This window comes from Enoplosus armatus, chromosome 19, assembly GCF_043641665.1.
Source record: "Enoplosus armatus isolate fEnoArm2 chromosome 19, fEnoArm2.hap1, whole genome shotgun sequence".
NCBI lineage: Eukaryota > Metazoa > Chordata > Actinopteri > Centrarchiformes > Enoplosidae > Enoplosus > Enoplosus armatus.
This window is the reverse complement of record NC_092198.1, coordinates 4,712,341-4,781,736: the sequence shown is the minus strand read 5'-3', so window position 1 is coordinate 4,781,736 and position 69,396 is coordinate 4,712,341. Positions and strand designations below refer to the sequence as shown.

Genomic DNA, 69,396 nt, shown 5'->3' with positions numbered 1-69,396 from the left:
GACTCCTGTCTCTGCAGAGGCCAGGTCTCAGTGAGAGTTGGCCTAACGGGACCAAAGTATGGAACTCCCTCTCATTTGGATAAAATGACATCTTCCATTTAAAGTTTACTACTTGCATTTCAGCTTCATGATTTTACCTAATCTACAAATACTTTTTGATACTGTGAATATGCAGACAAGGGCGTAATTTGGAGGTAAATATATAAATTACAAATAAACTGTAGGCTGAATAAATAGTTTGACGAACTATTTTGTGTATCTAAAATAAGAAATGTCTAAAGTAATAACATTTGGGATATGATGAATTTACTCCAGTGAGTTTTATTGTTGTGTTTACAAATATTACTTGACCTCTTTTATCACGCAGTTTAGTTCATAATCACGTTTGCTTTGCCTTTTCTCATTTTTCTGGGTAAATATAAACCCTTGTGCGAGACACAGGGTTTTGGGAGTCCGATAGCTAACATCATAGGGGAGTTTTATTTAGTGATGCTTCAACCCAACACTGGTCTTCTGCAGGTCTGAGGATGTACCCCATCACACTACCCTGAACTGTGATACAGCCTGGCTTCTACCTGAGGCCCTGAACAGGGCTAACCAGGCCTTAGTCATCAGCTTCCATTACGCTCGACTGTCATTCGATTTCCCCCCATAACAGCATTGGGGAATTATTTGTGTATTTTGCTATTTTTAGGAAGCATTTATGCGTATGAATAATTTAACAGCTTTTTTGATCCTGCACTCTAAATTTCAGGTTTACAGACAGTCCAAAATGTCTAATATTTCACTGTCTTTTAGCTCTGTTTGGGGCTTCAATGACTTCTGAGGGAAATATCTACCTCTTTAGCTGCTAAATGCTAGTCACTAACTTTGTCTGTCTACTGGTGCTGGGCTGCTAGTGTACAGTGTTTTTCGGTGAAAGCAGGTGCCTGGTGCAGAAAAAGGGGTTGATGGGAGTAGTGAGACTGAATCAAAACAACCTCACGATGATAACTCCAAGAAAATAAGATATAACTAGTGAACTTTAGAGTCAGGCTAGCTGTTTCCTCCTGCTTTCAGTATTTATGCTAAGCTAAGCTTACTGTCTCCTTTATATTCCAACTTCAGATTTAACAGACAGATTTAACATGAGATATGAGTTGTATTGATCTTCTCTGCTAACTCTCAGCAAAAAGACAATTTCCCAAAATGTCAAACTCTCCCTTCGCCCACGTAGTTTTAGTTGCTTAAACCTAACCAAACCCCGAACACAGTTTGCAGAACAGATGGTCATGTATGTAGTTTTTGGCACAGTTATGTGGACCTCTGCTGCCATGAGGACTTGTTGGAGGTGTTCGTCGTCTTAAACTACACGACACACAATCACAGCCACCTGTGATTGGTCCAGGTTCCTACTGGACTCGTCTTTCATCACGATATCAGGCACCAACTGTGGGACATCCACTGTCCCATATGTGTCAGTGGAGCAAACATGGCTTGAGCCAGCCACTCAGTCATCTGTTCCGAGCAGTCAACCTGTCATCCAGTTACTGTCCTGCTGTCGACAAACAGACACATCGCGTGCAGTGTGTTAGAGCCATCAGTAAACAGTCTGCATACACACAAGCTGGCGGGCTCATAGCCTCAGACATTGCTGCAAATAGCAGCAGCCGATGAAAGACTGGAGCACCATCTGCCCTGCACGTGGAGCGCAAGAGAGTGGACATGAAGCAGCGAGGGGGGGCGAGGGGGGAAGAGATAAAGGGATGAAACGTGCCGCTTCGCTTTTGCTGGTGGGGGGAAGAACTGAGTATAAGTGGGTCAGTGACTCAGTCGGATGATGGGAGAGGAAGGGAAAATCCACGCAAAGTTAAGAATGAAGGCAGTCCTCTCGGATATTAGGCCTTGGTATAGAAAGGTATGATTGTGAAATGCCAAGAGGAAGAGACAGACTGAGGGGCACTTATGTCCTGAGCAGCACTGCTGCTCACTCATGCTGCAGAGCAGAGCTGGCGTTCAGTGGGCCAAACAGCCGGAGTGGCTGCAGGGCCACACATATGCTGCAGTTACTAGGTGAAGTTGCCTTATATAGAACTCAAGTAAAAACAGGTTATTATGGGGGAAAGAGGTCTGGTCTGTGTGTGTATATATGAAGAAGAAGAGCGACACACTTGAGTGAGAAAGAGAGATTACACACACAAAAACACACAACTTGACAAGCATTTCAATCACTGCTGTTGTTAAAGGAAAACTCCAGTTTATTACAACTTGAGTCTTATATTTTCATCGTTTTGGCAACATTGGTAAAAAGAAGTCAGACGACTTCTCGGGTTACTCAACATATTTTGAAGAGAAAAATATGTTTAGCATATTGTCACTTTACTTCAATGTTTGAGCTTCACTGTGTATAACGATGTATGACACTAGAAGGCTGTTTTCTGATTCATCTGCTGAAGGAGGAAAGTTTCTCTGTGCTCACCTTAAATGTTGAGTTTAAGACGTGCAGGATTTGGAGTTTGGAGCCAATCATGGTCCAGTATGCAACTTACACAAGTGTGATGTGGAAACTTTAAACCTCCAGTGCACATACACTGAGAATGGACTTCTTGTGTGTGAAGTAGGGGGCATCTTGTCTCCAGTAGTTAAACTTTTGAAATGAAGAATATTTGCATATTCATAGATATTCTTTATTTTTCAATGAGGGTGACGCAGTAGATGTAGACGCAGTAGATGTCAGATAATTGAACTTTTTTGTGGAAAAAACACATGAGACACAAATTATTATTAAGAGTATTTTTAAATGTCTTGAAATGGAGGGGATCTCTGGTGTTAGGCATGGTTCAACTCTACCTTCATTCTGGTGTATTTGGGATGAAAGGATCAGTTTTCAGACACAGACAGAGAGAGAATCTGTCTGTGATATTGATACTGTTGATATGGTTTCCTGGCAGCATGTGCTTTAAAAAACTAATTAATGGCATGTACTACTGCAGGAGAGATCATTGTGAGCCTGTTAGCACTGTGTGTGAGAATGTCAGACCTATAACTGTCAAAATGAGCCAGCTACGACTCCATCCTACTCCCATTTTCCTCTCTTCAACTCTTCAACAATGGCTGTTTGAAGGTATACGTCAGCAAACTTAACATCAAACAGCTGAGCAGTGCCTTCTGTTGTGATATATTAATCTTCACAGCACGTCTTTGTGGGGGGGTCTGCTGCAATCACGTAGCGCACTTCTGTTCTGTTGTGAAAATGTGACTTAATTGTTTATACCCATTACAGGCGGCAGACACACGTCTCTGTGCCAGAACCCTGCTGGTGTATTTGCATTGAGAAAGACGGATGCTCCCACTAGATGTTAAGAAGACTTATACATTTGTTAATGCCTCTTTAAATCTACCAGTCTGTATTAACAGTCACTATTTCGTAGTCAGAAGTTTACTGATGCTGTAACAGACTGTCTTACTGCTTCTCTCATTATATCTCCCTAAAAGTCTCTACATACTCCATAAAAGCCCAATTGTTTAACAATCCAAATATGTCGCTGCCGGTCACCCATTTGCATTTATGTATCATGATGGGACCCATTTGTGAGAAGCATTGCATTTCCATTTTATTCCACTCTTTATATTACAGCCAAATGTTCATTTTTGCTACCCCTGTATTCAAAGCTGCCAACCGTGATGCATGTAAAGCGGGATCCTTCAGAGGTTTGGGTGTGAACTAATGCTTTTGGTGACTTGACTCCTGACTCCCTCTCAGACAACCAAAGCAAAGCTCCTCAGAGTTTTAAGGCTTCAGCAGAAGCTGTCCAGCGGGGTCTCCCAGTAACAGGCCGAACTCACAGACACTTCCGCTTACACTAACACTCACAAGTGTTAGATTCCAAAGTTTAACCAACTGCACCATCATGTTCGGGAAAAAAAGGATTTTCATTTGAAAGTTTACAATATAACTTCACATACGCTGAGTGGTAATTACATTGACAAACATGCTTGTCACAGTGGGTCAGTGGGTTTACTAGGCACAGGCTATCACCTGGAACACTGGAAGCCTTCATGATTTGGTTAGTGATTGCTAGACTGCTAGCAGTAATATCAGAACCTGAAATGAGTAACAAACCTACGGAGTGAAATTATAAATGTCAATTTTTGCAATTTTTCAACGGAGGAATACATGCAATGTAAGGCCAAGCTAAATCACCATGGCCCCATTCCAATAATGTAATGTGACATGTGATCAACACGAGGTTGAGTATTAAGTCAGAGTTTAATTTGACAAAAAAAATACAGTATTTACAATAAAACTGTTTGGTAGTACATTTGTATGAATACAATACAGAATTTCAGGGATTTAGCATGGACCTTTAAGTGTGTGACAACAACTGAGGGAGAAAACTTGTTGCTAAATGCATCAAAACAATACAAAGGTTAGTCTGACCTCTATTGGACAAACCTGGTGATTACAACTTAAATACAGACGCAGACTCTACTCACATGTCAGATTGTTTTCAACAGCAGTTGTCCGTAGTTCCTGCTTGATTTAAAAAAAATCCATGGTGATGTTAATAACAGTCTACATACCTTTTGATGAATTCCCTCCTTTAATGATAAAATGACATGTGCCTCTGTGAATATCAACTTATGGGGCGGCTGTAATTAAACAGGCAAATGAAAGAGGGGGTTAGTCTCCACACCACCTCAAGGACCATTAACACTAAGGACTTTATTACCTGCCCATGTGCCAAAATATATATATAGGCCTAGGTGAGTATTACTGAACTCCATTAAGAGGAATGATGTAACCAGCCCTTGTTACTTATCCTATGAATATATATTTTATATTATCAGAACTGTTATATTGTCATTCATTATCTGTTTATACAGCAGCCTCCACCTGCAGGTACCCACAGGAGGAGTTCTAGCTGTTGACACTAATATCTGCTTATGCATTGTAGTGTGTTATAAACCATTTATTAAATGTTTTAAGAATGCTATGAATACTAAATGGGAGGCAGAATATTCAAATCTACACATTATCTACTGAATGTTGAATTGCTTGGTTGTAATACCTCCTTGCTTTTAATCATCATCATTTAAAATAGTCAGTATTACAGGTGAGCTTCGGTGTTCACTCTGGGTTTTTGTTTGCTGACCTCACTTAACGGTTCTGTAGATAACATATAGACATATAGATATATAGCTGACATATACTGTAAGCTGTTCAATACACTATATAATGCAGGCTGAAATACTAGCTGACATATGATTGTTTGCATTTCCACACTTTACCCACAAGGTGGCTCTAGATTACATAGTGAAGCCAAGTTGCATTGAGCAACAGGTGTTGTTTGTTTTTTTTGAGCCTCACAGTTATTGTAGATGATGCAATAAGACAGGACAACAGGGATTTATCGTCAATATGTTATGTTTCAGCATAAATGTGCAAATATAAAGCTTTGTTTTCATCCAGTTACTGTCCATTGTAGATATTTGTCTGCAAACAAGTACCTGCTCCCTGCATTTTCATCTGATTTGTCTTCTTCACACAGTCACAGGACAGTTATGTGCAAATTCTAAGTGTACATTGTCAATGTAGGAGCTACCAACATTTTAATACCTGGGAACTGCTCCTTATCACTGTTGGGCACTGAACAGCTTCATTGCAGGTGTTGGTGTAAGGTGCCCTTAACAGTTGCTGCTGAGCCAAGTATGGAAGCCTGTAGCCAACATTTCCTAGGAAGTCTCCTGAAAAGAACTATGTAATTTGGTACTAATCATATGGAAAATAGGAAATACTTTAAGAGAATTGCTCTATTTAAACCCAAATAAATAATCAGTAATTATTAATTGATTATTAGTAACTGTATGCCATAAGTGTACCAGTTGCACATTGTCCCTATTTTCCTTACAATTGCTTTGCTTGAAGGAAACTTGAAGGAAACGATTAGACAATTGCAGACCCATAAAATAAAGCATTAGCAAAGAATAGAGTTTCCACTATAATAAATGAATACTGAATGAACATTTAACTGGGTTTAATAGAGCGTTTCTATTTTCTTTACAGTTAGCACTAAACAACATAGTTTTTAATGGAAATTGTATGAAATTGTAAAATATAGCGTTGCCTTGTCCTCTTATGTGTTGAATTCTGTGCTTGCCTGTAGACAATTTTCACATTTTGTCATGTTCAGCCGACATGACTAAAGGACTCTCTGGATTAGTTTAGCAATTTAATGGAATGTATTGGATTTTTTCCTTCATTAGAAGATTACCAATTGAACACTGTCTCTGTTTTCCCCAAATGTAGCGCCAAATTGAGTTATCTTTCCAGCAGACTCTTGTTTTATGGTGGACTCAGCAGTGATTCATCTACACTTTTAATGGCATCTTTAAGTAGCCAAAAGATAGTGGTTCAATAAAGGCTGTGATTGCTTCGAGTGATTTAAAGACTTTGGGAAGAAATGCATGAATGTGGACAACAAGTGGGCTGCCAAAACACAAATCCCAGCTGTAAATGAGGACTGTTGTGGTTTCCCATAATCCAATGGCAACAATGAAATATTCGCTGTGTGTGAGTGTGTGTGTGTGTGTGTTTGTGGTACTTCTGCGGTCAAACACATTTGCATAGGATCTGTGTTTACTGCCTTTTGAAAGGCTGTTGACATGTTTATGCTGCCATTTGAAAGAGTGTTGACATTTTGCTTAAATGGATCCTGTCAGGATGAATTTGGCCTCAACTACTTCCTTTTTTAACAGTTTATTCTCTGCTGCGCAGCGATGACTCGCTTTTCATGTAACACCGCAGTAGAAAGGGCCTCATCACAGTGGCAATCTGAGCTCATTATGTGCATGTGATATACAAATTGAACGTGAAAATCAAAATCAAAAATCTAATATAGAAAACCAAAAATCATAATGTTGAGAAATTTGATTTTCTTGGAGCAAAAGGTAATTATGGCCATTGAAAATGTATAATATGTTGTATATTAGGGCACAGGATAAGTAGCATTCAATGTCTCATGTACTGTATATATCAGAATGCTTTAAGCCATGTTTAAAAGTCTTTCCACACATCTCAGCTGTATGATTGCTTTATGAACATGAAGCCAATTTTACACTTCACTTCCTTCCCTGCCGTCACGTTGTTTTTGGGTGTGGTGTGAATATTTCGAATAGCTTGTTGTCACTCAACAGACGGGAAAGATCCTATTTTGATGCCAAACCATTTATGACACTGCCAAAACTCATTACATCGAAAAATGGATTGGATGGCTGGGAAGATGGAGAAAACAGGAGGGGGAGAGGCGGAGGAAGAGTTTGGAGGAAATATTTGTAATCAAACAATCTTTTCAGGGTCAGCTGGCTGCTGAAATAGCCCCCGAATACAGGGTGATTTAGAGTTAAAAAAAAAAAAAAAGCTCATCTGACAGTTTGGTTTTTCAACACATAAGAAAAGACGAGGTGACTCTGTATGTGTGACTCTGGTGGTAAAGCAGCTTTGATTCTCACCCTGACACCAACAAACCACTACAGACACTCGCAGAGACCTGCATGCACTTTATTTTTTTATTATCATTGTGAAATACATGCTAATATATGCTTCATGTTATTGTATTATTACTGTATAGTGTGTATACTACATAAACTGTATATATATTATATATAACATTATACTTAATTCATTATTATGTGTATTGTACTTATTATTCATACCTATACATTTATGTTTATACTACATATATATAATTCACTTATATAGTCTAAGGTATTGTAATGTATATTGTATATAGCTTTTTAATGTATCAAATCTATGATTATCTTTTGTATTTATTCTTTTCAAAGATACCTATTTTCTCACCTCTCCGCTTGTGCTGCTGTGAGGTGAATTTGGGGTGAATAAATTGAATGTACATAGAACATTTTCCTTCCTTGGCTCTTTGGGGCCTTACCTTTTGAACAGTTTCCCACCCACATTAGAATTACTTGGTATAAATCACCTTCACCCAGGTTGATATAACACCTTCGTCTGTCTTAACATAAAGTCTGCACTTTGCATTTAAGTAACTGTAATCACATGCCAGCTAATTAAGCAATAAATAATCTTCTTGTCAGACCACTAGACTTATTTATTCTCATAATATGACTACAGTTTGTTTTTGGTATTGTTGATTGTATTTACCTTATTGTTTTATGTGTAACTGTCTTTTTATGCAGTTATTTTTATGTGTGATCAGTATTTTGTTATTTTTGTCCTGCTAATTCTCTTATCTTATTACTATAAATGTGTGTTGATTCTAATATATGTTTTTTTTTTTTTTGTTGAGCATTAGGACACCTTGTTTTGGTGGAGTTATTTGTTAACTTTTTATTTCTGCATGTTAATACATTAAAAAGCTCACATATGGTTATTCTTTTTTTTTTTTTTAATCAAATGATTTAAATAATCATGTTTACACACTCTCGCGTGAACAGAAGCAGTCCCTTGTCAATCATGCCACAGATCATCCAAGATACAGACTTACAGATAAGGCCATTATTAGTTCATATGAGCGGTAATAGTATTTTTAATGACGGGTAGACTTGTTTCCCATTCCCACAAAAGTCCTGAACCCCTAATGATTAGCGGTTCGGTAGAAAACAACCACACACGTCTCAGCGGTCGGGAGGAGCTCGAGCGAGTGAATTAAGTCCCTCCGTCTCTGTCTTTCTGACACGCGCACAGACGCGCGCGCACACGTACAGTAGTTGGTGTACTTGCTGAGTGGGCCAATAATACGAGGGGGATCAACATTCCATTAAACATTCCTCTCGCGGGACTGTTCTGCGCGAAACATCGCGAAGTTTCCTGCTATTTTGTATTTTGGTGGCAGGCAGCAACCCGTGGAGTCAAGTCCGAAAAGGTGGAGACTCCTGGTTAACTTCCTGCACAATAATCTTGAAGCACCACCAAGAGAGAACTGGGGAGGCTGCTGCTGCTGCTGCTGCTGCTGTTGTGGCAAGGGCGAATGGATATACGGCTCTCTTGATTTCTTTTCCGGCAGTGAATCGACAAAAAAAAAACACTTTGTGGTTGATTATACACACATACCTGGCTAGTAGCTAGCTAGCAGTGAGGCTGCTGGATAAGAGATTCCCAACGTTTGATAGCGAGGCGGTGCGAAGGACAGGAATGGGTGAGTTTTCCATGATGTGGCGCTTGTGTTGTGTTTGTATGTTAAGTGCTCCCTCTTTTCGACCCAACACACGTAGCAAGTCGAACACACGTAAGGCATTAAAGCAAGTGTCAGTGACATATATCACGCTATCCGCTTTTGCCAGCAGGGAGTTAAAGTTAGCAAGCCAGTTAGCTAGCTGGTTAGCCTAGCCAGCTAGCTGCCTGGTTAACTGGATAACGCCACCTCCATCCTTGGATTTGGCTGCATTTCTAGCTAATGTTAACATGAGCTAACGTTACCTCAAAGCTGATGTCAGCAGGGCCTCTGCAAAACCACTTACTGTCCTGAAACTACTATAATAGCTTGACATTGCAAGTTTATTCTCGTCTGGCTGTGCTCTGTAATCCAAAGTTAGGACACTATGCATGTTTGCATGTGTCGAAATAACTCCATTGACATGAAACTCCAGACATTAAGTTAGCTTCCTCTGATAGTAACCTCCCCTTTTTGACATTTGCTTTAGGGCTGATGGAAGGAATCACTACATTTTATTGTGCACACTGTGTGTCGTGTCTTACATTCTTCCCACGACAGTGACAGTCTTAAGTCGAAGTTCCCACACCCAAATGCATGTAATGCTGTGAAACGGGTATCTCCCAGCAATATACAGCTGAATCAGGAGCTTCTCAGTTCGAGGACAGCAAACTTCAAAGGGAAAATGACTGGACTGGAGCACACTGATGGATTTTCTTGTCTCCACTTAACACTGGACCAAAACAGACCAAGGTTCTGTTTTTAATGTGGACCCACGACCCCGTCCTTTAACCTTGCAACAGGGTATAACGCTAACCTGATTCTCAAGGTGATGTTGCTTCATCACAGAGAGTGGTTGTTGTTATGGTCATGCTGATTGTGTGTGTATGTTACAAACCTTCTGTACTGTATCGTGAAACCTGCCTACTGCATCTCGCTAGATGTGCAGTCTGTGGTTTGTGTGGTTGTGTGCAGTAGGACATGTTTAAGAACTTTGCTATGTTGTAAAACAGGTTTTAAGCTCAGCCGTCAGATGTGTTAGGTTGCAGACTTTGTGGTTTTGACATTCTGAGTCAGAGAAGTGCTTGAAACAAAACTGCTTTGCATGCGCTCCGATGCTTACAGTTAGTATTAACAGTATTCTTAGTATTACAGTGATGCGCCACAGTTAAGGGTGTAGGAGACATATGAAACGCTCTACTCAAAGAGAAAAATAAAAACAGTTCAGGAGCTAATTTGACAACAAGCTGGGGAGTTTTTAAAAATTTGAACCCAGGTGAAAAATGTGTCTCTCTGACAATCACTCCATATGAGAATCAAGCTAGTGCATTTATAGGGTGCTATGTTCATGTGAGTTTGTAATGCATTGTACTCTTCTTTGGTATGCCTCTTCTCAGGTGGCTCATCGCTGAGGATATCTCAGCTGTGTTTGAACATGTCCAAGCAATGTGTGTGTGTGTGTGTGTGTGTGTGTGTGTGTGAGCCCCTCACATTCTGTGTTTGCTTTCTCTGAACTTAGGCTGCTACTGCTTGATCGTCTAAAATCCTCAAATTTTTGTTTTGTAGCATTAAGTGGTTGGAAATACCGGTGCTTTGTCTGGTCCACTCCCCACCTCTGTGCCAGCAGCCATTCTTCAGTCTTGTTTCTTCCTCAATCTTCAGTCTTATTTTGATAGCAGATAGCACAGATGAGGAAGTCAGAAGAGGGGAGAAAGAGCAGAAATGACATGCAACAAAGGCGCCCAGCTAGACATGAACTGTAGACTTTGTGATTACATGGACAATTTCTTAAACCCTTAGGCCACCAGGACACACCAGTTACTATTCAGTTTTATAAGCCAACTTTGCTGTAGGATTCCATTGAGCCACCTAAACAAAGACTGGACATGTGCCAGAATGTCTGTTTGAATATTAACCTCACTGGCCTCAACCAATATTTACCAGCATGTGTTTTGTGTTAATTTCCCACCCTGGTTTTAACTTAACTGATGAAGGTCAGTTTACCTAGCCTGGTTAATCTGGTGCTTAAAAGGTCATTCATTTGTGATAAAAGCTAACCTAATTTAATCCACTAAAGGAGTATTTATTATTATACTTAATGTAATCATGAACATATTCACGTGAGAGAGAAGACAATTGGATGTCACAAATATCTGAAACTGAACACTCATTAATGAGGCATAATTATTATCGGCCTGTACACCTGTAGTAAGCTGAAAACAACACACCTTTTGATCACTTTCTTCAAATGTGAAGTTGTACTGCAGGAATTCGGCCAGACATTTCACTGGACATGTCAGGCTATTTTTAGACTTTTACACCAGCTTTCAATCTTGTGTTTCGAAATTTTGGTGAAGCTACCCTTTTGTGTACATTTGAATCCCAGATTGTCTCTTAAAACAAGCTATAGATGTCAACATTACTTTGCCACAGATCATACTCTTTTCACACAGCATATCTGTCTGATCTGTTAGTCTTTACTATACGCAGCAATACATACGTCTCTTCTCAGACTTCCATGACATGTTGACAGGCATAATCATTGTTTGCACATGGCTCTAGGCCTTTTGTTTGCTCATAGAACTATTGGTGATGTAATTTGTGAAACAGGACAGGTTGAATAACTTGAGTGATAGACACTGTTCAAAACATGTTTGATTGTCTAGTAGCCCAAACTTAGCTTCCAGGTATGTGTAATGTGTGGCAGGGAGTTTGTAAAAAGTCCACATGCTCAGCTATTATTCGGGCTTTCCTTTAGAATAAAACAGCTCTCTCTTCTCCCTCTCACTTGATTTCTCTTGGTAACACTTTGCCCTTCGTATTAGCTACCTCTCAGATCAGTGGGAAGGAATGCAGTTATGAGTTTCCTCTTTACTGATTGTGTGTGTGTGAGTGACTGAGAGAAGCACAGAGAGCACACTGATTTAGACAGTCTGCCTGGCAGTCAGCTCGCCTGCGTGGCCTTGAGTATTTCCCCCGCTTTCTTTCTCTTCCTTCCTTCCCCCCCTCCCCTGTAACATCCTCCTGTCTGTCACTGGCTTATATAAGACCCATATTGTACAAACGCTTTACCTGGAAGCATTGTGTGAGGAGAGGAAAACAATAACCTTTCCTTTCCCTCTGCTGAACCTCGACAAGGCACACAGACAGGAAGTGAGATCAAAAATGTGCTGTGCCGATTGCTGCACTTGAAAACAGAGATAACACATAGAAATGAATACAGTTGATTAAAAAGAGTACGTCTAGTAAGATTGAAATTCTCAGCTTGAATACTGGTCACAATAGTGAGCAATGGTTGAGTCTCTCTCTCTCTCAATATAACTCTTGAGAACTCTTTGAGGAGAGAGGAAGATGAATTGTATCTGATGAGAACAACACAACTCAAAGCAAGACTGAACACGATGGAGGTATGCCGAAGTGACAATACGCACTTGGAGTGGATTTTTACTCCTGTCCCATCCCACTCCCACAAAAATACTCCCGTCCTGTCCCAATCCCGGAAGAATGACTCGGGATCGGGAACACTAGCTTGCTTATAGTAAAAAAAAAAAAAAAAAAAAAAAAAAGACCTTGGGTATGTCCCGAGGTGATCCAAAGGGTTGGTATTTTTTTTTTTTTAATGGATGACTATTCAATATAAAGCTTGACTTGATCCACTTCTGATCTGTTTGTTTGTTTGCTCTGGGTGTGCCAGCTGTCAAAAATGCCTCATTGCACTCTAGTAAAATCCCTTAACAGCACAGGGTTGTGATCATCTAAACCACAGATCACGCAAAAATAGCAAACAAGAGCCAGCTGTTTGAATGAATATTTGGATTTCCAGATAATATAACAAATGCTATTGGACATCATATAAAATATTAAAGGACGAAGGAAGGCTGTGATGCACGGTACATTTTCAAAATTCAAAATGATTTAAGTTCAATGTAGGCCCACTCTGGGCAAGCATGTACTGAACAGCCGTATTATGTTGGAAAAGTATAATAACAATACATTTTGAGAAATTGGACTCTGCAACACCAGATCAGGGTAGAATCTAGGGCAAGAACTTGTCATCAGGACATCGTAAGTCAGTTTTTTTTGTTCTTCTGCAGAGGAAATGGTGCATACAAGGACACAGGGAGCATGTTTCAGGCCAAAGTGACTTCTGTAGCTTTTGATTTTCTCACTCCCTTTCTCGTCCATGTGTCTTAGCTGCTGCAAATATGTCAGGAATCCTCAGCCGCCTCTCCCTAAGGGCCTAGGTGTCATGCCACTGTTAACGAGAAAAATAGCAGTTTTCCAAATTTCTGTTTGGCCTATTATCATGCCACCTGCAAAGTAAAAACAAAAGTAAAGATTTTAGTACTTATGATACAGTTTAACTGCTCAGCAGAATATATCAAACATCTTACCTACAGCTGTGCGTTGGTTATCTGACACTCATTATTGTCCAGAAGCGTAGACTGTGTCATGTGCCATGTGCGTTTGATATATTTTTTGCAAATAATTGTTGAATGAATGAGTCTTCAATAATGTTAGAAAGATTATGCAAAATCATTTTAAGATGTCGATGAAAACTCCTGACACTGAAGAGAGGGTGCTGCGGGACACCCTAATCTCATCCTTGTACAGCCTCTTGACTCTTGCTCTACTCTGATCATCTGCTTGACAGCACACCATTTAGTGGATGCGCTTTTGGCCATAGCTCTTTGACCTATTTCTGCATTTATGGCAGGACAACAGAACAACTCTTGCAGCGTGGTTGTGGCTGCTGCTGGCCCTTGTGATGTTGTTTTTGTTCGATAATGTGTCCAGATTGGACTGGAATTAAAGAAAAATGTTATATAATTGATTTCACATCATTGACTTTTGAGTGCTCTGCATGTGTGACACCAGTAACATGAGTATACGCATCATACTGTAGTACAGTCTGACATCATGTAGGCCACGAATGACTGGCGGACCTGTTGACCCACATCCACACTGATACATTAACACAAAGGGAGCCAGGGAGACATGCATGCAAGCCAGTTAGCTTCCTGCTTTAGCAGTGGAAGCTGTTTATATTCATTCAAGAAATTACCAAATTGCTTACATTCAAAAAGACATGGAATGTATTTACTTTGGCTGGAAAAGCTCAGCCAGTATGAATATCACAGGCAAGGCAATGTAGCTGTTCCCGAAGGCCCATTTGTGATTTGACCTTGGATAGTTGTAGTACAGGTTACTTTGGTGTTGTTTTTGTAGCAGAGTTTTCTTCACTCGGATCAAGAAAAGTCTCCGTTTTACCCTCTGCGCCACTTCATGAGTCAATAGAACTATTTAGGTCAGAATCCCCCTGCTGCCACCTGACTGCAGTGAACTAGCAGGAAGTTTGCTCCTGCCACACACCACACACACACACACACACACACACACACACACAAACACACACCACCTGTATGCTGACTGCTTTTTGGCTGCGTTTAATGTATTTAGAAAGGCATTTCCTCTGAGGAACAAACCAAGAAGACTTTGTCCACTGCCCCAATGCTGGTATTTCACAGGCCACCACCCATCATTCACTGCACTCATTCAGTAGCTGCGGCAGCCAGAGTTTGTGAGAAAAATGCCTGACTGCTAGAGAAGTGACTATCAGAGGTCATCGCTCGTCCTCGTACAAATAAAAAGGAGGCAACCGGCAATCATAGCCATTATCACCACACATCCCTACCCCCACTGCTCAGTTACCAAAAATCTCCAAAGAGACATCACTGAGTCAGGTCTGTCCCCTAAACAAAGGTTTTCCAATATAGACCAAGAAACCAAGAAAGCTGCTCAGGAGATCCTGTGCATGTTGAAATTATAGTCATCAAATGCCATTAAAATAAAGGTTAAAATCTACAAAACGTTAGCTTTTCAATGACATTTAGCACAGCTTTGGACAAAAGCAGTACATTGATGTTACTTTTTTCCCCAAAGATTGCAGACTGCGATCAACCCAAACACCTCTGCTTTCACTGTCAGTGAAAGTCTGTTCAGTTCAACTTTGCCACCGCACAAATGTCAGCGTCACCAGAGAGCACAACACATGAATCAGATGACCATTCGTCCATAGTTATCCTTGTGCAACATGCCATGCAATGTCATCCACAGGACACATTACATGGGTCTCTGTTTAAATCACTGCACCAACTAGCTATGGAAGTGTTATTGGGTGCAATCATCATAGGTAACTAATGTTAGCTGCCATAGTGCCGGCTGTCATTTGCAGTCAAACTCCCTGCTCTCAAATGAATGCTGCGCATATTCAGATGCTTCATAAAATTTTGTATGTTGCCGGTCTTTGAAGCAATTACTTCTACGAATGTATTCATAGCTGAGGGAGCATGTTTTCAGTAAGGGCTGCAGATGTGCTCATACAGAGGATTGGAAGGAAAATGGGTGTTTTTTTATGTCCACTCCAACAATGTAATTTTTCTTCCCTACAATGTAAATGATGATAAATGATTTTGACAAAAGAAATGTCTTTTGTAACTTGGGTTGGACTTAAAATGTATGGGAAAGGTAAAAGAAATGCTTAAAATATATACATTTGTGTTACTTTTCCTCCTCTGAAGACCACAGTAACACTACATTATCTGGCATCTTAAAGACAACTCCAAAATAAAAGACAAAAAACTCCATAACAAAATGTTTAAGTAGTGTGATACTGATTTGGCAGACCTGTGTTCCTCAGGCAGGGTATGTTTGTGTGGTTGCTGAGGCGCTGTAATCTGTGTGGTTGCAGAAAGTCCCTCTGCCCCACATCTGGAAGATGAGGACTGCCCTGTGTGTTGCATTATCTCAACAGAGTATGATTCTGCCCGTCAGTGTTGCCTCTTGTTTACTACAGCAGACCATATCTCTTCCTGTGGTTACATGGACACATAGTCCCAAATTACTGTCTGGGGCCGTGGCTGAATTGTTTATTAGTGTATTGCTCAGCTTGTGTTGTGTCTTTTTTTTTCTGTGCTTCATGTGTCTAGACTGTTAGTTATAGTGGACTTAGAGCGGACTAGTTTATAAGTTTAAATATAGTCTTATCTACAGTTGATGGGGAAAGGGAGTTCAAGGTAGCTAGAACCCACTGGACTGGCAGCTGGACTCAGGAGTTTTACTCGCCTCGTCAGGCAGTAAATTAAGCTGATAGTGGTTGCACTGCCTGATCCATAACATCTGCCTGGTCTCCACCAAACTGGAGCTGAACTGATCCTGTCCAGCGCCATACCTATACTAGATGGTGCTTTTGACCATGGTGGGCAGAAGTGGGACTCCTTATGATTAAGAGGCAGTAGTATTTTGGGGTTTCTGGTGCTAAGTGAGTGCTGGGGTCCTGCAGTAGCATGCTACGAGCTAATGGAGCTGACAGAGCCGGTGGAGACGTTCTGTCTAAAATAAAACAAGCTTTTGAGATTTTCTTTTGGTAAGTCAGTATGTCAGAGTCATATTTTGAGCAGCCTGCTGCACAGTTCCATTTCGCAGCTGCAAAATCAACAGACCTGTTTAGTCAACTGCTAAAAGACTAGTTGGCAAGTCATCATCAGACTGTTCAAACTGCTCTGAGATCATCTGGAGAGACAGGCAGGGGAGGGAGATCTTACTGGAATTTACTAGAATGCACAGTGCCAAATGTTATGGAGTACAGCAAGCTGTACGCTTTAGAAATGTGAAGAGGGATGTGTAAATATTTTGGAGTTCTATCTTAAAAAAAAAAACTGGTTTCCACTTGTTACACTTGTGTTGGATTGCAGGTTGTTTTCTTCTGCATTCATGTCATGTGTCTAGAGTGGGAAGAACAGGAAAACCTTTTTACGCATATGTTCAAGATGGTTACCCCTGTTTCTAACCTTATAGTCACATCATTTGAAGTCCAAATGATATTATAATCAGAAGACAGAAATCTATATTTCATTTTGGTTTCATGGTGGCGCCTTTCACGTAGATGGAGACCATATTTTGATACAGCCAATCAAATCTTGCGTAAAGCAGTGGTATTGGTATCTGCTCTATCAACCTATTGTGATATTGTGATTTGATATGGCATTAGCAGCCCTTGCTATGACGATTTATTTGGCATGTTTGACCCGTACCCCTTACTGCAGACAACTCTGTTTGTTTTAATCAGTCAGCACTAAGACGGTGGAGCAGGCAGCTAGTTTAGGCACTCCACTCCACTTTCTCCCTCCCCTTGAACTGCTACTCCTCTTATTGGAGGTTGGCCCAGATTGCTGTAGTGTTGGGGCCAAGGTTGGTGATGTCAGGGGAAGAGTAGAGCCACACACACATAAACATGACTGAATGACTCTGCCCAGGTGTGTGATTCTGTGTGTGTGTGTGTGTGTGTGTGTGTGTTGTGGGGTTTGGAGGGTTTACATGTGTGTGTTGGAGAGAGACAAAGTTTGCAGTGTAGCCTTCATGTTTTGGTTTTGGCTGTGCTTGGTGTGAAGCCAGCCATACCAGCGGAGTCACTCTGCTCTGAGTCATTGGTTAAAGGGCCACACCACGTAGTAAAATACCTCACTACCAGTTAGTCCTCTGCAGCCCGTTTATTTTTAGAGGCTGCTCAACCTGCTGCACTGGAAGCAGTCAGGCAGCGTGTCGATCTCCTTCGCCTCTTTCTTTAACTCACGGTTGTTTGCTTTGTGATCAGAAATGTATCTTACTCTGTCGGAAGATTACACACATTGTATACATCAGTATTTGCATGATCTGTAAGTGTAGACTTTGGTTTTCTATGTAGAAGTATTTGTTTTGGCTGTCGAGTCCTCCTGATTTTTATTTTTTGGAGCTCAAACAGAGTTTCACAATCGAAGAAGGACTTTTCTTTTTGTTATGTTGCATCAGTATTCTTATTCTCATGATTTTGTAAAGGCATCTTTGGTCTCATGATGCATGTTACCCATTCAAAGATTGTGTGTGGCCAGACATGTACTCAAAACAGCACCAAACAGCACTTTAATCATAATCGAAAATATAAATAATTCGACATTGTCAAATGACCATTATAACCATGTAAGTGTAAAATAGCAATATATCTAAGTAGGGCTGCATTATATGACTGTTAGCAGGAACCTCTGGCTCATCTCTAGCAGCTGCAGCTGAAGGGGGGGCTGCCTGTTCAGCCTCCAGGCTCTCCAGTTCTGCAGTAGCTCTTGCCTTTATGTAGTCCACCCCCTCCTCTTTAACGTATGTGGTTTTGGACCGAGGGTCAACAAGAGAAGCCATGTCAAGCAGCTCAACTGTGGTCTGGTCATCACACTTCTCATTTAAGTAGTTTAGAATGTCCTCTGTGATGGTCGTGGTGATCTGAGTGTCATCATCCTGAGGCTGGAGTACCTGGTTGTTGAAAAGATGGAGGACCGGTTTGGACATTTAACCAGAAGCTCAAATATCCAATCACTGCAGAGTCCAGTCCAGATGTTCAGAATCTTTTTCGCTTTTCTTTCTGTGTGATTATTGTGACTAGTGCAGGCCATTGTAACTTTTGAATTACTCTTCAGTTTTCCATACAAACTGCTCTTCCTGCCAGAAATACAAAGGTTATTGTTGTCAATAGCATTAACCACCGTTGTGTTTTCTAGCTGTGGAATAGATTCTAGAAAAATATGTATTTGCTGCTGTTATTTTAAAATGTCACTTTGATATTTTGTTGATTTCTGTCTTGTTTCTCCCCCTTCAAACCCTTTCTTTCCCTAAACCTCCTCATCTTATCGCTCTTACCCTTATGCTCTTCTTGCAACTGTCTTTTCCTTTTCTTTACTCTTCCTTGTTTTTCTCTTTTCTTTGGTGCTCTCTCTCACCCCCTGTTACCTCTTCCCCCCTTGTATTGGCTTCTTCTCTGTCTTACACCATTCTTCCCCCTTCCTTTTCCTTTCTATTTCCTCCCTCATCCTGTCTTGAGTAGAGGTTCTGGTGGAGTATGAGTATGACGCGCTCCATGATGACGAGCTGACCCTGCGACCTGGCGACATCATCAAGAACGTGCGGTATATAGAGGAGGATGGCTGGATGGAGGGAGACCTCAACGGGAAAAGGGGCCTCTTCCCCGACAACTTTGTTAAGGTGAGAGGATGTTAACAAATTAAAATACGACAAGGCATTCTCTTTTAGGCACTACTAGGGGTGTAACGGTACACAAAATTCACGATTCAGTGTGTACCTATGTTTTGGGGTCACGGTTCGGTACGTTTGAAATGATGAATCACTGTCGAGACAACAAAGATTTGTGTATGTAGGTAGGGCTTTGTACCTTTTCTTTTATTATTTATTATTTTATTTCTACAAAAGTGACGAGGCCACTCCCAAAAGTCCTGTTCCTTGTTGAAATAATGAAGTGGTTCATGCTCAAAAAACCTGAATGAATGTCAGATACCAAATAATAAGTGCTATTTGTTTTGAGTTATCACTCCTAAAACCAATGCAACAAGCTATTAAATCAATATAAGGGTGCTATGGCTGATTTACATAGATGTTGTGGATATTTGATCACTTTTTCTGGAAATGATTAAAATGATGTATATAAAAACCTGCATTTTTGGTATTAACAGCATCCTGCAGTAACTTTAACACAGCAAAACTGGAGCAAATCAGCAAACAAGGAGGCTTCATTCTAAAACATAATCAAATATACTATTAAACAGAGGGAATTGGAAATAACCCGTATAACCCCACCTTGAGTCACAACAACTGATTATTTTCATGATTCATTTGATGAGATATTATCTCTGGTAATGAGAGGTGAAACCCTGGGAGTCGACGGACAGTGACAGTGCTCAGATTCTACTTTGTTCAGTCTGTCAATAAATGCTGGGTAGCTAACGTTCGCTAGCCAGCTGTCTCCAGATAACAGCCTGATCTTGTCAGGAAACACAAACAGCAGTAGCAGATGAATTTGTGTCTGCTCTAATTGTGCTGAAACTGAGTATTAAAGTGCATCTGTGCTCTATTTAGTTGAAGCTTCTGGTACTGACAGTCCATGGGCTAACCTGTAATTTTAAATGTGCAAAACAATGACTTGGGGATGGTGCAGATCTTTTATTATTTTTGCTCAACTGTCTGGCAAACAAAGATTTAAAAAAAAAAAATCTGAACCCTCAAAAAAAGCTTCAAATCAGTTGAATTCTGAGTGAAATGTAGCTGACATACTGTAACATGGTGGTGTGACTGGGCTCTAACACTAAATTAACATCGGGTGCTAAAAATGAACTGGTCAACATCCTATTCATTTAAAGTGCTGTGAAAATTCCATTTTAAATGGTTTTGGTAGAGTTGAGTCATAGCCGTCTCTTGTTAGTGCTCTACTGTCTACTGCCTTTTCTGTGTAAGATATTTACGCAGCTAATGTACTATGAAATGAGTCACTACAGTGCGGTCGGCTTCTCTTCTCTCTTGCCTTCTGTCTTCTCTCTCTCCTGTTTTTTCTCCGTTCTATAATCTTACGTAGTGAGATAGGTAATCTGCTAAGCAGCCTGGCCCAGTCACTGAGCTTGGATAGTTAATCCTCTAAGGAGCCTGCTGGCTGTTGAACTTTGCTCCTGATGACTTTACCGTCGTCTGAGATGTTGACTTCTTCCTGCTTCCTTTAATTGGAGTTGTAGCTGAAAGATCTGGACACATGAAACATGTCTGGGGAGGTGGTGGTAAGGAATTTAAGAGTGCTTCATCTTGGTTAGTTAGGATTAACTGACATAAATGTATCTTTAAAGCATATTTAAAATGAATGTAATCAATGGAAGATTGTCTTCAAGAGTGTGTATGGGAGTTTGAGAGAATTTAGGGTCTGTGTTCATAAACTGCTATGAGAGTATATTTTCAGGTCTCCATTTTCCATTGCTTATGTTGGTTCTAGTATTTCTGGGTGTGTAAGATTTGATGTGTCTGTGTACATGACTGATTGGAGGAATACAATTGGTGATTTCTGTTTCCAGTAGTTTTATGTGTTTTAAAATGTTATACGATGATGTTAATGTTATATGATAGACCTATAAAGTTGAGGAACACCTTTCGTCTACAAAATGAAGTGCGTTAAAATGTCAACGTGTAAAGTCGGTGATCAACATCACGCCGTCCCCTGGTGTGAACCACCACCACCACCACCACCACCAAGCCTTTCCGTCCAAACCAACAATAGCGTGACCACATTCCACGCACCCCCCTGGCACTCGGCCAGTGAACACACACATTCAAGCCCTGTCAATTTATCGGTCCAGCTCTACCAAATAAGTTGCCTGATATCAGACAGATATCAGACAACTCATTTCACTCCATTTCCATCTTCAGTCTCCACTCTGACGGATTTCCATGGGGCTAAGGGGATTCGATATTCCCTAACCGACGTATCCGCCTGAAGTAATTTTAAGTCGACACTGATATGTAGCCATGCCAACATACTGGTTTTGCAGGGGTTTTAAAAGTGGAATGGAGCGGCGTAAAAATTTTTTTTATGTCGAGCGATATTGAGAAGACATGCCTTCCGGATTTCAAAGTAATCTGTACTTTTAATCCATTTAGAACAGCCTCGATAGCAGCGTCTAACTTGTCTATAGCAGTCGCCATTGTTATTATTCCTCCTTGGTTCCGGTGCAGAGCTTGACAAAGGCGTTAGTCCCCCCTGCTGCGCTTATTGGATCGATCGCTTTTCAGACCACTGTTCCATGTCATGATGCCAGACCAGAATCAGTCAACTCGGTGGAGTGGGCTGATTCAAAGATCTGGACCCAGGCAACCAAATAAGTATTGAGGTTCAATATCCAAGTCTAATTAAGGCGGCCTTTCCAATAACGCAGTGCCCTCTCCTCCTTGTTATTGACTTCCCCTGTTGGTGATAGGAGTTGATTTTCACAAGATGAAATCATTATAGGGACCATCTCTACTCTGCCTCTGCTAGATCCACTCATGGTGATTATAAAACCGTAAAACTGCCAAGTTGATACTTGTGTCCCCATGGAGACCTTCCAGTCCAAGTACTTAAGTCCACATGATAACAGAATACATATCTATTGAGTGTTTTAGTACTTCTACTCTCTACTCTATCTCTAAAGACTCACAGCTATAACCTCACCTCTTCAGTAAAGAGCATAGTGTTTCTGAGAAATTAATTGTGTTGTGTTGTTCACTACTTCAACCATGAGACCTGTCAAATGTAATGGACAAATGCACAAAAACATGCTGAGAAAGGTCCTTTGTTAGCTGAGTATGATGGAAAAAGAGATGATGCCCATATTTTATGTATGCGCATTCTGATTAACACCCCAGATGTGTGAAAACAGTGAGTGTAAAACGCTTTTTAAGCTCTTAGCATAGACCCCTTCACACTCGTCAGCAGTGTCAATGCACTATACACAGATACTTGAGTGGCATGAAAGTAAGTCTTGAGTGTTCAGTTATCATTTCTTCTGTCAGCTCTCTGCTGAAGGTCTGAATCTTTAATTAGTCTTTGGCAGATTGTGTCTCACTGTTTTTCTTGCTCTTATTCTGTTGCTTTTCCTCTTATCTGTCTGGTATAGAAACTCACCCAGTCTTGTTTCCATCACTTCAGAGGACATTACATTGACTTACATTAATTTCCTGGATACTTGCCCTAATCTTAAACCAAGTTTTCACCCTGAAATTTAATGATTTACGTTATGGGGTTGTGTCCCCACAATGTGACTGTGTAAACAGATTTATGTCCACACAACATGAGTGATGCAAGGCCACACACACACACTCAATCTGAGTAAACCAGGAAGTGGATGATGAACTGGGTGATTGTTGCACGCACTTAATTGCTCCTGCTCTGAGCTCCCAGTGTGACATTTTTTATGGAAACTGTAAACCGCTGAGCACCAGTCCAATCTCTCTTTGTTGGTGTGATGGCGCAATAATCATCATAATTTCTTCACACAGCACGTTTGTTTTGAAATTTGAGTAGGATATTGACTTGGTGGGCTGGTTTCTGGGTCTAGTAACTCTTGAAAGCAAAGGCTCACCTTTTCTACAGACAGAAGCGAGACGTCTGAGAACTGTAGGATGTGCTTAATATTCAACTTCAAGAACCTAAATATCCTGCAGTTGATAATAGAGGAGGAATCTCCTATTCCTACCAAAACGTCATGTGGTGGTTAAGGCGTCAGTATGCTTAAATTAATGCTTCTGACCGACTTTAGCTCTGCAGGACAAAATGTAGCCCTCTCATTGATTTGAATGAGGCCATCATCGAAGCTGGGGTGCCAATGCAGAGGGCAAAATGCAGGGTCATTGCAAGCTGAACCTGGCTCCGAACAGCGTCTGCAACCCCATTCTCAGAAGAGACACTTCATGTGAGTTTGTTTCAAGGCAAGGCGAGTTTATTTGTGTAGCACCTTTCAAACAAAGTGCTTTAGATAGGGCAAAGAAGAATGCATGTATGTAAAACACATTAAGACTTTTGAGTTACCCATAAATGCAAGCGTGACTGTGGTTGTCTGCCTTTGTGTGTTTAGCCATGTGACTGACTGGTGATTTGTCCAATGCGTTCTCCAGCTCTTACCCAGTGCATGCTATTTATTGAAGGTGCGATGCAGACTTGTGCTGTTGTCAGGGAGTTCCCCGGGCTGGGAGAATGTGGTGGCTGTTTTTACAGCCTGACTTGTGACGTGATTGGAATCATTAGCCATAGCTAGATTTAGCATGAGTGGGCTGTAACTAGTACAATGCTGCATTGAGTACTGATGCAGGTTGCCATAGTTATGGTTTACTTTGTGTCTCTTTAGCTCACCAGAATGCAGCTTGTCACACATTTCACTTCCCCTTATGTTATGTGAAACTGATGCACCTTGTTTCATGCGTCCCCTTCCCATCCAACCAATGTCTTGATAATCCCTTTTAGACGGCATTGTTTCCATCTCAGCTGCTTACCTCGTGTCTGATATGCATTTATGTGCACATTGGTCCTGTATGCAGAATGGAGATGCATATTGTTTTCCTGACCACATCCAGAAGTGGTCTGGATGACCACACTATGTTTTGGCTGCAGTCCTCAGGGGAACAAAGGGATATCTGGACGTCCAGTTGCAATCTACTGGCACAGTATACATATCCTCACCTCCTTTTTAAAGGAGCTATATGTAAGAATTTTAGTATAAAACATTCAACAATGAACTAAAATTATCAACAGAATGTGGAAAAAATAACTGTTTTGACGTCATGTCAAAGATGTCTATGTATTGTGTTGCAGAGAAATAGAAGTTAGCATGCTAACCAGCTAGCCCCGTCCCGTCCTGTCTCTTATACCTCAAGAGGTGATGGCAAAACAAAATCATTTCAGGAGAACACTGAAAGATGTAACGCTGGCTGTAACTTACCGGATCACTTAAAGGAGAAAAACTTGCTGTAGTAAGTTAGCTTTAGGATTATATTCAGTGAGGGATAATTCTAGAGTGGTGGTGCATTTCCTTGTTCCTTATGTTAGGGGTGGACACCCCAACTTTCTGGTGATCTGCTGGAGTATGACTTCAACAGGTGGCCAATTCTTACATATAGCTCCTTTTTTTTTTTTTAAATGGGTTGATTTGGGGTTTAAGGATGGGGTTAGAAAAGTAGGTTTATGGCCAGTGGTAAGGAAATGAGTCACACCACTGCTGCAAACAGAACATTAAGAAAGCCTGTAACTTTCGTCTTCTACCAGACAAATTATGTGGATGAATAAATTCACCAGCTGAAGACAAATGTTTCAAATTATATTCTGAATGAAAATGATTATTGATGATTATTCTTTTAAGGCCTCATCCAACAGACCTGTCACAGTTGTGCTCTCTGAGAAGATGACTTGGTCTTGTGCGTATGTCTGCTCCTCTAGTGATAACTCTCTCTGCAGGGCGGGGCCTCCTCTCCTTTTACCTTTGCCTCACGGACCTATTGTGTCCCACTGTCCCTGCTGTCCCTCATTTGCAGCTGTTTAAATTCCGGTAGATGTGGTGCAAGTCAATGCATCATTGAGGAAACAATAACAAAACAGTCTACAGACATTTTAATTTTATAAATACAAAATCCACTTTATCGATTAAACATTTCTAAATAATTATTTCAGAATAAATTACATTTTTATGTAGAATTCTGTTATGTAAATCATGAAACATGTCATAAAATGGAATTATGAATGGAAACCACAAATGCGACATCTTGTTGTTGGAGTGATAATTAATGTTAGTGACACTAAAAGTATGCGGCCTTAAAGGCAGAGTGGAGCAAATGCTTCCCTCTTATTGCTGTGTGTCTGATGTTTTTTTAGGAATTGAAGAAGGAATCCCCAAAAGAAGTCAAGGAAACGAAGAATGAGCCAAAAGAGGAGACCTCTCAGCCTCCAAGAAGAGAGAAGAGTGCAGGGAACGTGGCCAACCTAGTTCAGAGGATGAGCACTATCGGCTTTCCAACGGGTGGCTTCCAGCCTCAGCCGCCAGCAGCTGCAAAGAGTAAGATACTGTAGCTTTGTGTGTGTTTGGGTGAAATAATACGTGAAAGTAATTGTCAAACCACACTCCTGTATCCTGCTTGGTGTACAAGATACAGGAGTGTGGTTTACTGTATTGTACATATTATTGACAGGAACGTGAGATTCAAAATACTTGCACCGTCTTTATATTCCTGCCACTTATTTGCGTTCTCTTGCCGCAAAACCCATTAATGTGGCATCTGGCAGATTAAAACAAAGTTATTTGCAAATGTTATTTCACCTGCGTCTGCTGTGTCCTTTCTTGCATACGTATGTGTTCTGCATACCTGCACCGTGTCCAGTCTTGCTCAGAGATCCTATCATGAGTGCAAGTTTATCTTTGTCTTCTCCCACCTAGCGACTATTGCTGTGTTTCTGTTCTTACAGATTGGCTTTCTTATTGAAGATTGAAGTATTCACTTGTCAACTTCAGGGGAAAATTCAACAGTAAAGTAAAGTAGTTAAACCCTGCTAATGGTGATGTTGGAAGATCATAAAATTGTATGTCAAGATATTCTGAAACAGAATGAATTCATTTGTGGTGAATGGGGAGCAGGTCAGTCTGGACTTGAAACTCTGGTCTCCATTGTAGGAAACCTGTGTCTTACATACAGTCCATCAGCTCAGACCGATGCAGCATCTTGTACTGTCCTTGTTGAAAACTGTGCTAAAGTTTTTACACATTCACGTCAACACCACTCCCTCTGTGGTTGTTACATTTTCAGTGTGCAGCTCTGCTTGTTCAGCAGGGTGTGTCTGCTGCCTGCCACTGGATAACCTCGCAGAACAGTCCCAGATCAGTTTCTTGCGGGGTGGGGTTCTTGATTGCCCTCCCACTTCCTGGATAGATGGAGATAGACAGTTGACTTTATTAATTCCCGGAGGGGATGTACAGCTTGCTTGCTTTCTCACCCGTCCCAGTTCTCACACCGCCCCCTTGGACATTCTAGGGGAAGACGGAGACATGCATGCACACACAGCACACAAGCTCTTCCCCTTTTGATAAAAACGAAAACACAGACTTGCACAAGTTTACATGCACATGTGAGGCCAGGTGAGCAGGTTGGTTGACTAACTGGTGTTTTCTAACTCGCCTTTCACAGAGCCTAAGAAGAGACAGTGCAAGGTGCTGTTTGAGTATCAGCCACTGAACGAAGATGAGCTGGAGCTGAAAGTCGGAGACATCGTAGACATCATTGAAGAGGTACTTTTACCGTCCTCACTGGCACTTATGCTTTTTGCTTTGACACCAAATCCTCCGCCATCGTCTTGATGGTCAACCGTCCTCACTCTCAAGTAATGTAATTGGAGTGTAATCGGTGTATATCCGAACATTGGTAACATAGACTACCGCGGTAAGCCTAATCCACATTGGCCTTTTTAATTGCTGACCTTGTAGCATTAAAGATAAACAAGACGCCTTCAGTTTTTGGTGTGTAATTTGAGACACGCTGGTGTAGATGTAACATTACAACCACTTAATGTATTTATTCACTGAACTGGTTATTTGTGGCGCTGGCAAGTCAGAACAAGCAAGAGACAGGGCTGTGCAGCCGACAAGTGTGCACTGCAAGATGTGCTAATAATAAGTTTGTTGAACGGGAAAATGTGTGTGGGATGGCCTTTGAACAATACACCAATACATGTGTGTATTATAATGTGAAAATTAGTCTTAAACATGTCAATTAATTGTAAACTGTAAATAACATTTCACGTCACATTGTTGTTTTTGTTCTGAAATTTTTCAAATAAAAAAAACTTGATCATATATGTGTTGATCATGTATTAATAGCAGCTTACTGTATATGTGTAGCATTAGTGGCACCAGTGGAATTTTAGTGGAACTGTTAATCTACTGAAGACTTCAGTCCCTGAGGTACACAGAACCTCAGAGCCACCAGTTTTACATTTTAAAAATACAGAAAAAAAACATTTCCATGTCAGATGGCTTAGTGAACGTCTTCTCTGCGCAGGTCGAAGAGGGCTGGTGGAGCGGCAGCTTGAACGGCAAGTCCGGACTGTTCCCCTCCAACTTCGTCAAAGAGCTGGATGCCGTAGGAGAGGACGGAGAGTCCAACGACGCCGCGGCAGACGAGACTGGTGAGACACGGAAGCGGCAAACAAGCAGGGCCTCATTAATGTGAAGGGTGCAGCTAAGGTGGAAAAATGCCAGAGAAGGTGTATTGGAATTTCATGTTTGGTTAGACACAATACCAAAACAAAGCTCAAGGCAGGTGCATTAGCTGCAGTTCAGTTAAGTGATTGTTTTTCTTGTTGTTCTTAGGCTCAAATGTGGCTGTCAATCTGTGTGGAGTGCCTTTTTAAAATGCACTCTGTGTTCAGGAACAAAGCTGACGAATTCAGCCTGCTTTTACTAAGTCAACTGCGTACATCATTTTACTTACATAAAGATGATTCCTTTCTCTTATATCTCATTCAGACATGTATTCTCTGCTTGGAGAATTGTTTATGCACCAGTTTTTCATGTTGTTCATTTTACTGCCAGTGGATTAATGGCCGTAATGAAGTGTAGTAATAGAGCTGTTCAGGTGTGATTGCAGCCCAGCTGAAACAAGCCTCAACAAGAAGTTTGGCTGAGGGATCAGTCTGCCGCTGGATGTTTCTAAGCCTTTTTATCTGCTAGTTATATGACTGGGAGGTACAGCAGCCCTTTAAACAGCTACGTGTGTGGTGTTTGTGTGCACATTTGAGGATCAAAAGCTTGAGGTTAGATATTGTATGAGTACGTAAGATCCCCATCCTGCGTCTGTTTTTCATCAGAGCTGTGGTATACTGTTGACATTCATAAGAACTGCTGCTGAGTTTTTTTTTATTTTTATGAATGAATCTCTTCATTCATTTGTTTGGGAATGTTATAATGTAAATATTCGTTTCTACACAAAAACAATTTTAGCACCCTCTGGTGGCTGAAAGGGGAATAAAGTGTGTATTTTGCAAGACAGCTCATGTATCCCATCCTATCCAGCACTGCAACAGGATGGGAAGGGAATATGTGAATTTTAGGATTGTGTGGATTAATCCACCCTCTCCTCACCCTGTTGCATCTCCTCCCCCAGATGGAAGTGGAATGGAAAGCACTGTCACCCCCACATCGCCTCAACCCGCCTCAGGGAACGGAGTTATTGCTCAGCCCAAGAAGATCCGAGGCGTCGGCTTCGGAGATATTTTCAGAGAAGGGTCGGTCAAACTAAAGGTCCGACTGCCGAGCCCCGAAACTGAGGAAAGGAAGGGGAGAGTAAGTGTGATGCAATATACAGGGTAACACAAGAAATGTTGTTAAACCTGAACTCAATAGAAAAGCATTATGATATGTCCATATGTATGTCCTTCTTTACGTATGTGACACAGAATATTAGTAACAGTGGTTTAGTTGAAGTGCTGGCGAGATCAATCAATGAGAAATTAAATATATAGATATTTACAGAGAATTTGCAGCCTTTTATTGGTGCAGTTAAATTGCATTTGACTTCCAGCAGCTCACTTGTTTTCATTTAATATACAACTATATCTGTCACTTCATGTGACAACCCAATGCGACATTATGAATGTCTTCCAGGAGAGACTGTCTGACAGCGCGTGCCATTATCTCCATGTTTAAGTGATATTGTCTCCCCGCTCTCTATGACGGCCAGCCTTTCACTCTGCCTTCGAGTGTGGCCGTTGAGAACAACTAGTTCACACAATATATACACTTTTGTGACACAAGGAAAGAATATTAAAGCAAGTTTAAAAAGGACGTTATGAAGCGACTTTACAGTTGCTCTCTGCCCAGCGTTACAACATAAGCAGCAACGCAACAGTCTGTTGATTTCCACATGACTTTACCTTTCTGTTTCATTTATCAGTCATTTATTACATTGATTTCACACAATTCATTCAATCTGTGATCTTGTTGCGCTGACAACATCAGGCTCTTTAATATTTACCCACTCATGGACTTTCTCTTGCGGGATGAATACATGTCAAAGCAGCCCGGTCATCCAATCGTATTTAGCAGCAACTTGTACAAAACGGATGAAACAGCGGCTGGGCTCATTTCCATCTGTAGTCTTAGTAGGTAAAATACATTGTGGCTATGCAAAATGTGGTGCTCCTGACAGTAATTTGCAGCAGGCCGTATAAACACCCCCCTTAGTGTCAGTAACATCTCTTAACTATAACTCCATGATGTGTGTGTGTTGCTTTGGAGGAAGTTTCCCGGTTCAGCCTCACACAGATTTACCCCTTTTGAGAGGTCTGTTCATGTGACGTTTCTGTTTGTTGTGAATACACTTGCTTTGCTGTCATCAGCACATGTGCATGACATTGAATTAACGCAGGAAACGCCACAAACTGACGCACAGTTTGAGATTGGAGCTTTTTAGCCAGTGTGGAAAGAGTAAGTCGGAATTTTGGATTTCTTCTTCTGTATTTTTAATGTATTTACTATTTTCAAAGTGACTAAACACAAGGGAGGATGTATTCAGGTCAATGGCATGTTGATAACAACACACAGGTATAGTCATTAATAACGTAGGCTCACCGCTTGGTCAGATTAGCATGTAACTCTGAAACTCTCCCCCTCTTTTCCTTCTGTCTCCTCTTCACAACAGCCCTCGCACTCTCTTTCACCACTAACACGGCTTCCTTCACTCTCCTCCACTCCTCACATGCCTCCACATGTCTCATGCCCTCGCACTCTCCTCTTAACAGCCAAGGATATCTCCATTTGGCCTTACCCAACCCACCACTCACTGCTGTCCCCTCGGTCTGCAGTAGTGTCAAGGATCCTGCTTATGACATTTTTTGGCAGTTTTTGATTTTCTGTAAATCCGTAAAGTTCTGCTATGTACATAAACCTAATATTATGCATTAATTCCTGTTAGCACTACAGCATAGTAGCACTCCTTTTTATATATATTTTTTTTATTTCCATGTAGTTTTTTTGTCTGTGACTCACAAATCATCACTTACAAGTTGTAACATCAGACCTTGTAAAGCCGAAAAGGTACAAGCCTTCTGTGTTTCACTGTTTACTTTCTTTAAGTAATTTTTCTTTCCTCCCATATCCTCTACAATCCTCGACCGCAAACCCCATAATTAACAGCATCATTCATAAACATTTATACTTAACAACACAGAGTCGTGATCAGATTCTTCTGCTCATTCGGGTTCAGACACGAAACTGTCTCATAGACAGGACTCCTCCACATGAAGCCACATATCCACTCATGTGCGATAAATCATTTCCATCTGTATGGTTTGCTTCATTTTAGCCAATCCCATCATTACCATCTGCTGCAAAGCCCGCCCATCCCAACATGACAGACTCGCAGAGAGCAGACGGAGACAGCAAATCCAAAGGTAAAACACTATAAAAGTACTGAAAAAGGATACTTTTGACATGTGGAAAGCGTATTTAATGTCACCACATTCTCATCGGTGTGAGAGAAAAACAGTTTTTCTGTGTTACCTCTAAGTTGGTATGTTAGCCTTGTTAGAATTATTTGCATCTGTCATTATTTACATAGTTATAATACTGCAAATGTATTTAAATTCACACGTCCCTCAAGTAAATGAATTGTCAACCTTGTGTTGTATATGTGCATCTAGCATGTGGTTTGCTTGTGTGCTTCAGCCCATGAGTCCTTGTTAAGATCTGTTATTTCTGTTTCCTCAGCAAAAGAGTACTGCAAGGTCACGTTTGGTTTTGAGGCGACAAACGAGGATGAGCTGAGCATGAAAGAGGGCGACATCATCCACATCCTGAGCAAGGTCAGTTTTTCACTGCTTTATGCATTAAAGTTGTATTTGGGAAAAAGTACAAAAGTGGATAGAATGAGTTCCCTCTGTGTCATCAGTGAAGGTAGTGTATATGCACTGATGATAAGAAGGATTCTTCTAAAACAATTTCTTCATTCTGAAGTTTAAGATGTGAGTCAGCACATAAGCATGTCTCTTTGCTTTTTCGTTTTTTTCCAAAGTTGTCTCGGAGTAAATACGCAGTTAAACCAGTGTTGCAACAGCAGATGGCACATTTCCAGCGTTCGTCTCACAGACTTACTGTGTGACACTTTTCATGTGTGAGGAGGGTCATGGCCATGCAGACTGTGAGAGAGGAAGAGGAGATTTGTTCTGAGAAGACCATTTGCTATTTTTCATACTTCATACTTGTTGAGGGACGTACATAGTAATGTGTGACGTATTGTCAATAGTTTAGCATCTTCCTGTCACACCTATGTTTTTGGAAAGCCCCCTTTAGTCGCCTCGTTTAGTCCCGAGAACTGGCCATGAAGTCCCTCCTGTAGAGTCATACAGGCGTAAAGGATTACAGGGCAACCAGCCAGCACAAAGAGATCCACAGACTCTGCTGGCTCAGCTGCATCTGACATGTTGTCGAGGAATGATGAATCTGACTCTGGGAGAATGATGACACATAACCATGAGTCCTTCAGTTTCCCTGCCAAGGCTATTTTAGAAAGCTACCACCATCTAGTGGAGGCTGTTGGGAAGTGCATGTGAAATGATCATACTATTTGTTATTTTACTTCTAGTGTTTGGTGGAGTCCATTACAGCCCCTATTATAATTATAGAAGGCATTTGTCTTCCTTCCTCCCTACCACAGCAGAGTGACTTTAACATTAAAAGGTGCTTTGTGAAGTTTTATTTACTTCTGATTCTCAAGGCTGCTAAATAAAGGCATGTTAGATAGAAAGAGACGAAGCAAAAAGCACAGTGTTGTCACCAGTCACTCTTTTATTCGTTACTCTAACAGGACACAGGAGAGCCCGGCTGGTGGCGAGGGGAGATCGGGGGCAGAGAAGGTGTCTTCCCCGACAACTTTGTAGCCCTCCTGTCTGAAGCAGAGAAAGAGGTGAGATCAGAGAATGAGTAAAATTAACTATTGGCAACTATTTTGATAATTGATTAATCGTTTCAGTCATTCTTTAAGCAAAAATATTCCATTCAAAACAAGCTATTTAATGATATCACTTTGGGCTCTTGGACATTGTGCTGGGCATTTTTGGCTATTTTCTGACATTTTATAAATGATATCATTTCAAATGATTGGTCGATAATGAAATCGCAGCCCGTAAATGAAAAGTAATCATCTTTGTATTAAATGTTCTGTTAATCTGTTAATGTTATGAGGTGTTATGATGTGTTAGTGGGTGTTAAGTGTGTTTTATACACAGGCACACCACTGGTATGAATAAAAGCTTTTTGAATTGCACACAAATAGGTGAAATTTGGTTTGGCATATTGTCACTTCACTTCGCTGTCCTCACCGTAAATCTCTGTTGAACATGTGGACGCACCACCAGGATTTGTGACATCACAACTAGTTTGGAAGCCAATCATGGTCCAAAATGCAACTTCCACAAGTGTGGTGTGGAAATGTCCATCTTACAAATCCATTAAGAATGGACTTTTCGGTAAAGAAGGAGACATTTTGTGTGCACTATTTAAACTTTTTGAAATGAGCTTATTTTGTTGAAAAACCATATCAGACAAATGATTCTCCAAAACAGAGCGTTTTTATGTCTTAAAACATGTGCGGAGGGGATATTTAAATACTGCATCTGGAAATGATATGTGTCAGTCGTGGGCGTTTGTGCTTACAATTCTTGGGCCCTCCATTGGTATGAAAAGCCTGCAAACAAAGGGGAAATGAATGTGACCATTCCCACATTGTTCATTACTTTTTAATTTTAGTCAATTGCAGTTTTACGTCTTTAAGTCTTTAAGTCTTAAAATGTTGTTTGGTGTATTGTATTGTTCCTCTGGTCAGAGATGAAACCAGTCACACAGATGAAATATCAGCATTTTTTTTTTTTTTTTACTTTTTAAATGATGAAGGTCTTGTTATTTTCACTGTCGTCATTAACATAGCTCTAAAGTTATCCATTGAAGTGAAAAATATGTTTGGAGCTGGGAAATGTTTCATCTTAATGTCCTTACACCAAGATGTCTTTGCAGATGTGAAAGATACTGAGCAAAATGGGTACAATAAAACAAAACCTGTAATGTCCATGAGACCACAATGAATCCATCCCTCACACTGCTCATTTGATCTCCAGTCTGACATATGGCATGCTGTACCTTACATCATCTAATTAATATTATGGAGCAGTAAGCACAGCTTAAGTTTCCCCCATCACTATTGCAGAAATCCTGTTTGATTTCTTATGACGGTTTTTCCACATGAGTAACAAGGCCTCTTGATAATCAGCCAGTTGCCATTTAGCTTATTGAATTCTCTTCCAGGCATCTTTAATGATCAGTGAACCAGCTTTTGAAACTGGGCTTCAGGTCATGTTAATATAGTTTGAGTCTAACTGATTTCTAATCCCTGCTGCTCTCCACGTGTCATCACAGGAAGTGATTTGATGTTTTTCCACAGTCATTCCATGATTACATTCTGTGTCCTTGTGTTCATATTTTAGGCTCCCACAACGAGAGGGTCAGTAAAATCGTCGCCTAAGCAGGAGTCAGAAGAGGTAAGCTGTCAGTGCCTATGATGAAAAAAGACTCGCTGTTCTTCCACAGCTCTGGAACACATTTTGATCCAACGCTTTCACAGACAGCGGGTGCTATGGCTCCTGGAAATGTAAAAAAAAAATGTGTATCAGATATTTATCACATTTTAGTCATTTGATTCTTGTTAGTTTTAGTCAACAAAAAATATTTTAGTGAATTTAGTCTAATTTCTGTCATGCATTTGTAATTTTTTCGAAGCATTTTGAGGCTACAGCTGTCGCCATCTTTGTGTGTAAACACCTGTAACTATGGTAACTAATGCAGTAATGCAACAACAGACTGACTCTCCTTTAGTAAATCCTGTCATCACGTCCAAACTAACCCTAACCCTAACCCTAGCATTAGCCTGGGTTGTGGTCAAATAGTTTTTTTTAATCTAATAATCAACGAATCATTCAGAAGCTTGTTCACTAAATATTGTTCATTGTTGGGTTTAACTTGGGTGGGTAAAGCAAAAACATTAGATAGATCTAGACTCTAACCATCTAAATCTTCCTCTAGATACTAGATTATTCATTCCTTCCATAGCAGCACAGAAGACAGTGCATGTTGACGTTACGTCCACAGCACTTAATAATGCTATATTTGCTCACCTTTTTATAAATGTCAGGGTGCCGCCTGCATGTTTTTGTAGTTTGGTGCTGCTGTTTTGCTGTGGCTTCCTGTGTGATTCTCGGTGGATGATGAATGGATTTAATCCATCAATCTGTTTCTTCCAAGAACCAGTAACTTCAGATAACATTACTGACAGTGACAGAATGTAAATTTCCTGTAAAATATGACATTACATTCATTTAGCAAAACCCCTTTGTCCAAAGTAACATCCAATTGGATATAATAAACATAGTAAAATATAGTCAGGGTCACATGCTTAGAATATTTGTTTTATGCAGGGCAGCAGATGAGTCTCATCAAATTCCGTCCTTATGTGTTGACATATGATAAAACCTCAGACATAAAGCCATTGTTTGTATATGTAGCCACCGGGAACATGACGAGCCAAAAACCCCCCATGACAGGCAGATTTTTAAACACTGGCCAAATGTTCAGGCACGTAAACGGGGGAGGGGACATATATGCACACACGCAAACACCCCCTCAAATTCCCACATATTCCTTCTGTCTTCCTCCTTTTCATATAACCTGTGGTGATTTTCCGTGTTTAGTGTTATTTAATGCCCATCAGAATTCAGCGTGAATGTATAAAAACAGAAATCTACCCCCCCTGGCAGGATGATATTTATTGTGAAGAAAACACTATAACTGGGGTTATATAATATGATTGGATTATAAATGGCTTGCTTATTGAATAGATGTCAGCAGTCAGCCCATCATTGCTGGTCATTTCGCCCACAGGGTCTCCAACTCTCATTTGCCACAGAAAGAGATTGCAATGATAAGGACGAATATGATGACATCCAAATCATTAAATGGCAGTCTCGCACACTACCCGCACACTTCAGTAGGAAGAAGGGAAAGTGTTTAAAATGTAGTGCAACAGCCCTGCCATAAATACTACCTTCTGTGAAGGTGTTTCCTGGTTTCAGAGACCTTGTATATGCTAGCTGGAGTGCTGCAATGGAAACCATTATGCTGTGGCATGCAAAAACCCATGAACATCATTCTCAGTCATGGGTGGTGTCATCTCAAGTAATGTAGTAGTTAGTCAGTAACACAAACACATGGTGGTAAATGATGATCAATTTGCTGAAATAAAGGGAAAGTCTAACTTCAGTAATGCTCTAGCTTTCCATTACTGGTGAGCCGATGCAGAAGCTAAATCCAGCACAGCAGTAAATGTCAGAGTTCAGACATTCAGAAACTAAACGATGTTCATGCTGTTGCTCAGTTGGTACAGAAATTAGTGGCAGAGATACATCTGGAATCAAAGACGCACCTGCATGCAGACTAGAAACCTGCATACTGGTATGAATACCAGGTTTCCTGACAACTCCCATGATGCAACTCCCGTAATCCTACTTAAGATCAACACGTAATAGTGGATTGTACTTTTCATAACAGATTCTTGCTTCCATTCACAGTGTTATGAAATTTAACCAACACAGCTGTATGAACAGCCAGGTTAGTCACTGTGGCCACATTTCATGCCTGCTGGTGCCGCAAGGTTGAATCAATGTAACTACAGTTGACATGCGCAATCACCCTTTGAAAATACATGTTACTGAAATTGGAAATTTTAGATGAAAAACATACCTGTTGCATTCAAACGGTTATTAATCAGCTGAAAGGGAGGATTTTCATACATGTATGCTGTTGAGAATGACACGTGCTGGTAAGAATCAGATGGTATCTTTTGTTCTGCTCATAACTGGTAATGGTAAATGATCTCACTTATATAGCGCTTGTCAACCTTCAAGTGCTTTACAGCTGAGTCTCATTCACCCATTCACTCACACATTCACACACCGACAGCTGCCATGCAAGGTGCTGGCGTCCATTGGGAGCAACTTAGGGATCAGTGTCTTGCTCAAGGACACTTCGATATGATGGGGGCAGCCGGGGTTCAAACACAGGCATTATCATCGCAATCAAAGTTGTATTGTTCCGAGCAGCAAGACGTGTCTACTGTTTGAAGAATGTATCATCAAAGTGAAGCAGATATGCAAAACTGTGTAATTTGGAAAAATAAGAATGGACGTTGACCAATTAAGTGATGAAAAGAATTTGATGAAAAGTAGCATCCAGCAGCCGCCGGCCTGCCTGAGCAGATAAATGTTGCGCAGTGCAAAATGCACTCACTCTCAAAACTAAATTGAGCCCTGTTGGATTTCCAGTGGCATTTGCCGTATTGTACCTCTCCTCCGACCACTTTCCACAGTAGATGGAACCCCTTAATTTTTTAGGTCCTGGTCAGAGTACTGCAGTAAGACCCTGGCTGTATGTGTTTGCAATTTCAGTCAGTAATCTGTGTTTGATGGTGCATGCAGAATTACAGAATCTGCTTTTAAGGCCCCACAGAGCCCTAAAAGCCGTGCATAAGAGTTTTTATTTCAGTTTAGTTTCACGCATGCATATCTCCCTCACCCTCTGACCGAGCATTTAGAAAGCACTAATATACTTGTTAACTAAAGTCAAGTTTATAGCACCTGTGAGGAGACGGTTCAAAATTCTTCACATGGGACATAAGAGGCATTAAGACAAGACAATATAAAAACACACGCATAAATCCGATTTAACTCTCCCTCCCTCCGAGTTGGGGTTTCCGTATTTGAGATAATAGGTGTCAGCATGTGTTAATGAGTCATCCTCCTTGATATCACTCTGACCTATTTTTCCTCTCCCCCCTTTGTCCTCTTGTCAGAAACCGAAGAAGCCACCTCCACCATCAAAAAGCATAGGTAAGGAACACTTGACACCCTCCACCTCATTAAATGCTATCAAGTCAGTTGTAAGTGTGAGGAGAAGGTGCTACTTGATGTGTCTTGCAGCGGTTCTCCAACAAAAGCTTGCTTAAAATTGAATCCATTTACCTTTACACTGCTTTAAAATATGCAGAGGCATGCTGATAAGATTCATATCTGTAGAATCTAATTACTTGTTAGCTTCAGTCTCAGCACATTTCATGGTAACAAATTCTCTCATTTAAAATAAATGTGTTTCCACTCACCCTCAAACACCAAGGGTGATTCAGGGATTAGTAAGTTATCTAGGCATTATGAAGTGTTTTTTCCATAGATTGGTTCACAATGTTAGATTAAATCCATTATGGGATAGTTTTGGAATATCACAAGAGAGACTGCTGGTAGAACAGAGGAAGTCTATATAAATGAGGATATGAAGACTGAGAGCTGGATAGTAGAAGTTTTCAAAAACACAAAAAAAAACCCTTCAGTATTATCTCATTCACAAGCTGTTCGGCAATTAAAACTTCAGCCGAGGGAAACTCCATCTCAGTAATGTCAATGAAAGCAACAGGTTGGACAAGCTTGTTTTGGAAGGTGGAGTGATGAGCCCTCCAGATACTGACAGCCTTTTATGATGGTTGGGAATATTAAAAAGATTACGTTAAAAGAAGGAAACGTTGTGTGGCTGTCTGATGGTTGTTACATGTGAAGGGTGTGACACACAATTTAGGGTTTCTGCGTGGCTCGCCAAGTGACATTTCAGCCTTTTTGAGGCCTTTTTAATACTACATAGAATGCAATTTAATACCATTTTCATAGTCATACCAAGAATTATTTGTTGTCACATTTTTTCAGTACTTCCCAGCAGTAACAATAATTCCTAATGTTATAATTAATTATATTCATGCAACCTGGACTTGGATGGATGGAGTAAAGTGTATTTCATGTTAGTTCTTTTGCAGAGTTGCATCATATGTTTCATTGTTCTGTTTGTTAGGTTTGATAAAATCCAAGGCCATCATGGTGTCATTTTACCATATTTTAGGACTAATAGTATTTCAGGAAAGTTTGATTATCATGTTAATAGTGTTTACTGTGATATTTCTGGCGAATTTTAGATTTTCTGCAGAGGAGGTAGGGGAGATAAAAGTTTTAAGGGGTGTTATAGTATCCAAATGTCCAGTCCGCAGTACATGAAGCACAAAAAGGTCGGGAACCCCTGCCTTTACCTGACGAAGCTGTGTTTCTTGTTTGCATGATGTTTCAGAAATCAGACTACCGCTGAAAACAGTCGTAGTTATGTGCACGTAAAAAACATACTGAGGTCATGCAAGTGGTTTACAAGGTGGGAGAATGTACATGTGCAGAGGTGATTAGTTTGTATTGTTTTTATAGAAACAAGGGACTAAGCCTTAAATGTAGAGTTTTAATTCAATTCAATACTTGGACAGCTTCCAAGGAAACCCTCATTCCAGATTGATGCAGTGGTTTCTCTTCAAGCGTTTTCTAGTTTCACCAAACATGAAAGTCAAATGCAGCGAAGTTTCATGGGGGTTCAGCAGCGCTTCATATCAGCACTAAGATCTCCAGTTTGCAATATGCAAACTTGCATCATGTTTTCCTGCACAGGAAGTAACAGAGTTTGCATTCATATCCTTCTACCACTGCATTGTGTTGCAGTTTGGTGTGTGTATGTCTGCTTCTGAGACATCAGTGAATATGTGTCTGTACACGACTTCCTGTCTGTGTTGAGATTATTTTTAATAAGTGTATACGTCTTGCCCAAACAAAACCACAAAGATGTGCATGCAGCTATACATGCATAGTACTGTGTTTATGTGCTGGATAGAGATAAAAGTGGATTCATGTGTCTGTTAACTCTCTGTCTCTCAATTCTCAATGCCTGGCAGAGGGTGGTGTGTATGTGTGTGTCAGAGAGCAGTGGTTTTCTTTGTTAGATTTGTACTTGTGAAAGTGTGTGTGTGTGTGTGTGTGTTCCTTCTCATTGTCTCTTGAGTCTTGAATCAGTCAGGTCAGACATACGAGGTGACTTTCTGTGGACCATGTTTCGCTTTTCAGCTCTCAAGCCGGAGGTTCCCAGTGCTGACAAGAAGCCTCATCCCATCCGGCCAGAAGACAGAGGTACGACTCTCCCATCCATCTTTACCCCCCCCCCCCCCATCTCATTGTATCCTCTTATGTCCTCATGTTGTTCGCAGCTCTGCAACACACATCATAAGCGTTCCAAATTGGGGACACTCAAGCACTGTGGTCCGTGTCACCTCTAACTCAGTTATTGACCCGGGGACGCAGTAGACAGGCCATTTTCCAGCAGACTTTGTGTTTCCATTTTATTAATCTTTTATGAATCCTCCCCAGTGGTGGAAGAAGTACTCAGATCCTTTTACTTAAGTAAAAGTACCAATACGTTAATATAGAAATACTCCATTACAAGTAATAGTCGTAAGTAAAAGCTGTTAGCATAGCTACAATCACTAAAATGTACTGAAAATATTAAAAGAACAGTAGTGGTTCTGCAGTAAAATGTCCCGTGACTGATTATCACATATGACATTTTTAGTAGTCGACTAGTTTTAACTGCCAACCTAGGGGCCGGGCCCCTCCAAAGAGTCACAAGATGATTAATGGGGGTAAGAAGGAACAAAGTCCTGCTACACAAATTTGTATTCATTTTTTGGACTGGATTTTACCAGAGGTCACAAGCCAAAAAGCTTGGAAACTCTGGTTTAATCTTTAATAATGCGTTGTATTTTTAAAGATGTTTTTTTTTCATGGAAAACTGTCAAACTTGCGCTGCTTTGAAAAACTGCATTTTTGTTGCAATTTGCGCAGCACCCCTGAGGAAGGTGGTTATAATAAAAACTGCGTCACCACTGGCGGCGGTTTACTTCTGTGGTGGTTGCACTGATTGCAGGAAGCAATGATACCTGTGGTCCGTTTATTTTAGTTTTATAATCGCATCACATGTTGAGGCAAGCTCTGTCAAGTCATTTTTGGTAAGGAGACAGATGTGCTGTCAACGCAGTTTCTATCTTACTGAGCCACACACAGGAAATGAGCTGCAAAAATCTCCCATACTGCTGTGTCGGTGTCACATCTTTTGCACCTCACAAGAATTTCATACCTAATTAATTGTCTATTTTGAATTTAGTTTGGCTATATAGTGCTTTTTTAATCTATATTAAAACAGATTTATAATAGTAGAATATCAATAGTTCATTGATATATATTTATGAAATGGTAAGGGGTAAAATAAATGTAGGTTCTGTCTGGCACAACATATAAACATAAATATTTAGTGTTCCTGGAGAAACAATAATTATATGACGATTATTAAATGAACACAAATCATTTTAAAAGAAGATACAAAGATGAGTGAATTAAAACAAAGGCAGTGTATTGAGAGGTTGGTTCTCTGATCTCACGCGATAGCATGACTCCTAACTGTTCAGTATAGTATTATATAATGCCCTTTTTTGACTGTGTGCTGTAATTCTCTAGTCATTAGTCATAGACATCATTTTTTTTATTTGTGAAGGCACCACAGCAGGCAGATTTCACTCTTAGTGAGCCAATCACATGCTCAAGTCATAAATTATTTGAATTGCAACAGTGATTGCAGGTCTGTTTTTATACATCTTGTGCAAGAAAAGAAGAAATGTTATGACTGTAGAAAAGCAGTAAAACCAATTTCCCGTGCTCTGTTTTGTAAGCCTGCTTTGACACGTTATGGTGTTATGTGGCCAGTTCTCATTCGATTGCACTCATTTGAAATGTCAGTATAGCCTATCACACAACACAGCTGTCTGCATATTAACAAGAATACCGATAAGTAACAAGAAACTGCAGCACAGACTTAACTCAGACAGACTGAGCGGGTGGATGAGTGTCCCTGTACTTGGTGGGCGTGCTGTGATTGGATCAGATGACCTGCTGGGGGCGTGGCTGAGTGTGGTGACTGTATAGTTGTGACATCACAACCTTACAGAAGTCCTGACGGGTCGTTTAAAGGCACAGTTTCTGAATACGGGCTGTTTGCATTTCTCCGTGGACTGAGCGTTTTGATACTTTCACAGTATTTATTTTACAATATGGGACCTTTTTTAAAGCATGAAACATGTTGCTTTAACAAATAGAGCTGGCTGACGAGCAATAATGTGATAATAAAATGAAGAATCCCTCTCAACCACAAGAATGGCTGCAGCTGTTGTTTATTTTCCTGCACTCTTTCAGGGCATAGTGAACTGTTTTTATGACTAATTAAAGCATTGCCAATAGAACAAAATGTCATCAGGAGGTAAAATGAAGTAACAGAACTGTTGACTAAAAGCTGTGGACAAACTTTATCTTCAGACAAAACATTCATTAGTCCTGGTTGTTTCAGCTCTGCACAAAAACAAAAAACCAATTGACTTTGTGACTCAGGCTTAAATTACCTCAGTTACTGTTGTGTAATTATAAAGTTGATTGCAGGAAGGTGAAATGTTTTGTTGACGGTCCCATTTCTCCTCTCTTTTTTCTTTTGTTTCTCTTTTCTCGTTCACAAAATTTGGTCCATTCCTCCTTTCCCAACTCTCTCCTCTCAACTCTCCTTTCTCTGCTTCAGCTGATAGGCCTGTGCCAGATCACAAACCATCCAAGCCTGCAGCGCCGGTGGTCCCGCCCAAGAAACCAGTCCCCCCTCCAGGGAAAGGCAGACCGGGAAGCCTCCCACCAAAGAGGCCTGACAAGCCTCTCGCTCCCTCGCCAAGCCTCAAGTGAGTCTATTACCTCTGTGTTTGTTTATCTCTCGGTCCAGCACCTGTTGATCCACGCAGCCTGTTTGTCCGTCTATCTGTACGCCACTGACGTCTTAAACTATGAACTTGAAGAGTCCACTAATTTCATGCCGTTTCTTGTATCCACACTAAGTGTTTTTTTCCCTTTTACATTTCTCCCTGTTATCTGCAGGCACAATGGAGAGGTGCCTTCCACACGACCAAAGTCCGACTTTGAGCCATTATTGCCCACCAAACCCAAAACACTGTCTGGGGACTGGGGGGAGAAGTCCTCGGATATGGGTATGTACAGTGTGGCCTCCAGACTATGTCAAACTGCAGTCACAATCCTGACATTTAGGGTAATTAGTTTTGCTTGATATCATGTCAAAATTATTTGATCTAAAGATGACATTTAGTATGAAATAAAATGTCCACGTTCTCTCTCATTCCAAGAGTGAGCTGCATTCAGATACAAAATTAGTTTTCTTCTTGCTTTGACTACTGGTTTTTATCTTTTTGGCAGTCAATAAATGAGTTCCCTGAACGATGTTTGCTGTGACAACAAGCACCTCCTCTGTGACAGCTCACAGACTGATGGCTTAAATTACCACCTATTTTCCTCCAGATGTTCTCCCTTTTGCTCTTGTCTCTATACATGAATGAAGCCATGCAACTCAGAATTACCACCAATATTCATTCATTCGTGTGACTTCAGCAGACGTGTCTTCTGTTCCTTTTACAGCTCCAAAATCTACCCCTGCATTTCTCCTTTTTGTTTGCATGCTGCATCTAAGCATCTAAATACTTGAAGTGAATGGTTGTTCACCACTTCACTTGTTGTGGTGCCTGGAGAATATCAGTCAGACCAGGTTCATACATTTGTTTATTATCTTTTCTTGTTAAAAGAGAAGGAAACCTACCCCAAATGTTTCCCACCAAGAGTTCCCTCATATCAGCCTTTAGAACAGTTTGCAGCAGCCAGGTTTTGCATATTTTATAGTTAAAGTCAATTTAGGAAATTTGATCTGTACATCAATATGCAAATGAGTCCCTGCAATAAAATTGTGAAAGACATGAGGAAGACATGAAAAGTATCACCTCCGATGATGAAAGCAGAGCTCGGTTTAAGTCAGAGAAACACAAAATACAGGAGGAGAGGAAACTGAAAAGGAGCAGGAACAGACATCATTGAAAACATGACTAGTTTAGAGGTTGATGTCTTGAGAGTGAAAGAGTTGAGTGATAAATCGAGGCACAGGGGAACAGATCGGGAGGCAAAAAGGGCACAGAGAAAAGACATCTGAGATGGATTTAATAGAGCCGACCTGAAGGTGTATCACTGGAGAGTTCTCTGTTTGTGACAGATGCCTTGTAAAGGTGATAGAGAGCTGCTAAAACTCCACACCCCTTACCAGAAGCCGGTCTGACGCGCATCGCCATGGAACATGAAAATTCAATCTTTCCTGCAATCACAGGCAATGCTGTCTAACTGCAGCACTTAACCACTCTGTAGCTGCAAAGTGCTGTTACACAACAGTCGCTAAAGTTTGTCAGCATTACATAATATAAGTGGGAATCACTCATTCTTTCCTCTGTTTATGTTTGTTGTGCTCATATGTACACACTCATAAACAAACAAGGTACCATGTATTTGCAGGTTAATGCACAATGTAAATTCTCAAACAATAGAGTAAAAGGGCTAAATCTTTTCCTTTACTAGGGTTGAGTCTTTATTTGTTCATGCTATTATTATTGGAACTGAGTTTTGTGGCATTTATTCTTCAAGGCTTCTCCTTGATCTACTGTGGCTTGGATTACACCTCATTTATACATCCCTTTGGACTAAAAACTTCTGCCAAATGAATAAATGTATCTGAGACTCTGCCAATACTTGAATATTCTGGCATTTATTTGAGAACTTACAGTCACTTAGCAGTGACTCACTGTCTGTTTTAGACTGCGTTCAGACCATAGACTGTATATAAAGATGGACAACATGACAGCTCCCCTAATTTTTCTGATAAGCTTGATTTTAATTAGTTATTTGATGCTATAAAAAAGGGGTGAAACGTCATGATTGACAGCTGTGATTGACTGTGGCGTGCTCTCGATTGGGTCGGGCGGGTGTATGGGCAGGACCTCGCACCGTGGCTCCAAAGCCTAGACTCTGGCTCTAAATGACGCCATGAACGCATCGTCCATCTTGATATACAGTCTATGAGTCTGACCGACAATAGCACTGCTCTAAAATGTAGAGAGAACACCCTGTAGCATTTACCAGTTAGTAGTGTGCCAATTATGCTGTTTCCCTTCCAAGAGTTGAGATGAAAAGAGAGAAAGTGATTGAACTTAACCAGCAAAGAATCAGTGCACATACTAACACATACTATAGGCACTAGGTTTGTGTATTGAGCCGGGCAACTATTCTCCAACTGAAAAAAAGAAAGAAAAAAAACCCCATACATGGCTGTACATGGTGATAACCCACTTCAACATGAATTAAAGGAATTAAAGGAATGTCGGCACTATATGTGTGCAGAGTTCATAATTATTGAAGCCAAGCTTCTACTACCTAAAGAGGAGGAGGTCAAGGGAGATAAGAGGCACTGTGTGTAATCATAGCCAGCACTAAATGTGATTTCACCCTGTACAACCAGAGTCATTGCATTTAGACTGCTGTTTAAAATTTTTAAATTGAATGTTAATGCATTCAGAGAGCCCACAGCCTATTGAAATGTACTTACAGCTCTGTTCTGCTGCTCTGTTTGTTAATTTCATTAGCTGACAGGAAATAAACCTGTGCCCGAGCTGTTAGCAATTAGAATGAAATTCAATTAGAGGTGTCAGTTCACCAGTGGATGTTCTCTTAGTCACAACTGACATTTTCCTCTGTTATTTTCCGTCTGTTCCTCCCTCACCTATTCTCAGATCTGATGAGTTTTGATGAGTTGTCGTCTACCTCGGAGAAGCTCTCTCACCCCACTGCTAACAGACCAAAGATGCCTGGCAGGAGGCTGCCCGCCCAGTTTGGTGGAGGACATTCGGTGAGCACACACACACACAAGCACTCAGCATACTCACAAACAGATTGTGATGCTACAGTTAGACCTAAAATTCACAATTTATGATTTTCACATCATTTTGTACACGTTGGGATCTTAAGAATAAGCGAAATATGGGAAATTATTAGTTGCTTTCCAATTTGCATTTTACTGCAGATTTATTTTCATTGTGAGGGACTGGATGTCACATTGCTGTTGCAGGTGGATAGTCGAATGTCAGCCGACTTCTACATACTGTATATCAAATAGGGCTCGCTTCACCTTCGCTGCTCCAACTCCATTCTATGGGGAAATACTGAACCTGCACCACAGCATGCATCAGATTTCCTTCAATCTGTTTTGTTTGTTTAGTCTGCAGTCCCTCTTATTATGTTAGATCTGTTTTTTCTTTTCTTCTTCTCAAATTCATATGCCTTTCCATGGATTTCCTTGGTGTCTTAAGGCCCTCCGCTCTTTCTAACCTGTCACCTCCCTTCACTTAATCACCCTCTTTCACGCCCAATCACACACAACGTTGTGTGAGGACGCAGCAACTGCAGTTTTTTTCCCGTCCCCAGTAGCACATTTTATTGAAACATGGATCCACAATTTGCACCTTGACAGCCACTTCCTGACCATATGAGAAGTGGTGAAATGTTGACTTGACCTCTGCCTTCCTCTCCTCTAATCATCTTTCAGAGCAATGGCTTGTGACAAGGCATCAATCAGCTGCACTTAACCAAATAATTGTATGAGATAAACTTCCTTGGCAGAATATTATATTGTTTTTTGCTTGCTTGCATCAGTCAGGTTAGCCAGTCATTTAATAAAGATCTATAAAAATATTCAGGTAAATCAAACAATAACTAAAACTCTTCCCTTGCAGCCCAACAAGGAGGTGAGTGTCGAGAAATCCTTCAAGATCGATGAAGAGGATGCAGCCAAACCAAAGCTAACAGAAACCAGAAAGGTAAGTTGGGAGCACCATTAATCACCTATTTCAAGATAGTTTCAGATGGCAAACACTGCAAATGGCATGATGTCCTTTTAATGGAAACTCTGACTGATAAATGAGTCAATTCCAGTGATCCTCTCCTTGTGATACTTCAGTCCCACAGTCTGCATAAAAAGTCTTAGGGGTAGATTTAGATGAATATTGATGTGATAATAATAACTTGAAAAACATTAGTAGCTAATGATAAAGCTAGTTAGAGTCTGTTAAGTTTAGCTCAACTTCATTGTTTTTTCTCCCCCTCCCGGAAAATCCTGGCTCAAACACTGAACACTTATTTTCAACATCACAAAGCGTGATGTTGTCCTGCTGTCCTGCTCTGGTTCCAGTTGCGCTGGATTTAATTTGAGCCTCACCATTAACCTTGTGTGACAAATGCTTTACCCTTGGGATGCAAGCATCAAAATGACCGGATAAAAACGTCCTATGAGCAGTTTGCACAGTGTATGAGGTCACATTCTCCTGTTGTTGTACTCAAAAAGTCTCCTAAAATACAATATCCACCTACTGTCCACAAGAATGGGAGTGGATTCCCCTCAAAACGTGAAGTACAAAAGTTAAAAAGCCTTTGCTATGGTGGCTTCATGATTAAAACCGAAAAGAAATAGGCATTCTTCATTTTATCAATGGATTTATTACTTAGGTCATTTATTTCAGCAAGAATGGGAAACATTCACTGGGTCAAACCTTCATAAAACTGTGAAAAATCAATATTATCACTGAGGCTGGGTAAACTGTCAGCTAACGAATCCAAAAAGTTTCCCTTTGTAATAGCCCTTCAATCTATCACCATCCCTAACTACAGGGTCAGGAATGACTTCAGTGATCATGGCTTTAAGAGATGCACAATCACCACTCACATAATGCATCACTGTAGTCTCCGTAGTTTTTTATTGCAATATATTCCTTTTTGAAAGCATAAAACAGACCTCAGCTGTGCAGAGATAAAGCATGTGTCACAAGAGAACAAAGTCCTTCCCTCCACTTGCTGTTATTCCCCTGTGTAATGAAAAAAATAGAAGAAGCTAAAGTTCACACAAACTTGTGCAAATGGCGGAGTCTGAGCAACATACAGCGACAGTAAATCAACAACATGAAAGATATTAAAGGTTTTTCACAATCAACATCACAAAGTCCACCTGAGAAACACAAGAGAGTTAATTGGCACCTTCCTGACAGTGAAACAGCTCTCTGCAGTGTGTTTGTGACAGAAGTAAGCGAGGAGAGAGGGAGATGGAAAGAGACGCAGAGAGAGATGGGAGGACCACCACCTGCTGTTCAGTCTTTCCGTTCAGCCGTTCATTAATTGCCTTAGATGCTATCTAGTCTGGATTGGTCATGGTCAACCAAGACTAATTAGACCTGGCTGTTCAGCTGGGGGTACACAGGATCAGACCACCACTGTTGTTAAAAACAAACACAGACAGAGCAGTCAGAATAAAGCCTCGCTTGGAGCACTCATAACCCAGCGACTCAAACGTCCAGAGGTGAAATTACAGGACATGGACTCTGTGTGCCCTCTTAGTGTTTCAAAATGAAATTCTGACCCTTGTAACTTTCTCACCGGTGAAGGTGAAGGAAGAGAGCAGCACAGAGTATGTGAGCCCTCCGGGGCAGGAGAGGTTACACCCATTGAATGCCTTGTTGAAACTGAATAACTGAGGTAGAAGGTGCATCAGAACAGACCTGCTTTGATCTAACAAAGCAAGACTCACAAACAAAACAAAACATCAAGCAATATACGCGCTAAACCAGCATTACCATGCCAAACATATTTACTACCACCAGTGTTAGTCCCCAGTAAAGACGAGGACAAACTCCCATTATTTTTATTAGTTAAAAGAATGAGTGGGATAGTTCACAGCCCATCCTCACTTACTCACCTGGGCGTTCCTCACCTTTTTCTCCCTACCGCCTGTTGTTTTAAGGAATAAGGCCGTGCATAGTGAGTGTAAGTTACATAGCGAGTTTAAATCATGATGTTACGATGGTAGAGGGGCTCAGTGGCTGTGATGACTGTGAGCCATCGCCCAACCCTGACATGAATGTTGAGAGAGTCACTGGGCATTATAATCATTCATTCATCATTCAAACTCCATCATTAACAGATGGGGGACAAAATCCACAATCCTCTGTCAAGTTAAGTTAAGCTGAAGCTAATATGAAGCGCCAACACCCAAAGTTAGTCAAATACAATGTCCTCGTGTTCTTGTGTAGTTGCATTGCCTGTGTTTTGCCCCAGCAACAAATCTACATGCGACTGTCAAAATGTATCCACTTTGCATTGGCTCAGCAGGGACACACTGTCCAAAGAGTTTGTAGTATGAGACAGTAACTTGGAGTGAAGAGTGGAAGATACCCACTCAGTTTGGCTAACTCAGACTGCTGCCTGCTCATAAAAGCTTTGGCTGAACGTTCGTCTTATGGTGCAGTTTTGCCAGGAAGGGATTGCTTCATGGCCAGTATGCACAGGAGGGTTTATTACAGTAAGCCATAACTTTCAATGTACAATACGCATGATGTATGGCGTGTGAGTATTGCATTAAAAGACTTGGAAAAAATCTGAACCTATAAAAGGGTTTAAAAGGGGATTCATTATTGAGGCTGCCTGATGGCAAACCGCTTAACTGTCAAGTGTTTTAATAGGAACAGTGACTGATGTAACATCAGCAGGACTGGTATCACGTCAACCGCATTTATGTCCATGTGCGTCCTTGTGCACGTGCCCAAGATATTAACAAAACGGGGACGTAAAACACTTTCTTTCTTCACAGCACTACTGGTAGTCAGAAACTCCACAGAGTACCACAGAGTTCACACCATGCTGTATGGACAGCAGGAGATTAGAACTGCTGCCTATAGAGATTACGCCTCACTAAGCTTAGCTCCAGAGTAAAGAAATGGACACTTAAAAAAACGTTGGGGTTGCGCAGTGATAGAAGCATTTCTGTTCCGTGAGACAGACACGTGATGGATGTCATATAAGCTTTAAAAAAAAAAAAAAAAAAAACTCAGACAGATGTTTGAAAGAAAACAATGAAGAAAGGGATATTGTACTACGGTTGCAGTGCATTAAACAAATAACTCAATGCTCATTTGACAGTTCAGTGATGCAGAAAATTAAGGTGTACAGAGATGTGGGAAAAAGTGAAATGATCAATGAGTCACCATTCACCAACATATACTCTTGACATTTGTCCCCTTAGAAGAAAATGTCACTGCAAATCAGTTATCCTGTGATGAGGTTTATATCATGAAAGCAGGACGACAGTGCCCTGCACAAAGGAATCATTTCAACATGCTGTTCATCCCTCCAGCAGAGTTCCACACACTTCGAAGTCTGCTAACTCTGTCTTCTGTTTTTCTCCCTCATTTTATCTTCCCAGCCTTCCACAAACACCTTATCCCAGTCACCGTCACTCCAGAAGCCCGCCGAGACCAAGCCGAGCCCCGCAGGAGCCCCGAGCTCCGACGGCGCGTTGCAGGGCAGCAGGGCCCGGCTGGAGCCCGAAGAGCCGAACTCCCAGCTGGAAGAGCTGAGGAGCCAGATGAAGGAGCTGCTGCTGTCTGTGGAGCTGCTCAAGGCCCAGCAAATGTAATGAAACCCACTGTGGACGAGAGCAGGGCTTGAATATGCCAGCTTGAAAAGCAGAAATGGAAAACCGAATGCGTCACGCTGTCGCTCTTGCACCTATCATGCGCCTTTCTAAGAATACATTCTGTACATTTGGATGGTGACAAGACAAACAGTGACAGAATGAGACCTGACAGAAGTTACAAGCTGGTTTTGAGCTCAAGATTTTCAGTCACTCTGAATTAGTAATACTTTTAAGTCAAGCATTTACATTGCCCACAGCAATTTTCCAATTAACATCTCCCCATATCTGACATCATAGTGAAGTTAGTTACCTAATACTCTTCTGTATTATTATATATCACAATATTATACTGTACATTGGTCAGACCGTTGTTTTTTAAAGAATGAAAGTCAGCTATTTGGCTCGGTAGAAACGTATGTAATGTGGGTCACGAAGCATGAACTGTGAATTCAGTTAAATGATTTAAATGCAGTGCTTCATGCTGATACTGAATTGCACTGACATTTGGTTTTGTTTGTGTAACTTAAGCTCACAGTGTGTTAGCAGTTAAGCTTTAATTTAATTTTTTTTTATCTTCAAAGAACACACAGTAGTAGAACATGAGTTTGAACTTTTTGTGTATGCTGCAGGGATACACATGTGCTAATGAGTGTGTGTGTTTATCTCCAGGAAAGAGATGGCGGAACTACGAGGAGAGCTGGATGAAGAAAAGTTAAAGCGCTTGGCCCTCCAGGTAATATTGATCTCCAGAGCAACACATGCTAGGCTGTCTATGTTCATTACTCTCATTAGTTTAGCCATATATTGATGCTATTTGTCCACACATGAATTCCAGAACAAGCACACCGACTGGCATGCCCACAATTAATGCAATGCATAAAAACCTACCTACCTAATGCATATTTTACTTGATGTTTTAGATAGCTAGCATTAACAGGATAGCTAGCAAGCGAATAATTGTGTTACGTGGATGTAGTTCACTCGGCAGATCGAAGAAATAGCTACCTAGCAAGCAACGTCAGGTACCGACTGTGTTTGAGGATGTGTTTATGTTCAGCCTCTGAACTCACTCACCAGAGACTCCAGTTCTTTGTGTTATTTCCCTCCAGTCTTTGTTCTTTTTCCCCTCTCCTCTTTGTACGTTCATGAAGTAAAGCATATTTCTCCTCTAGTCAGCAGTCAACATGGACAAAGACAGACTAATTACATTATAACACGCGGCAGTGGAGGTCGGTACCTCCACAGCTTTACTATTGATATTTATTCATAGACTGTTTATAGACAGTTTTGGTGAGTTTTATTTTGTTTCTGTCAAGTTTGACTGAAGTGCGTTTTACGATGATCTGCAAGAGAAAATTGGTGTTTTTGTCAATGGAGTCTGGTGGCTTTGAGGAGAGCGATACGGCTGTTTCTGGTTGGGGGTGTGTGTGGCCGACGTGCCCATTTGTTTTAGTGTGAGATGCTGATGCTCGAATGCTACATCTAGTGGTTCTGAATATCGTATATAGTAACTTTAAGGTTTGTTTTTAATAATTATTAAGTGTTCACTTATGTTGGTCAATATTACATTTGGGGTAATGACATTGATCATAGATTAGCAATTATGTTAGCAAGCAAGTTTATTCCACTGCATTCTTATTAATAGTAAGGTGAACACTAATAATCTAATAATTAAGTGTTAATTTATCTGGTGTATCGTTTGCAATCGTCCTTAAAACTCATTTTGTCCTGCTTTCTCCTGAAAGTCACCAGAAATGAGCACTTACATTTTTTTTGTTTTGTTAATTAGCTACTCTGGGGGAGCATACCCCCGGACCCCCCCTAGCAGGTCTGTGTCCCTAAACAATTTGCATCCCTGGTAATAGAAAAATACAGAAACTGTAGCCCGTGTGCCATGTGATCTTCATTAAATTCAGGGTCAAGTTAAAACATAACAACTGGGCCGACGCTATCTGCTGATGAAGATCATGTGGCATCTTTGAAAGCTACTAAATGCAGTTTTATTGTAGTAAAACAATGTCATTGTCAGTAATCATTTTACTCATAAATTAACCATTTTATATTGTTCTATCACATAAAACTCTTTAGAAGTGTTTTATTTTTTGAGGTCCCTCAAGCGTCTCCCTTGCTGCGGTGAACACATTCAGCCTCCCTGTGCTCTGTCGTGACCCGGCATCAGGAGTCTCACCCTTCGATTTTTCTGGTGAAACAGCGGCAGAGGCGGTCCGGTGCTTCCCAGCACGGCACCAATATAAATCACATCACAGGAGAAAAGAACCCCTGCACAGAGCCCCAGGCATACACAGTCCACACACACACACTCAGAGAAATATAACTTCAGATTAGTTTAAACCCCCTACAGTTAACGTCTACTTTCACAGATAAGTAGAAATAAAAGTTGATGGAGAAAAAAAAAGAGATTTCCATCAAACTTATTGTCTGTCAGGACTTAAGCGCTCTCCTTTTGGTTTTCATTCAGATATTTCCATAGTAGTAGCAGTTGTAAAAGTAATTAGAGTTACAGGAACGTACAATGATGGGTTGAAGGGCGAAGCAGGATATAGTCTATATAGACCCTCACAAAATAAAGCCCACTGCTGTGAGAAAGAAGAGACGATACGCACTGTAACTGTATTAAGACCGAGAAAACCTGAGACCTGATGCAGCCCCGGTGCAATTTAACCAACACTTGTTACACTCACCAGGATGCGCAGCAGCTCTCCTCCTCCTCCTCAGTTAAATATCTAACAGGCGCACCTGGCTTTAAAGGGAATGGGAGATGACACACTGATTGGTTTAATTCATGTTGTACCCAAAACACACCTATGACTAATGATGCGTCATGCGCTATAGATGGTTTAAATAGGGCCCTGTTTGTCTGATGGTAGATCTGCAGATCTGTCGAGTTAATGTTGTGTTTTTCATGGAAGAAAAGAATAACATCCTTGAACTAAATTGGCTAATCTGTTCTGGTCTAGTTTCTATCTAAAAGTGATCCCATGTTTCTTTTTAAAAATTTGTTCACAACATTCTTGGAAATTTCCACCAACTTGTCCTTGAACTTTTATTGAAATCTGAGATGTCCTGTGACCCAACAAACATGGGACCAAAGACATAGCCACATTGCTGGGGAGTACAAAGGGTTATTGTGCTGTTTGAACATCCTTTTTCAAAGACATTTGCTGCTCAGCTTAGGTTCTCCTACAGCAGGTGGCTTCATTGTCATTCACCTAATCCCTGCCACTAAAAAAACCCTCCACAGCGGGACCCCTCCACTGCCGGGCTTCACAGAGGGGGTAATGTTGGTTGAATCTTGGGCTCAACCTACTCTGGCAGATACAGCACTTGGTATTAGTCTTTTTCAGTGTTATAATCTCCATGCTAAGTGTGTGTCGTGCAATTGTGTCCTCGCAGATGGAGATAGAAAAACTAAAGCGGATCACCCATTCGACGTGAAGCCCGCGCTCCAATCAACAGCAAGCCTCAAGGTCAGCTGCTGGCCTGTCGACCAACCAGAGCAGGAGGGCGGTGACGGACGGATAGTTGAATGGACGGAGAGAGGGTGGGGAATCAGATGAACCACCTCGAGCACAATCCTTTTTCAGTGATAAAATAAACTCTCCCCATATTTGTAAGATTTACATTTTGCACATAGAATTTTTTTTTGAGCTAGATGTAATTAAGTTACAGATGTATATGTTTCTCTGTTTTCTTTTTTTTTTTAATTTTGCCAACACACACAAAAAAATGAGGCCTTACTTCAAGCTACTGCGCTGGACTTCCAACTCTGCCACTCAAGCTCTCTCCCCTTCACTCCGGCGTTCCTTGAACCCCTCAGGGAGGAGGTTCGCTCTCAGTACTACTGACTTTGTATAAAGCAGGGGGCGCTTGTTTTCCTCTCCTAATCTTCTTTCTCATATTTTTTATGATGCACAAATCGTTAATTTTAAAAGTAAGAGAATGTTCGATTTCAGTTCAATAACTTTTGATCCTCACAGCAAATTATTTTTTCCTTTCCTCAGCAGTGCTTCACTCCATGGCTGCAGCGCTTCAGAGAGCTCTGCTTTCATTTTCCTTTGTCTTTTTATATGGTTTCTAGCATTCCTATCCAGGGTAACACTACTGTGCCTGTTAAAAACAAAATTATATTAAGTGTTTGTAATGGGAGCTTACATATACCGTGACGGTGTCTGGAAATTTTGCAGCATGATATTGTATATCTATATTTTTTAAGTCTACTGACATGCCTAGTCAAATACTATATAGAGGGCCTCTTCTATGCTGGTCTCTTCTATTTTTGTCAAGCTGTTTCTCCTGCTGGGAATGTTCTCAGAGGTTTAGCCAGAGTTATAGTCTGCAGGGAATGCAGACAGTCCACATGCAAAAAAAAATGTAAAGAGAAGAGAGAAGAAGGAGGGACGGAGTTCTTCCATTAACGGTTGCTGACCAACACATTGGCATGTTCATCAAAATCACATTATGATCATCTCTACAACCTGCTTTTCCTTACTTGTTTTCAATCAGGCCATCATCCCTCTAATCCCTGCCCTGGCCCATTCTACCTCTCCCTCTCCTATCTCCCATCCCTCTTTGATTCAAAGTGAATCATGTGATCTGAGAGGAGCCTTGTGTTTCTGCTCTTTAATGTGTTATGCATGAGCATGCACAGCACTCCTTGTATGTGGTCCATCTTCTAGTCTACATATCTTCCCACATTCCAAGTACACAAATTAAGCTAACTAAGCAATAATAATGAAATGGTGGAGCAAAGAGTTAAAGCCCCTATGTGTAGAATTAATGTTTTTGGGATTATATAATCTTTCAAATTATTCTTTCAAAGAGATCGTCAGTCTGTCAGTTGATTGGTCGGTCCACCAGACTGAAATATGGCAATAAATGGATTGCCATGAAATTCTGGTCCCACAGGATGAAGTGATCAGTATCTGACAGCTGCATTGACCAAACATTTAGCGTTACCACATGGTGTATCCTTATAACTTTGGGGATCTGACATCACTCAGGTGAGTAACCTCACCCAACAGTGATGTCACGGTGTACATGCAAAACAAAGCTGGTGAAAATTGTAAACATTATACCTGCTAAACACATATACAAGATGTACTTTGAGGCTGACATTTTACAGTTGAAAAACAAACTGTTGTGCTGTTTCACAACATATCTTTGGAGCATGTTAGCGTATAGGTGAAAGTACAGCCTCACAGAGTTACTAGCATGGCTGACACTACCACTGAGAGTCGCCAAAGGATTAAAATGTTCTAATCCTACACAAAGGGGCTTTAAGATGAAGCTTACAAACCGAAAAGGAAATGGGGTGCTTACAGTACACTGCTGTTTATTTTTTTATTTCTCAAGAGCATTTACAGCAGCACAGAACTACTGCTGCCCGTCTGAATGCTAATCTTTTTTTTAATATTTGGCAAACTGGATTTTTATCACCACTAGCAAGGTTCAGAGCGCAGTGCAGGTCAAACTAATGCATAGAAGGATACGAGTTATCCTCCGTCGGCTCTAACCTGCAGCTGTGAGCTCCGAATGTACGGTGTGTGGTTCTGTGCTGATGAACAGCGTATCTCGGTGCTGAGATACTTCTGAGAAAGTGAGACCAGTACAGTGCCCAGTGTAACCTCCTCTGGCCTCCATACGGGTTAGAGGAACATTTCAGCCCTTAGTATTGGTCACGATATTTACAGCAGGTTTCATTTCCAAGTCAAATGTTCTGTAACTGTTTCACATCTACAACTGTGTACCATAAAATAAGTACTGGTTACTTTCATTCCTTGTTTTTTTTTAAATTTTATTTCAAGTATCTTTATACATATCTCACAAATGTCTTAAAGAAGTGTTACTTGGCTTTTAAATCATCCTCAGGCTTCGTTGCATGTGTTAGATGTGTTTGTGCATGCTTTTGCTGGTGTCTGCTCGCAAACATTCAAATGTCCATGAAGTTGAATTCTGGACTCCAGAGTGCTTTGACCACGTTGATACTGTATATCTGACCGAAATGAGCATGGCAGTCATCGCAATACGTTGATGCCTGACATAAAACAAATTTCCTTTTTAGCACGCAGCTCTTTAACAATGTGGCTGGGCAATGAAATAATCACTATGTGGGAAAGAGGGGCTGGGGGTTTCAGGTGACCGCTCTTCATGTAATATCTGTAATAAGACTTAACTTCCACAAATTGTACATTCCAGAGTTTGACACCAAGGAAAGAAGGCACATTTATATCATATTTTCAAGTGATTTTGTTTACAAGAGCTGTATCCTTGCATGAGCTGAGATTCTTCTCAAAAATGAATAAATATCATCTTTATTTACTGTCACAAACTCCCTTCTTTCTTTGTCTTTGTTGCATCACAGGTTTCACAGCTGCACAACGACCTCAAGGCTTTTTTTCATGCTTGAATTCTTAAAAACTTTCTTGGAAGCATTCTTGGAAATATTGAGTGGAAAAGTTCGACTGCTCGGAGGAGCGGTTGACTGGGAAATTATCCCTGGGTGAGGTGTTGAATCTATCTGACTCAGTTGGGCATGTATCAGTCCGCAGTCCATCTACGCGCCAACCCTCACCTGTGGTCACGAGCTTTGGGTAGTGACCGAAAGAATGAGATCACAGATACAAGTGGCTGAAATGAGTTTCCTAGGTAGGACGTCTGGGCTCACCATTAGAGATAGGATAAGGAGCCGCTGCTGCTTCTCGCCGAAAGGGGAGATTTCACACCTGTAATTTTGGTTTTGTAAATCCGGACCAAACGAAGTAGGTGTGAAAGGGCCGTTAGTCTCCTGACAAAAATATCTGGCTCTTGGTTAGAAGTCAAACACTCCATTATATACATATATAACTTCGTCTCTCTGTTGTGTGGTGGTGCAGGTGGGTACAGTGGGTTTAACAGAGCCTTTTCTGTAAAAAAACTGCTGCTCGAAACGTGGTTGATGAGAGATGTGAAGCTGAGCAAAGACTGGAGTTGAAGTTGCGGCCTGCAAAAACCAAAACAATGATCTTCTCTTCCTCTAATTCTCTGTTGTTATGTCACTGCAAACAACCCCTCTCACATTGCACAGTTGATCAGTTGATCCATTGTGCTGCTTGTTAAAAGGTTTAAAATAATACAGTAAAAAGCTCACAAAGGATTTTGATGAGGTAAAGTCAACCATGCATGTGTGTATGAACACATCGATGAAGGTTTGTTCAGATAGTAAGGCTCCTTTTAGCAGAGATCAAAGGCTGCGCAGTAAATGAAACCACAAACTGACGTCAAATCTGAATCCCCTCTCTTCCACTTTCTTTCCTTCCATTCAGCCTCAGTTCGTTTTGTTTGCGTTGACCCTCTTATCAGTATCATGTGATTTTTGCTCGTTGCGTTACATGTTCCTCAGCCTCTTTTTGGTTTCGTCATTTGTCCACATTTTGTGCCACGGGGGCTACTGAACTCATCTCAGTTCAGCTTCAAAACTGTTTTTCCACGCTGGTGTTTTGGTTTTTGCATTTTGTTCTTGTAACTTTAACAATTAAATTCAACCGTGTCTCATCCACATTAGTGCCGCGAAAATAGGATTCCGACACATAAGGTCATCACGTGGATATTTTCCATGCGGATGAGTCGTGTTGTTACGTAAAAGGCCGGGGCATTTTGTGGCAGCAAAAGGCGGCAACCTCTTATTTCGGATGGCTTTGTCAGGCGGTCTGTCTGGGACATTAGGGTAGGGATTAATGTCTGAATGACCTTTTTTCAATGATGGCTTGATAACATACAGCAGCAGCAGCCTGCACATGTAAATCTAGATCAAACTACACAGTGGATCCTGTCTGTGTCGGAGTCTCACACGTTACATCTCTGTAGGACATTCACTTAGGAGGTTTATCAGACAGTATGTGCACACAGACACATGGGGGGGATAAAGGAATATCGGTCCATACATGACTGTTTCATCTGCTGCAGGATAATGTAAGCTTTTCATAAATCTGCACTCTATCTTAAGCAGCCTTTTCGGCTCTTATTTCTTCAAGGGCGCAACCAGTTGAAAATACAGTCAAGTCACGTTTCCTGTGCATAATACCACACATTTTTATTTGGCTGCACAATGATCCACACCGTAACCGTTATGTGCTGATACAGGACGGTATGTTGCAGACAATAAAAAAGAGAAACGGAAAAAAACAGTAGCTTTTGTTTGTTGGACTTAAAGCGGTTAGAATCTATGTTTTCATAGTAATGATGTATGAAATGACAATGGGAACAAAGACAATGTGAAAGGGGTCGCTCCAAACACGACTCCAAATGAAAGGTTGTGTCTTGATATTTTTTTGGGGGGGCATTTTTTTATCTGTCGCTCTTTGCCAGTTAGTGGAATCACCAAATCATCAGCTGAATGGTGTTGTGAGAAAACCCACAAACTGTCCTCAGGGCAATGTCAAATAACTTCATTTTCAACTACATGGACTCATTGTCACCCATTATCACTGCACCTCTCCTTCACCTTTGCGCCAAGGTCAAGAAGAACCCTAGTCCGACTCATCCTGGGCTGCTGGGATAAGTCTGGGCCATTCTCCTCCCCTTCTGCTATCTGCACGTTTCTGTTTTCAAAAACCATCGCTACGTGAAACAACATCAACAACCTCAGAGCTAGCAGCCTACATGCTGAAAATGGCAAGTTTTGGCAAAGTTTTGAATCGTCTGTGGTTTTAACGGGTCCAGTGAGCTCCTCCAGAGCTAAAGTATAGGTAGGCTTCACCTCTAGGACACCGATGATCAAGTTATGTTTGTCTTGTTCAACAGTAAAAGTTGTATCACATAGTCTACATACGTCGTTTACTATTTTATGTGACGTTTTCTTTAGCAGGGATTACGTGCACGTCCACATGCAGAAGTTCCACCAAAAGAAGTTCCCCCCAGGCACTATTTTGCAAGGGCACCGTTGCTGCACCCTGGGTTTAGCACCGCCCAAGATGATTGTGATTGGTTTAAAGAAAAACAAACAAGCCAGAGTGTTTGTTTCCTTATCCCAGAATGATGATGGGTTGAGCCAGACCTTTCTCCAGAGTGTGGAGACAGGAAAACCCCAACACGTTGTAGCACTGCTTGTGCTAATCTTTGCCCCCCCCCCCATCCTCTGTTAGAATAGTAATAGTATAGTAATAACACATTGCACATGACATAATTCCACTCTCACAGCAAGGGCAGCAGGCTCAATCAGCCTTGTCAATGAGATTCAATAATGGAGTGCTGAGGCTCGAGCCTCATGGAGACAGTCTATTATGATAATGAATGTAAAAGGTTGACCACTTTAGTTTGTCTTGAGGATGATTATGTAAATATGTGTGTAGTATGCAGGACTACCTCACATGCTGCACACATGTTTTGCACAGGAAAAGAATATAAACTTAGTGTCAAGGAAAATGAGACAAAATGACTGCATTTTCTTTGTGCATACTAAAATGGTCTTGGAAACTGATTTTATTTTAATTTTTTCAAATTATTGAGAACAAAATGATTGTCAATAAGCTGTGTGTGTGTGTGTGTGTGTTGCTTTGAGCACATAATTTACATACTCTGAATAAACCTGAATAATATCGGCATATCCCACATTTCTAAATCGGAAAATGGAAATTTGGAATATCCAAATGGAATATGCGGTTTACATGACCAGTATCAAATTCAGAATATTGTCCTATTCAAAACAATAGTGGAACATTTGTGGAAATGATTAAAAACATTTGCATACAGTTGAGTCTTTCTTAACTGTCCCCAGTAGTGCCGCTGGACGCCTTTTAAATCTCTGTAGCTCAGCGGATGGGCTACAGTGTCATTTATAATGAATAGCAGCCAATCGCTGTCCCAGCTTTTGAGTCTGTATGTGTGAACGGTCCGTTATCAAGCTTATTGGTCTTCACCGAAATAAACCAAATGATTCCCCCAATGACAGACTGCATTCATCTTACATTAGACCAGCCACCTTTGATGTTTACTTTAAACCTTCATTCAGTCCTAGACTAACTCCAGTCTGTCCTCATGAAATCAGTTCAGCTATTTCAAGTCTGGGCTAAATCTAGGACTAATCCAAACCAAGTCCTAGAAGGCCAATTTGAGTTTGTCTGATATCAAGAGTCATTAGACGTCATCCCCTGGGGGCCGTGAATATACAGCAAATCGGGACAAAAGGTTTTGAGACAGCTTGTCACGGACCACAGAGTTGTTCACAGGGACATTTTGTCCTCATGGTGGTCATGGATGGAAGGTTAGAGGTCACCAAATGAATTTTTTATCCATATACTGTATGCCTTTGATATTGCTGCCTTCTAAAAGCACAGAAACTTGTTGATGCCGAAACCTGTGCTGTCTGTGTCTTTTAGATACATGTCTAAATATGTAGTGTATTATCTCATGAGTCACACATTTACACAATAATAATAATAATAACGGGCCTTTCTCTTTCATACAGTACAGTGCCGTTCTTCACCCAAAGGCCATTTGTGAGATCAAACTGTATGGACATGTTAGATTATGGTTGTGGGGGTTGTGTGTGTGCAGAACTGTCAACCCCCTTCAGCCATGAACAGATTTCTCTGACTCACTCTCTTGAAATACATATTTGTTTGTGTGTTGCTCTTGGCGCAGATGTAATAGGGCTAATAGGGCTCAATTTTTCTCTCCACAGTTAATAACAGTTGAAATTTATGTCACGTTAACATCCAATTCAATTTATTTTAATTTACAATGCTTCAAGCAGTATGCGTCAACCAAGCTTGTTAATGTTCCTCTGCTGTGTTGTTGCATGCTGCTACCAACTGAAACACAGCACCAATATGATACAGCACTGGCATTATTTTTTTGTGTGGTTATTATCATCCTCCTGTAACTTGTCTAATTTCCCCCCAGGGATCAATAAAGTATTTCTGATTCTGAGATTATAACATTAACGGAATTAAATTTAGCCCTAAAGATATTGTTAATTACAAAAAACTGAGAAGCAAAGGTACTGTTTCCAAACCACCATACATAAGCTTTAGTCTTGTACATTAGTCACATTAAGAAAAAGAGCATGGGCAGAGTTGTTAGCGCTCCATGCGAGAGCTAGTGTGGCTAGCAGGCTAACAGCATCATCCCACAAGTTGAAAATGGCCCGTTTCCTCATTTAAATGTATTAGGTGCAAAACCTAGAAGTTACCGCAGCCTCAAATTTAATTTGAACAAATTACGTGTTAGTCCAACTTCTTTCAAACACCTCACAGTCTCTTTTGAACCAATATGTCCTTGATTTCAGATAGAAGTAGACAAAATCAAGCTTTTATTCCCAGCCAGTGACGGTTGACTTTGCCAGCTGAAATGACAAGCAGATTTTATGGGCTGTAGCTAGCTAGCTAATTAACATTAACTCTGTAAGTTAAAGTGTCTGAAATCTGACTGACTTCTCTTACAACTACAACCCCGTGAAAGTGTCTCAAATAAGTGCTTCATGGCTACATACATGCTAAAAGTGGCTAAAGCTGTATATTTTTTCTAATGTGATCTGTAACCCCACAAAATGTAGTTCATGATGTGCTCCATGGCCTTAAAAGTAATGCTAGTTACTAATGTAAGTTAGCTAATAATATATGCTATAACATTTGCAGCTTACTTGACCAACACATTGTTTAATCCATTCCTTACACTTTTGCCCATGTTTGCCATGTTTTTGGTTCTGGAAAGGCAACAAAATGGACACCACAGTCTCAACTCTTTTTTTTACCAATTATTGTTACTAGAAGCCTTGCACACCACTGCACACCACTTCAACATGTGGAGAAATCCAAAGTTTGACATACCTGGTGTGTCTAGTTCTGGTTGCTAAGCTGTGATTGGAGAATCGCTGTTTGGGGGTCCCAGTCCATTCAGTCACCTCAAGAAACAACACAAATGAAGTATGCAAGATGAGTTTATTTCTTCAAATGAAAGCTCACACTGTTGAAGGCAGCAATAATCAAGGAGGGAATAGCATCTCATTCTCTGCTCCTGCCCAGATTTGCTGCAGCTGGTGTTATGATTCACAGAAATCAGACCATCTGAGGAGACAGATGGAGTCAAGTCGTGTGTATTTTTAGGTGTTTAAGTTAAATTATCACCTTTTTAAGAGCCTCCCACTGCTTCCACAGCACCAATCAATGGTGAATCAGAAAATAATTTTTCAGATTTCTTGAGGAAAGAAAAAGTAAGCTGCAATTTGCTATGCCTGCCACTGCACGTGCGTCCTGTTTTCACATGTTCACGTCACATGGGCCGAACACTGCTGTACCTTAGATGATGAAGCTCAGGTGTCCACAAAGAGCAGGCCCTCACTGATTAGAATCAAAGCACCGACCCTGACACAACCTCAGCAGTGTTTCAGGCTGCAGCATATCAGTGGCAACCAATCATCAGATTCCCACTGACCACTGCTCATCTCAGGATTGAATTATCAGCCTTTTCAGCCCCACTGACATTTCCAGAAACTCAGCAGGCTGACTACAGTTTTTCTGATGTCCATCTTTCAGTAGTTATTACACTTTGATGCATTTATAAGGCAGGGAGTTTGGTGTTGGTTATTGACTTTTCTGAGAATGCAACATGCTGCCTTTATTGGTCAATTGTCAGTTCATTTCTCATCAACCAGAGTTGCAGGTGAACTGAACTATTTATTGCATGTGCAAATGACATGCAATCCTAGAGACGTAAATATTATTTAAATAATATAAAAATGAATAAAAAGAGCCAGAGATTAAAGTTCAAGAAGACTGTGGCTAGTAGCGGAGATGGATATTTATTGAGCACTGATCATTGTACAATTATAATTGCCATATTACAACCCTCCCTGTCAATTTCCCTCCAATTTTCACATCTGCACTGCCCTCTTCACTGACTCCACTCACACGTGGTGTACTTATAACACTCTCACTGTTCTTTTTGTTTGTTCTGCAAATGTTCAGAGGACCTGCGGCTGCGCTCAGTTACAGGACTCATGGATTGATTACTGAACAGGCCCAGGATCCTCTGTTTGAAGTGAAGAGATTGTAATTAAGATTTATATTTCCAGAGTGAAAGTGACCATCTGAAAAAATGAAGGAATATGAAGGAAAATGTTCACTTTGATGTCACAAGAAAGAAGCTTTCATGACGTCTTCAAAGGGACTTTTTTCCCCCTCAGGTTTGAGGATGTTTAGGTCTCGTTCAGTTCATGTAGCATGGGTGTTCCAGGTCTGTTTAAAGAAATCTTAACTTCATAAGACCTACTGTGTGGTCACTTGACCTCATGGCATCTGTGCCTCATCATCTGGTCAGCACTTATATATATTAATGTACTGGGTGGACTCACCTGTGGAGGTTAGTTAGAGAAGGAATGATAAGAAAGACGGACACAAGAAACAAAGCCGTGGGCCCAGAAAGATAGAAGAGGCTTTGAGGAGTCTCCAGGATGCAGAAGGGAAATGCTGGGAAATGGATCCAAAAAGGAGGGTGATGAGGATGATGGTTACAACTATAATGGAGGCCGTGATGAAGATGAAAGCATGGATGAATTATGAGAAAATGGGCCCCTGGGCAGAGACATGTAAAAGGCCCTCCACAAGACATCCAGGCGCAAGACAGCTGCAGATTACTGCGCCACCAGAAATCAGCTGCCCTGTCTGTGGTCATTTTGGGGAAGGTGCTGCTAACCTCTGTGAGCAACTTTATTTTATTTTACATTTTAAGCTATTAACGCTCAGTGATTCCAGTCAGATCGTGCAAACAAATCATGGTTCACCAGTAAAATGAGAGTACAACTTCCAAACGTCAACTGGCAATATTATGTCTTTCTTTCTCTCACACTCTGTTAGGATATTGATGATGAGATCGGCTTCAAAGACGCTCCTGTTCTGCCTTCAGGAAGATGTGCCCCAGAACCTGGCTTCTCCTCACCTAAACCCATCAAAAGCAGGGAACATCTTGAGGGGCAGTGTTGTCATGGATGAAGAGAAGAACCCACCTCAGGCAATGTACCTCCTGCCTGGCCCAATTTATGTACTGCGGTACCCAAAGTGCATCAAAACATATAGACTTTATTCAACAGGTGATGCTGAACCTGGGTAGAGGCGAGCTGACATCCAAAATTCCAAACCTAATATGTCATCTTCCAAGTGTCGGGCTGGCCCTGGCCCAATGAGGGGCACCTGGCCTGGACCTGGAACTACTTAAAAGATCCTAACCAGCATCAGAATGGGACTGCTAGGCTTGCTGCCTCTCAGCCTGGGATTTTTGTGTTTTAACAAATCCCATGGCTTTGGTTGTTTTAAAGGTGACTCACTGTGGTTGACTGGGTCGGTAGTCGAGTTTTTGTTAGTCCCATAGGGCCACCAAAGGGTGGGACGTAACAACTACAGCTGTACTGTTACATAGCCAGGAAACCAGACAAATCTGCAAGCTCATGTTTTATTTGCTCTGGCAGATGCGTCTGGCCCCCCTCCCCTTCAGACTTCCAGCGACCTGGCCCAAGTCGAGCCAATCACAACTATTTATTTAATATGGGGAAGGTTTGATAGGATGACTGACAGAGGAGCACTGTTGAGGCATTTTCATAAACAACCAAGATGTTGCCGCTGATGTGGAACATTCTGTTGAATCCGCTATCATGACAGTATTAAACGAACTGGACGGTATGTTTTCTATATTTCTATCCACACCATCACAGCTCTGTGCACGCCGTTTACATTTTTCCATTGCTCAGCGTTGTATGTGAACTTACTTGGCAATAAACCTGCTTCTCTAACTGATTCTGACACATCAGCAATTTAACAGTGATCATTTCATTGGCTAGAACTAAACATGTCTGTAGAAAATTAAAATAACATGGTTCAAAGGACAAACCTGTATGTACAAATTGCTCTTATTTCTACCTTTACTTTCTCACAAAAATATCAAATCATATGTGAAAAAAATATAATATAAACATGTCAGTATTCCAGGATCCTTCCCATTTCAAATCCACACAAGTATATACAAGTATTTACCTCCAGTTCCCCTTTAGTTTTTATATATTAAGTACTGTCTGTTGTGTCTAGATGGATCCTCATATGACTATATTATCTGTTTATAAAACAACTCTCTCCGTTCTGACCAATTCTTCCTATCTAGGGACACAATACCAAACTTTGCCCAACTCTATCTGACTTGAGGTGATTAAGTATTTAATCAGGCCCTTCAAGTGATTTCTTTTATTGCTCATTTAAGATGCCAGAATCAGAACAAGAAACTATGAAGCAGGCCAACTGGAGGAGAGTCACCTATCAGCCCTGGGGGTTCCCTCTTATGTGATCCTTCCCAAGGTTTCTTCCATTTTCCCTGTTCAAGGTTGTCTATGGGAGTTTTTCCTTGGCTGTTTGAAGGGGTTGTCCTATATATATTAACCGGCTCTTCCAATTCTTTGCCTTTTCTCTAAATAAAATAAAGTTTATTGGCATTGTAGTGTCATTATGTTGGTCATGAAATGCTTGTATATTGCTTTGTATATCTTATTATGCTTTTTTGATAAGTTGTCTAGCCTGTCGCAGTCGGACCAATTCGCAAATGCAAATCAGTCTGGAACCTTTCCGCTTATTTTCGATTTCCAAGGGGTGTTATCAACGGGTGCAGACCAAAATGCCTCTGTGGCAATTAGAGCAACGAAATGTGCGACGTAGAGCTGAGAGATGGAAAAATGTAAGGACAATCATGTATTGTGATTGTATGTGTTCTGTATTTCTCCACTGTACTTGTTTTGTACTTTTCTACTGAGCACAATGTACGTCCTTGAAGATAATATGACTGGTTAGAACGGTTTTTCATACCAGGAGATGGCTGAAACTCCTCTATTTTATCAGTTAGAGTTACGCCGTACCACCAACATCCACACATGATTTATTAAGTCCAACCTCTGTACAGGGCAGGCCCAGCCTGAGAAGATAAATATGAATCATTTTCGGACATCGGGGCTCCTTCTGACTGAGATCCTGCGAGAGCTCTGTCACTCCGAGCCCAGTGCTGCATTTACTTTACCTGTGACCGAAATAAAGTTTACATCTGTGAACTGAACATTGCTCCGGTTTGTTCTTGGGCTTCCAACAAAAGAATCGGGCTAACATAGGCAACCGAGAAAGTTGGGGAGGGTCTCATTTTTTAAGTGACATTACACTCCGTGCACACATTTGAAATAAAAAGTGATTGATACATGTAAATTGTTGCATATTGTGACATAAAGACCCTTTAAAAAAAGCCATTTAAAAGAAATACTAATTTGACAGTGCAAAGTAGGGTGGCATGGTGGTGCAGTGGTTAGCCTGTCGCACGGGAGGTACAGCAAGGTAGAAGTGTTGAAGTGTCCTTGAGCAAGACACTGAACCCTAAGATGCTCCCGATGGGGGCCAGCACCTTGCAAGGCAGCTCAGCCATCGATGTGTGAATGTGTGTGTGAATAGGTGAATGAGACCTAATCTGTAAAGCGTTTTGGGAGCTGTTAAGGTAGAAAAGTGCTATATAAGTGAAGTCAATTTACCATTTACAGTGTAGTAAACCAAGGCAGCTCATTATTTTTAATTAGCTCCAACTTTTCCATCTTGTTACCACCAATTTTACACATAGCACAGCAGTTTTTACCTACAGAGACGGCTGTACCATACCACTGTGGCCTAACGTTCTGGCCATGGACAAGTATGGACAAGCTGGGGACAATAATAATACAGAAAGATTACCTTGACAGGAGGCTATGAAGGAATAGGTTAATAGTTTTATATCAACAGGTGTTATGCGTTTACACGTACATTTGCTCACGCATATTGTATTGGTATTAAAGAAAATTATTTTTAGTTACCTGTATGTTCAGTTGCCATACATGTCACCTGTCCTTGTGTGTCTGCCTGAGACAAAAGTGCATGTGTGTTTAGGGGCCCCAGGCAGCCTATAAATGTAATGCCACAGACTGAGAATTCAAAAACTCAACAACCCTGATCTCATCTGAAGTGAACATGGTGAGACTCACATGGTGTTGTGTTAACATGCCATAGACCTACTCCTTAGTTAACCTATGGCCTGTTATTATTATTATATCTGTCGTATTTTCTGAAATTGCAGTCATTGTCTTTGCTAAATACAAACAAGGAAGTGTTAAACGCATACAAATAAATGTCAGGAAAAATAACAAATAAGGGTCCTTAGCTTAATGACTGAAAACTTGAACTTGTCAACAAGTGAAGATATGGATAAAAGTGATCTAAATCTGGTGACTTTAGAGAGAACAGGGCCTGAAGTGACAGGATCCTCTAAAACATGTAAATGTTTGCCACCTATATTAAACTGTACTGCCACCATACCACGCATACATCTCATCAGAGGATCATTTGTTTCCCCCATGTATAATATTAGTGAAGAGGGAGTAATCTTTATTCTACTCAAGTTCTGTCTGATTCTGTCTACAGACAGTGCAAGAGAGCTGTTAAAACCTTACATAACCACTACATCAGGCAATAGGCATTAGCAAGGGGGCACAAAATGTAAAATAATTCATTAAGAGAGATGAGTACATACAGTTATTCAATCCGTCAGATGTTCAATCTGAGGCCGAATCTCTTTAACACATTATCAAACCCTCTGCTGAGCTCCTGTCAGCTTTCTCCCTTCTTTATCAACCTATACCTCACATCTGGTATTAAATTCTGTATTCTCTACGACGGAGTGAGGTCACATATCTGCAGCTATAAACTTTGAATTATGTTTTCATATTTCTTTTGATTTGTTCCAAGTCCATTTGAAACTATGTGGTTGCAGCTGAAATAATGAGGTCATAAACGCCATAACAATACATCTAAGAAACAAGTGTAATTACAGTCAGATCTACTCATGCCCTGATGATGGGGCAGTGATATTATAAGCGTTATGCATTCACACAGTGGTGATTTTTTGCCAGCTGTCTTTCCCGCATTTGGCAGCTACAGCTGTGTTGCTTTCAGCCTTGATGATGTGTTCAACTTCTTCGTATTTGTCTAATATTAAAGTTTGCTCTTTGTTTGTAAAATATTCCACTCTGCTGCCAGTAGACTTGTCCATGTTTGCGATTGGTCAGATGCTGCAAACACCGCCCCTTTTATGTGAACATGTTGACAAGCAACCAGAGAAGACTTTAGGAAGTCACTGCCCCCGGCCAGGGAACAGTTGCATTACTCACTAAAACCACAACTTGTTTTTTATGGTTACACCCACATCTGATTAACCATGTAGAACTCAATGTGAACCATAAATGGATTCTCATGGCCAGGGGCCCTAGGCACAAATTTGCAAAGTCCAAGTCCCAGGCAAATTTATATTCAGTGGCCATACATGACAGCATGTCCAGGCATCTCTGTGTCATTCATTTGACATTTGCACAAAGGAACATTCTCCCTCACAGTAGCTAACAGGAAGCGTCAGATACAGTCTTAAGGCAATATATGAGTTAGGAAGTGACTGACAACCCAGCATTGTTTTTAGAGACACCCTCTGTCCGTTGTGTCTGATTAAAGATTGGAAGTGTACTAGTTCATCAGAATGTGTGTAATTAGCTATGTTACAAAACACACATACAAATATAATTATATTACATTTTAATTACATGTACACCAAAATTCGTATGTATTTCTACCCAGTTACCCGTAGTTCTACCGGCGATGTTTGTCTATTACATATTAAGCTACAGCCAGGAGATGGTTAGCTTAGCTTAGCATAAAGACTGGAATCAGGAGGAAGCAGCTAGCCTGCTCTGTCCAAAATTAAAATAGCTGCCAACCAGCACCTCTAAAAGTCTCACTTTAACCTCATAGACACTTTAATTTAAAATACAATGTGCTAAAGTCGTAGTAAGTAAGTAATTCTGGCGACATGCTCAGTGCGAAATTGCTCTAGGGATGGCAGTGTCAGTGGGCCCGGCCACTTTGTGGAGACATTCATGGCCCCCAGAGGATGACTCCTACTGACTTTGGTGATCCCCTGACATTTCCTTTAGCCATACAATGACATTGACATTTGTGGTTCAGAGTGAAATATCTTGACAGCTATTGGATGAACTGACATAAAATTTGCAACATATATTCAAGGTCACTAGAGGATGAACTGTATTGACTTTGGTGATCCTCTCACTTTTCCATAGGCGCCACCAGTAGGTGGCAAGTTTTCATTCTTTCAGGGAAATATCTCAACATCTACTGAAAAATCTGCACAGACGTTTATGGTGCCCAGACAATGTATCCTCATGACTTTGGTGATCCTTTGACTTTTCCTCTACCATCACCGTAAGGTTGACATTTTTAGTTATTATGTTACTGAAATTATGACCAAATACCAACTCAACTAGATGCTAGAATTAGATGGTAAACAAGGTAAACATTATACCTGCTAAATATCAACTTGTTAGCTTTGTC

At 40.8% G+C, this 69,396-nt stretch overlaps 1 protein-coding gene across 1 annotated transcript; it reads left to right on the top strand.

The window, feature by feature from the left end:
• Positions 1 to 8,904: 8,904 nt before the first annotated feature.
• cd2ap (CD2-associated protein) lies at positions 8,905 to 56,312 on the top strand. Its single transcript, XM_070925741.1, has 19 exons — positions 8,905 to 9,155; positions 19,078 to 19,235; positions 25,423 to 25,603; positions 26,727 to 26,827; positions 27,597 to 27,723; positions 28,701 to 28,879; positions 30,900 to 30,987; positions 31,304 to 31,398; positions 32,400 to 32,498; positions 34,072 to 34,125; positions 37,488 to 37,524; positions 39,610 to 39,672; positions 42,158 to 42,308; positions 42,502 to 42,611; positions 45,240 to 45,355; positions 46,239 to 46,322; positions 49,751 to 49,959; positions 50,633 to 50,696; positions 53,378 to 56,312. The coding sequence occupies exons 1-19, from the start codon at positions 9,152 to 9,154 to the stop codon at positions 53,417 to 53,419; spliced, it is 1,962 nt and encodes a 653-aa protein (XP_070781842.1). The 5' UTR covers positions 8,905 to 9,151; the 3' UTR covers positions 53,420 to 56,312.
• Positions 56,313 to 69,396: the final 13,084 nt, after the last annotated feature.

Coding starts and splice junctions, on each gene's coding strand:
- cd2ap (XM_070925741.1), top strand. Junction 37,525..39,609: donor TCCACCATCAAAAAGCATAG/GTAAGGAACACT, acceptor TTCGCTTTTCAG/CTCTCAAGCCGGAGGTTCCC. Junction 50,697..53,377: donor TAAAGCGCTTGGCCCTCCAG/GTAATATTGATC, acceptor GTGTCCTCGCAG/ATGGAGATAGAAAAACTAAA.